At 38.5% G+C, this 72089-nt stretch overlaps 1 pseudogene across 1 annotated transcript; it reads left to right on the top strand.

Annotated features, from left to right (window-relative positions):
* Nucleotides 1-17414: 17414 nt before the first annotated feature.
* LOC308629389 (microtubule-associated protein 9-like) lies at nt 17415-49530 on the top strand (annotated as a pseudogene). Its single transcript, XR_014017854.1, has 13 exons — nt 17415-17556; nt 18306-18390; nt 19643-19959; nt 26244-26477; nt 33735-33828; nt 35535-35770; nt 37556-37626; nt 38643-38811; nt 39675-39755; nt 41251-41413; nt 41535-41675; nt 41854-41986; nt 48841-49530. The product of XR_014017854.1 is annotated as a microtubule-associated protein 9-like (transcript).
* Nucleotides 49531-72089: the final 22559 nt, after the last annotated feature.

Raw genomic sequence — 72089 nt, 5'->3', positions numbered from 1 at the left:
CCCGCACGGAAAGAAAGCCTGCCCAAGAACCGTGCTCCTGGGGCAGTTTCAAAGCTGTGGAACGCTAGCCATAGAGAACAGATTAATTGCCGGCCCTTTCACCTGCATAGTGAGGGATGGTCCCAGAGCCGTGTATCCCTTGATTGTGCTCAGAAGGCTTCTGGTACACTGTGCACTTCCTTGGAAAGAATTGCCCCCGTGAGAGGCTTGAGCGCTGTGAGGCACACTAAAGCTAAAGCCGTCCATTGACTAAGCCTTCCTGGAAACTGGTGCACCCCTGCCTCTGGTAAAGGGAAAATGTGCCCCTTACCTCGAGACTAGAGGTCACATTTAGTTGGCACGTTAGCTACAGTATGCTCGTGGGGTGAGCTCCCAGGAAGGAAGCGCAAGCGTTCGGTTTCTTTTGCAAAAGCTCACTGCTCCTCAGAGGCATCTGTGCAGTGAACAGTGTCCTGGTGGTGTGGTGTTCAGGCAGCTTGGAAGCTGCATCGAAGTTGCTTTCCAAAGGGGGAGAGTCGGGCTTCTCCCACATGCTCCAGTTTCCAACTTGACCCCACAGCGCCTTTACCAGCACTCTCTGACTGTCTAATGGAGACTTTCGGCCACACGGGGCCTTTCTATGCTCACACTTCGTTGCAGGCGGGGTCTTTTGCATGCCGTGCATAGCATTACCCGCTTGATGACTTAGTCAGGCCTAGGTGACTTTGGATCGTCCAAAGGTCTCACAAGTTGACCGGTTTTTCTGTTCTTTCTGTCAGGATGGACCTACAGTGTACCTTGCGTCACAATAGAGAGATGACAGGTAAGAGTTGCCAGGGGGCTCTGTAGGCTCAGGGATTCTTTCAGTGCAGTTCAGAGGGCCTCCACAGAGGGAGAGCCACGTTGAATGTAATACTGGCAAAAACGTTGTCCTGGGGCTGCTTTACAGCGGTAGAAATCAAGCTATGCAAGCGAGGATCTGTTCATTGCTCTTCCCTCTGCATAGAAAGGGTTGACCCCAACAGCCTGCTCTGCGCTGTGTTGCTCGGAAAACAAAAAGGGGACTCACGGCACCCACGCTCACCCCCAGAAGGGAATTTATATGCGACTCTCTGAGGCCTCTGGAGAGCTGTAGAGGAGTTAAAGCACTCTATCGAGTCAGGGTTCATGGAGATGGCTGCACAGCAAACTTTGCTGATAGGAAACGCTCGTGCTTACCTTGAGGCCTGGGGGTCACGTTTACTTCGCACTTTAGCTAGGGCAAGCCGTGGGATGAGCTCCTAGCAAGGCACTGGCGACCACCTGGATTCGTAGGAGAAAACTCACTTTCTTCCCTGAGGCATTCCTAGCAGTGACTAGAAGACGGGTAACAGCACTGTCTTTCAGTCAGCCTTGAGGCTGCCACTATCTACCTTTCAAATGGGGGAAAATACTGCCGTTTTCCAGGCTTCTCAATTAAACACCGGATCACCCAGCACATATACCTCTCTTCTCTGACAAGCCAAAGGAGGCCCTTGGAACACAATTCGGCCTTCTGCGATGAAACTTTGGGATGCAGTGTGTTCTGCATAGGCTGAATGGCATAATCCTCTAAATGCCCTCAGGAGGCCTAGGTGACTTTGCATGTTCCACATGCCTAGCAAGGCTCACGGTCAATCTCTACTTTATTTCGGGCTGGACCTAAAGTCTACTTTCTGCCTCACTTAGAGAGACGTCGAGCAGGAGACCCCAAAGTGGATTGGAGCCCCGGTGGCTTCTTTCAGGGCAGCTTAGGTGTCCATAACGTGGCAGACCCGCACGGAAAGAAAGCCTGCCCAAGAACCGTGCTCCTGGGGCTGTTTCAAAGCTGTGGAACGCTAGCCATAGAGTACAGATTAGTTGCCGGCCCTTTCACCTGCATAGTGAGGGAGGGTCCCAGAGCCGTGTATCCCTTGATTCTGCTCAGAAGGCTTCTGGTACACGGTGCACTTCCTTGGAAAGAAATGCCCTCGTGAGAGGCTTGAGCGCTGTGAGGCATACAAAAGCTAAAGCCGTCCATTGACTAAGCCTTCCTGGAAACTGGTGCACCCCTGCCTCTGGTAAAGGGAAAATGTGCACCTTACCTCGAGACTAGAGGTCACATTTAGTTGGCACTTTAGCTACAGTATGCTCTGGGCTGAGCTCCCAGGAAGGAAGCGCAAGCGTTCGGTTTCTTTTGCAAAAGCTCACTGCTCCTCAGAGGCATCTGTGCAGTGAACAGTGTCCTGGTGGTGTGGTGTTCAGGCAGCTTGGAAGCTGCATCGAAGTTGCTTTCCAAAGGGGGAGAGTCGGGCTTCTCCCACATGCTCCAGTTTCCAACTTGACCCCACAGCGCCTTTACCAGCACTCTCTGACTGTCTAATGGAGACTTTCGGCCACACGGGGCCTTTCTATGATCACAACTTCGTTGCAGGCGGGGTCGTTTGCATGCCGTGCATAGCAATACCCGCTTAATGACTTAGGCCTAGGTGTCTTTGGATCATCCAAATGTCTCACAAGTTAATCGGGTTTCTGTTCTTTCTGTCAGGCTGGACCTAGAGTGGACCTTGCGTCACAATAGAGATATGACAGGTAAGAGTTGCCAGGGGGCTCTGTAGGCTCAGGGATTCTTTCAGTGCAGTTCAGAGGGCTTCCACAGAGGGAGAGCCACGTTGAATGTAATACTGGCAAAAACGTTGTCCTGGGGCTGCTTTACAGCGGTTGAAATCAAGCTATGCAAGCGAGGATCAGTTCATTGCCCTTCCCTCTGCATAGAAAGGGTTGACCCCAACAGCCTGTTCTGCGCTGTGTTGCTCGGAAAACATAAAGGGGACTCACGGCACCCACGCTCTCCCTCAGAAGGGAATTCATACGCGTCTCTCTGAGGCCTCCGGAGAGTCGTAGAGGATTTAAGGCACTCTATCGAGTTAGGGTTCATGGAGATGGCTGAACAGCAAACTTTGCTGATAGGAAACGCTCGTGCTTACCTTGAGGCCTGGGGGTCACGTTTACTTCGCACTTTAGCTAGGGCAAGCGGTGGGGTGAACTCCTAGCAAGGCACAGGCGACCACATGGATTCGTAGGAGAAAACTCACTTTCTTCCCTGAGGCATTCCTAGCAGTGACTAGAAGACGGGTAACAGCACTATCTTTCAGTCAGCCTTGAGGCTGCAACTATGTACCTTTCAAATGGGGGAAAATACTGCCGTTTTCCAGGCTTCTCAATTACACACCGGATCACCCAGCACATATACCTCTCTTCTCTGACAAGTAAAGGAGGCCCTTGGAACACAATTCGGCCTTCTGCGATGAAACTTTGGGATGCAGTGTGTTCTGCGTGTGCTGAATGGCATAATCCTCTAAATGCCCTCAGGAGGCCTAGGTGACTTTGCATGTTCCAAATGCCTAGCAAGGCACAGGGTAAATCTCTACTTTATTTCGGGCTGGACCTAAAGTCTACTTTCTGCCTCACTTAGAGAGACGTCGAGCAGGAGACCCCAAAGTGGATGGGAGCCCCGGTGATTTCTTTCAGGGCAGCTTAGGTGTCCTCAACGTGGCAGACCCGCACGGAAAGAAAGCCTGCCCAAGAACCGTGCTCCTGGGCCTGTTTCAAAGGTGTGGAACGCTAGCCATAGAGAACAGATTAGTTGCCGGCCCTTTCACCTGCATAGTGAGGGATGGTCCCAGAGCCGTGTATCCCTTGATTGTGCTCAGAAGGCTTCTGGTACACGGTGCACTTCCTTGGATAGAAGTGCCCCCGTGAGCGGCTTGAGCGCTGTGAGGCATAGTAAAGCTAAAGCCGTCCATTGACTAAGCCTTCCTGGAAACTGGTGCACCCCTCTCTCTGGTAATGGGAAAATGTGCCCCTTACCTCGAGACTAGAGGTCACATTTAGTTGGCACGTTAGCTACAGTATGCTCTGGGCTGAGCTCCCAGGAAGGAAGCGCAAGCGTTCGGTTTCTTTTGCAAAAGCTCACTGCTCCTCAGAGGCATCTGTGCAGTGAACAGTGTCCTGGTGGTGTGGTGTTCAGGCAGCTTGGAAGCTGCATCGAAGTTGCTTTCCAAAGGGGGAGAGTCGGGCTTCTCCCACATGCTCCAGTTTCCAACTTGACCCCACAGCGCCTTTACCAGCACTCTCTGACTGTCTAATGGAGACTTTCGGCCACACGGGGCCTTTCTATGATCACAACTTCGTTGCAGGCGGGGTCTTTTGCATGCCGTGCATAGCAATACCCGCTTAATGACTTAGGCCTAGGTGTCTTTGGATCATCCAAATGTCTCACAAGTTGACCGGTTTTTCTGTTCTTTCTGTCAGGCTGGACCTACAGTGGACCTTGCGTCACAATAGAGAGATGACAGGTAAGAGTTGCCAGGGGGATCTGTAGGCTCAGGGATTCTTTCAGTGCAGTTCAGAGGGCCTCCACAGAGGGAGAGCCACGTTGAATGTAATACTGGCAAAAACGTTGTCCTGGGGCTGCTTTACAGCGGTAGAAATCAAGCTATGCAAGCGAGGATCAGTTCATTGCCCTTCCCTCTGCAAAGAAAGGGTTGACCCCAACAGCCTGTTCTGCGCTGTGTTGCTCGGAAAACAAAAGGGGACTCACGGCACCCACGCTCACCCTCAGAAGGGAATTCATACGCGACTCTCTGAGGCCTCTGGAGAGCCGTAGAGGATTTAAAGCACTCTATCGAGTCAGGGTTCATGGAGATGGCTGCACAGCAAACTTTGCTGATAGGAAACGCTCGTGCTTACCTTGAGGCCTGGGGGTCACGTTTACTTCGCACTTTAGCTAGGGCAAGCCGTGGGATGAGCTCCTAGCAAGGCACTGGCGACCACCTGGATTCGTAGGAGAAAACTCACTTTCTTCCCTGAGGCATTCCTAGCAGTGACTAGAAGACGGGTAACAGCACTGTCTTTCAGTCAGCCTTGAGGCCGCCACTATCTACCTTTCAAATGGGGGAAAATACTGCCGTTTTCCAGGCTTCTCAATTACACACCGGATCACCCAGCACATATACCTCTCTTCTCTGACAAGCCAAAGGAGGCCCTTGGAACACAATTCGGCCTTCTGCGATGAAACTTTGGGATGCAGTGTGTTCTGCATAGGCTGAATGGCATAATCCTCTAAATGCCCTCAGGAGGCCTAGGTGACTTTGCATGTTCCAAATGCCTAGCAAGGCTCACGGTCAATCTCTACTTTATTTCGGGCTGGACCTAAAGTCTACTTTCTGCCTCACTTAGAGAGACGTCGAGCAGGAGACCCCAAAGTGGATGGGAGCCCCGGTGATTTCTTTCAGGGCAGCTTAGGTGTCCTCAACGTGGCAGACCCGCACGGAAAGAAAGCCTGCCCAAGAACCGTGCTCCTGGGGCTGTTTCAAAGCTGTGGAACGCTAGCCATAGAGAACAGATTAGTTGCCGGCCCTTTCACCTGCATAGTGAGGGATGGTCCCAGAGCCGTGTACCCCTTGATTGTGCTCAGAAGGCTTCTGGTACACCGTGCACTTCCTTGGAAAGAAATGCCACCGTGAGAGGCTTGAGCGCTGTGAGGCACAGTAAAGCTAAAGCCGTCCATTGACTAAGCCTTCCTGGAAACTGGTGCACCCCTGCCTCTGGTAAAGGGAAAATGTGCACCTTACCTCGAGACTAGAGGTCACATTTAGTTGGCACTTTAGCTACAGTATGCTCTGGGCTGAGCTCCCAGGAAGGAAGCGCAAGCGTTCGGTTTCTTTTGCAAAAGCTCACTGCTCCTCAGTGGCATCTGTGCAGTGAACAGTGTCCTGGTGGTGTGGTGTTCAGGCAGCTTGGAAGCTGCATCGAAGTTGCTTTCCAAAGGGGGAGAGTCGGGCTTCTCCCACATGCTCCAGTTTCCAACTTGACCCCACAGCGCATTTACCAGCACTCTCTGACTGTCTACTGGAGACTTTCGGCCACACGGGGCCTTTCTATGCTCACACTTCGTTGCAGGCGGGGACTTTTGCCTGCCGTGCATAGCATTACCCGCTTGATGACTTAGTCAGGCCTAGGTGACTTTGGATCGTCCAAAGGTCTCACAAGTTGACCGGTTTTTCTGTTCTTTCTGTCAGGCTGGACCTACAGTGTACCTTGCGTCACAATAGAGAGATGACAGGTAAGAGTTGCCAGGGGGCTCTGTAGGCTCAGGGATTCTTTCAGTGCAGTTCAGAGGGCCTCCACAGAGGGAGAGCCACGTTGAATGTAATACTGGCAAAAACGTTGTCCTGGGGCTGCTTTACAGCGGTAGAAATCAAGCTATGCAAGCGAGGATCAGTTCATTGCCCTTCCCTCTGCATAGAAAGGGTGGACCCCAACAGCCTGTTCTGCGCTGTGTGGCTCGGAAAACAGAAGGGGACTCACGGCACCCACGCTCTCCCTCAGAAGAGAATTCATCCGCGGCTCTCTGAGGCCTCTGGAGAGCCGTAGAGGAGTTAAAGCACTCTATCGAGTCAGGGTTCATGGAGACGGCTGCACGGCAAACTTTGCTGACAGGAAACGCTCGTGCTTACCTTGAGGCCTGGGGGTCACGTTTACTTCGCACTTTAGCTAGGGCAAGCCGTGGGATGAGCTCCTAGCAAGGCACTGGCGACCACCTGGATTCGTAGGAGAAAACTCACTTTCTTCCCTGAGGCATTCCTAGCAGCGACTAGAAGACGGCTAACAGCACTGTCTTTCAGTCAGCCTTGAGGCTGCCACTATCTACCTTTCAAATGGGGGAAAATACTGCCTTTTTCCAGGCTTCTCAATTACACACCGGATCACCCAGCACATATATATCTCTCTTCTCTGACAAGCCAAAGGAGGCCCTTGGAACACAATTCGGCCTTCTCCGATGAAACTTTGGGATGCAGGGTGTTCTGCATAGGCTGAATGGCATAATCCTCTAAATGCCCTCAGGAGGCCTAGGTGACTTTGCATGTTCCAAATGCCTAGCAAGGTGCAGGGTAAATCTCTACTTTATTTCGGGCTGGACCTAAAGTCTACTTTCTGCCTCTCTTAGAGAGACGTCGAGCAGGAGTCCCCAAAGTGGATTGGAGCCCCGGTGATTTCTTTCAGGGCAGCTTAGGTGTCCTCAACGTGGCAGACCCGCATGGAAAGAAAGCCTGCCCAAGAACCGTGCTCCTGGGCCTGTTTCAAAGCTGTGGAACGCTAGCCATAGAGAACAGATTAGTTGCCGGCCCTTTCACCTGCATAGTGAGGGATGGTCCCAGAGCCGTGTATCCCTTGATTGTGCTCAGAAGGCTTCTGGTACACGGTGCACTTCCTTGGATAGAAGTGCCCCCGTGAGCGGCTTGAGCGCTGTGAGGCATACTAAAGCTAAATCCGTCCATTGACTAAGACTTCCTGGAAACTGGTGCACCCCTCTCTCTGGTAATGGGAAAATGTGCCCCTTACCTCGAGACTAGAGGTCACATTTAGTTGTCACGTTAGCTACAGTATGCTTGTGGGGTGAGCTCCCAGGAAGGAATCACAAGCCCCTGGTGTCTTTGGGAATAACTCACTCCTCCTCAGCGGCATCTGTGGAGTGAATAGTATCCTCGTGATGGGGTTTTCAGGCGGCTTGGAAGCTGCAACGAAGTTGCTTTCCAGAGGGGGAAAGTTGGGCTTCTCTCACATGCTCCAATTGCCATGTTGAACCCACAGCGCATTTACCTGCACTCTCTGATTGACTTCTGGAGACTTTCAGCCACACTGGGCGTTTCTATGATCACACGTTGTTGGACGCGGGGTGTTTTTTGTGCCATGAATAGCATTACCATCTTCATAACTTAGTCAGGCCTAGGTGACTTTGGATCGTCCAAATGCCTCACAATTGTACCGGTTTCTCTGTACTTTCTGTCAGGCTACACGTACAGTGTACCTTGCGTCATAATAGAGCGATGACAGGTAAGAGTTGCAAGCATGCACTTTAGGCTCAGGGATTCTTTCAGTGCCGTTCAGAGGGCCTCCCCAGAGGGAGAGCCACGTTGAATGTACTACTGGCAAAAACGTTGTCCCAGGGCTGCCTTACAGCTGTAGAAATCAAGGTCTGCAAGCGAGAAGCACTTCATTGCCCTTCCCTCGGCGTAGACAGACTTGACCCCAACAGTGTGTTCTGTGTTGTGTTGCTCGGAAAACAAAAGGGGACACACAGCGCACACACTCTCCCTCAGAAGGGAATTCATACGCGACTATCTTCGGCCTATGGATAGCCGTAGAGGAATTAAAGCACTCTATCCAGTCAGGGTTCATGGAGATGGCTGCACAGCAAACTTTGCTGACAGTAAACGCTCGTGCTTTCCTTGAGGCCAGGGGGTCACGTTTACTTCGCACTTTAGCTAGGGCAAGCCGTGGGATGAGCTCCTAGCAAGGCCCTGGAGACCACCTGGATTCGTAGGAGAAAACTCACTTTCTTCACTGAGGCATTCCCAGAGGTGACTAGAAGACGGGTAACAGCAATGTCTTTCAGTCAGCCCTGAAGCCGCCACTATCTACCTTTCAAATGGGGAAAATACTGCCTTTTTCCAGGCTTCCCAATTACAAACTGGATCACCCAGCACATACACCTATCTGCTCTAACAATCCAAGGGAGACTCTTGGAACACAATTCGGCCTTCTTCGACGAAATTTTGGGATGCAGTGTCTGCTGCATGTGGTGAACGGCATAATCCTTTAAATGCCCTCAGTAGGCCTAGGTGACTTTGCATGTTCCAAATTCCTAGCAATGCTCAGGGTAACTCTCTACTTTATTTCGGGCTGGACCTAAAGTCCACTTTCCACATCACTTAGAGAGACGACGAGCAGGTGTCCCGAAACTGAATGGGAGCCCTGGTGGTTTCTTTCATGGCACCTTAGGTCTCCTCAATGTGGCAGACCCGCATGGAACAAAAGCCTGCAAAGAACCACGTTCCTGAGGCTGTTTCAAAGCTGTGGAACGCTACCCATAAAGAACACATAAGTACCCGTTTGTTCCTACTGTATAGTGAGTGATGTTCCCAGAGCTGTGTATCCCTTGATTGTGCTCAGGAGGCTTTGGGTACTCAGTGTACTTCCTTGGAAAGAAGTTCCCACGTGAGGGTCTTGAGCGCCATGCGGCACACTAAAACTAAAGCCGTCCACTGACTAAGACCTCCTGGAAACTGGTGCACCCCTCTCTCTGGTAATGGGAATATGAGCCCCTTACCTCGAGACTAGAGGTCACATTTAGTTGGCACTTTAGCTACAGTATGCTCGTGGGGTGAACTCCCAGGAAGGAATCGCAAGCACCTGGTTTCTTTGTGAATAACTCACTCCTCCTCAGTGGCATCTGTGGAGTGAATAGTATCCTGGTGGTGGGGTTTTCAGGCGGCTTGGAAGCTGCAACGAAGTTGCTTTCCAAAGGGGGAAAGTCGGTCTTCTCTCACGTGCTCCATTTGCCATGTTGAACTCACAGCGCATTTTCAGCACTCTCTGACTTACTACTGGAGACTTTCAGCCACACTGGGCCTTTCTATGATCACACATCGTTGGACGCGGGGTGTTTTGTGTGCCATGAATAGCATTACTCGCTTAATGATTAGTCAGGCCTAGGTGACTTTGGATCGTCCAAATGCCTCTCAATTGTACCGGTTTCTCTGTACTTTCTGTCAGGCTGCACCTACACTGTACACTGCGTCACAAAAGAGAGATGACAGGTAAGAGTTGCCAGGATGCACTTTTGGCTCAGGGATGCTTTCAGTGCCGTTCAGAGGGCCTCCACAGAGGGAGAGCCACATTGAATGTACTACTGGCAAAAACGTTGTCCCGCGGCTGCCTTACAGCTGTAGAAATCAAGCTCTGCAAGCGAGAAGCACTTCATTGCCCTTCCCTCGGCGTAGACAGAGTTGACCCCAACAGTGTGTTCTGTGTTGTGTTGCTCGGAAAACAAAAAGGGGACTCACAGCGCACACGCTCTTCCTCAGAAGGGAATACATACGTGACTGTCTTCAGCCAACGGAAAGCCGTAGAGGAGTTAAAGCACTCTATCGAGTCAGGGTTCATGGAGATGGCTGCACACAAAACTTTGCTGATAGGAAACACTCGTGCTTACCTTGAGGCTAAGGGTCACGTTTACTTCGCACTTTAGCTAGGGCAAGCGTGGGATGAGCTCCTATCAAAGCCCTGGAGACCACCTGGATTCGTAGGAGAAAACTCACTTTCTTCACTGAGGCGTCCCCAGAGGTGACTAGAAGACGGGTAACAGCACTGTCTTTCAGTCAGCCCTGAGGCCGCCACTATCTACCTTTCAAATGGGGGAATATACTGCCTTTTTCCAGGCTTCTCAATTACAAACTGGATCACCCAGCACATACACGTGTCTTCTCTGACAATCCAAGGGAGACCCTTGGAACACAATTCGGCCTTCTGCGGTAAAACTTTTGGATGCAGTGTGTGCTGCATGTGGTCAACGGCATAATCTTCTAAATGCCCTCAGGAGGCCTAGGTGACTTTGGATGTTCCAAATGCCTAGCAATGCTCAGGGTAACTCTCTACTTTATTTCGGGCTGGACTTAAAGTCCAGTTTCCGCATCACGTAGAGAGATGTCGAGCAGGAGTCCCCAAACTGAATTGGAGCCCCTGTGGTTTCTTTCAAGCCAGCTTAGGTTTCCAAAAAGGGGCAGACCCGCATGGAATGAAAGCCTGTCAAGAACCGCGTTCTCTCTGACAGAGACAGTACGCAGTGCCCGTATTTCCCTTCTTCTCAATTTCAAAAGACAGAAATATTTTCTGGTTGGAATACAGATCTTTTAAGGCAGTGAAAACGCTTTGTAGCCAACACACCCTTGCCCCTCTTACAGATATAAACTAATGTGAGGAGACCGTCAGTGTGTAGTCCTGCCAGAGGAATTGTAGCCTTATTCAGATGTGAGCGAAGAGTGTCCAAAGGTGAATGAATACAATGTGTGAAGTTTCTGTGATCTAGCATTCATCAGACTCACCCATGGTCTTTGGAGAACAGCTCATAGCATACACATTTCACAAAGACTTCCCTCTAGACTACTCTAAATTTTTCGCTCAGATGACTGCTTCTTCTTCTCTTGCCAAGCTGTCTCTTTAACAGTGCTCCCTGTGCACTTGGCTTACATTTGATCCTCCACCTAAGGCAATGGCTGTGCACCTAGACTTGCACTGCAGTACCCAGTAAGCAATTCCTACTCTCCGTGTACGAGAGACAGGTCTAACCATGGAACATTATACTTTGCCTTGAAAATGCTTCCACCAAACGTTCTACGTTCACAGTGAAAGCTACTTTCGCCAAAACTACTCTGAGCATCCCCAGGATTCCACGAACAGTGTCAATTTCTCCTTTTGAAATGTTGTCTTTTTCACGACCATCTGGAAGTGAAGGCCCTTCATATAGCGTTGAAGAAAGTGTTTCTGCTTCAGAAAGGAAGGTACTTCCTTGTGGCAGTTTGAAATTGCTTTCCCTACCCTTCTCAGTTAAATACCACTGGGAGGAGGTTGTTCAGGTTAAGCCCTAGAAGCAGCAGCGACCAAAGCCCTATGCCTACAGCTCTCCTAGTGTGATCCAAGCACGATAGTCCATCTCCACAGAGGTCGGTGTCTTCTCAACCATCCTTCTTTTGGCTTCAAAACTCACATATATTTTACCAGTAGGACCCCAGGCTTTCAAAGTAAAATTCATGTGCCTGTAGTTACCCTAGGAAACTAAGCTGAGCACTTTTTGTCATTCGGCTGAAATGAAGAGTATTGCAGAACTCTACAACCATTCTCACACACTGCTTCCTCTGTGGATGAGTCTTTGACAGAGACTCTCTGACAGAGACAGTACACAGTGCCCGTATTTCCCTTCTTCTCAATTTGAAAAGACAGAAATATTTTCTGGTCGGAATACAGATCTTTTAAGACAGTGAAAACGCTTTGTAGCCAATGCACCCTTGCCCCTCTTACAGATATAAACTTACGTGAGGAAACCATCATTGTGTAGGCCTGCCAGAGGAATTGTAGCCTTATTCTGAAGTGAGCGAAGAGTGTCAAAAGGTGAATGAATACAATGTGTGAAGTTTCTGTGATCCAACATTCATCAGACTCACCCATGGTCTTTGGAGAACAGCTCATAGCATACACATTTCACATAGCCTTCACTCTAGACGTTTCTATCATGTATGCTGAGATGAGTGCATTTTTAAAGTGCCTCTTCTTAATTTGCCAGGTTGTCCCTTTAACAGGGCTCCCCATACACTTGACTTTCATTTCGTCATCCACCTAAGGAGAGGTATCTGGACCTAGTCTTTCCCTGCAGTACCCAGTAAGCAAGCCCTTCTCTCCGTGTAAGAGAGACAGGTCTAACTAAGTAACACTAAGGATTCGGCCTTTCAAATACTTCCATTAACTGTCAACGTTTGCAATGAAAGCTGCTGTTTGTAAAACTCCCCTGGGCACTGCCCAGTCTTCAGTACACTGCGAATTTCTCCTTCTGTAACATTACCTTTTTCTCACCCACGTGGAACACAAGGCCCTTCACATAGCATTGCAGATAGGCTTTCTGCTTCAGAAAGGCAGCTACTTCTCTTTGGCTGGTTGTATGCTTTTCCCTCTCCTTCTCAGTTCAATACCACAGGGAGGAGGGTGTTCAATATAGGCCATAGAAGCAGCAGATACATGAGTCTTACATCCACAGCTCTTCTTTTGTTATCCAAGTGCGAATGTGCATCTCCACATTGGTCAATATCTTCTCAACCATCCTCTTTGTGGCTAGGTATTCTCACATATGTTTTACCAGTAGGACACCAGCCTTTCATACAAACTTAAAGGCATCTGCCTCTAGTCACACTAGGAAACTAAGCTCAGCCCTTCTCGTCATTCGGCTGAAGATGAAGAGTATTTCAGAGCTCTGAAGCCATTCTCACACCCTGCTTCCTCTGGTGGTGACTCTTTGAAAGAGACAGTACACTGTGAATGAAATTCCTTTCTTCTCAGTTTGAGATGACAAAAATATTTACTGGTCTTAATATGGGCCTTTTAGTAGTGGAAACGCTTTCTAGGCAACTCAGGCTTGCACCTCTTACCTGAAGTCAAATATAAACTAAGCTGAGGAAACCGTTGTAGTGCAGGCTGTCAGACAAATAGTAGCATGTTTCCAGTTTGACCGAAGAGTTTCAAATGGTGAATCAATACATTGTGTGAAATTTCTGATATCTAGCATGTATCTGACTACTCATGGCCTAAAGAGAGCAGCTCGCAGGATACAGATTTCACACAGTGATTGCTTGTACCGGCTACCCTAAGATGAGTGCATTTTTCAAGTGACTCCTCTTGTCTTGCTTGGCTATCCCTTTAACAGGGCTCCCCATGCACTTGACTTCCATTTGATCATCCACCTAAGGAAAGGTCTCTGCACCTAGACTTTCTCTGCTATAGACAGTAAGTAAACCCTACTCTCCATGGAGGAGAAACAGGTCTAAGCCGGTAACACAAAGCCTCTTCCTACGAATTGTTTTCACAAATGGTTTCACTTGCCATTTCATACCGCCCTTGGCAGTGCTCAGCTGAAGATCACCAGACCTCTAATTGCAGTGGGTATTCCATCCTTCCTAATATTACTCTTCACTGAAACGTCCGTGCCTGGCCTTGGTACCCATGGGTGTGAAGAAAGACCTTGTACATAGGAAAGGAATCTGTTTCTGCTAGGAGGGGTGAAAACTTGTGTCTTAACCATTCTTGGTCAAACACCTTATAGAGAAGCATTTCAACTGTAGCCCATATAAGTCTCGAAAAGACCAGTCCTTCCCCAATGCGTTCATCTCTCTGTCACTTGCCTAAGGTCAGTCTCCCAGTCTATGGTATGTTCTCTCCTTCCTCCTAGTAGCTTGCAAAAGTCTGTATGTTTTACCCAGTAGGATGCAAGCCTTGCAACAGGCTTAAAGACATTCACTTCTAGTTACCCTAAGGAATTAACCTAAGTCTGTCTCTTCATTTAGCTGGAGATGCAAGAATATTGCCGAGTTCAGGAACAATTCACGAAGTCCTAATTCCCTTGGGGATGATTTTTTTGTTTTGTTTTGTTTTGTTTTTTTACAGAGAAAGTACATTATGCCTGAAATTCTTTTCCTCTCACTTTCAGAAGACACATAGGATTACAGCACAGAACACAAGCCTTTTTAGGTAGTGGAAGTGCTTTCTCTCCAAGTCACCTTTGCACCTCTTAGCTGAATGCAGCTAAGGAAAAAAATCGCACTGTAGGTACTTGTTTGAATTACAACTTCTGACAACCAAAAATGTTTGAAAACGTCAAAGTTAATCAAATGTTGATCAAAATGAGTTTTTCAAACAAGGACAAGTTGAGCATAAACTGAACATAGTATTTAAAAAGTTGCACTGCACATATTGTTAAAAGCATAGGTTGTTTTTTACACTAAATTTCATATTTCTTGTTATGCACATTTGGTTTCTCAACACATTGATTTATTAAACATATCTCAATGTGATTTGTTTATAAATAATTGTTGAACAAGTGAAAATAAATTTCAGAGTCAGGGGAAAAATACCGGCAACAAGTTTAATTACTTGTCAATGAATAATAACTGCATTCAGACAATTTAGGATTGAGCTTCTTTTAAATTAAAAAAAAGTAGATGGGCTTCCCTGGTGGTGCAGTGGTTGAGAGTCCGCCTGCCGATGCAGGGGACACGGGTTCATGCCCTGGTCTGGGAGGATCCCACATGCCGCGGAGCAGCTAGGCCCGTGAGCCATGGCCACTGAGCCTGTGCGTCCGGAGCCTGTGCCCCGCAACGGGAGAGGCCACAACAGTGAGAGGCCCGCGTACTGCAAAAAAAAAAAAAGTAGAAATCCTTGTTATTTTAAAGTCTTTAAAGAAAAGTCTTTGTTTGTTTAAGGATTACCTATGCTAATTAAGTGGTATTGATTTTGGTTACCTTATCAGCACACAGTCCTCTGCCTATTAGGTCATTGTGTGGACTGGTTTGATTTTAGCCAGATTATCCACTGAGTACATATACAAAGCGGGGAACTTTACATTAAAGAAACACTCGGAATGGGTTTTCAGCTGTGTCGACAAGGGGTGACTTCTATCCAGGCCCTTTGTGGCTGAGTTGTACAAAGAGAGTATGTAACATTGACAGAATGCAATCCCAGGCACTCTTCCAAGTATTCTATCTGCATGATTTCATTCAATACTGACAGCAACGCTCTTAAGGTGGCTATTAATATTATTATCTTTATTTATTTATTTTACAGAAGAGGAAACTGGGGTGTACAGACGTTAACTTGCACGACGTCACACGGACAGAGGGAGGTGCACCAGGATTCAAACGCGCAGTTTGACTCCTGAGCCTGCAAACGTCTCTATTTTGCTATTCTGTCTCATCTGTCAGTGCACTAGTCCATTAGTACACTACTACGATTCACAGAACTTCATGTCTGTAACAACTGTGGCTAAACGATGGATGTGCTTCGTGTGGCTGAAGATCCTAATGCCACTGACAAGCGCCAGCTCTCAGCAGGTGGGAGCTGGACAGGTCCTGTCTCCTAGGTAATGACTGAAGCACAGGCGGCCGATAAAGCACCCTTCTCCCCAGACCCAGAGGGCTGATGTCATTTCCTTCGTCTGGGCGGTTGCACCAGTGACACGGAGGGTTGTAGGGTGGTGTTAGGTACCCGAGAGACCTGCGGCGCCCTATGTCACTTCCTCCCAGAGACGCTGTTTCCTAGCAACCCCTTCCTACTTCCGTTCTTAGTACAGCCTCCTCGCTTACTGCAGAGTTGATCTCTGAGAGCAGCCAGGCGCAGGCCAAGGAGAGGGGGCCAACAGCTGGTTCCTCCAGTCGTGGGGAGACATCCGCAGGAATTCAGAGTGAGTACAGACCGCGGGACTTGAGGGTTGTGGAGAATCGGGGCAGAGGCGGTGCTCGGCTGTGCACGTACCTGGCTAGTGGCGGGTGCATGGTCGACCACACGGGGCAGAGCGGGCAGGGACAGGGCGCCACCTGGCCGGGTCGGAGCAGTCCCCCGCCCCGCTCTGCTGAGGGCGGCGGGGAGAGTGAGCAGCCTCCTCCTGGAGCACTGGAAACGTCCACAGGACCATTTAACAGAGATTTAAATGCAGTCCATCGCAGAAGCTTCTTTTTGTTTTATCTAATAGTATTTCAATACTTGTGAGAGGGAAGAGTGGCTGGAAAAATATCACTATTTACGATCTTTTCCTTTCCTTTTATAAACTTAAAAAAAAAGTTATGTTCTTAGTTATGTACACTAAGTCCCCTACCTATGAACCTTCAAGTTGCGAACTTTAAAAGATGCGAACCTGCATTCTCATGTCCAATCACGTACGTTAGTTCACGTGTATGGTGTACACTGTCACGTGTGTGCGTCCTCTACAAGTGGTTGTGCTTTTGTGTACTTTACTGTACAGTACTTTATAGGGCACAGTAGTTCAGTATCTTTATTTCAAGCCCAGGATCCCCGGAAGCAAGAAGGTAGATAGAATTGAAAGCAGCCAGGAAGCAGAACATGTGCCATCAACGTCAGGCATGAGTGAAATTGCAGCCTGCCCTCCATCTCCTATTGCTGACAATCCTTCAACTCTACCATCTCCCACCTCCTCTCCCTCCTCCAGTCAGTAACTCTTCTTGCCTGTTCACTTGATGCCGACCCCTGTATGCTAGTTGTTGTACTGTACTACTGTTGGGTACCTAGGCTAAATTTGTTGGAATTATGAACAAATTGGACTTACAAACACAATCTTGGAATGGAACTCATTGGTATGTAGGGGACTTCTGTACTTCAGGGGTCCCCAACCCCAGGCCGCAGACCCCTGATAGGAACCAGGAACCGGACCGCACAGCAGTGGGTGAACCGCGGGCGAGTGAGCGAAGCTTCATCTGCCGACCCCCATAGCTCCCCATCGCTTGCATTACCACCCGAACAATTCCCCCCACCCACCATCTGTGGAAAAATTGTCTTCCACGAAACTGGTCCCTGGTGCCAGAAATGTTGGGGAACGTTGTTGTACTTTATGCTGACAATCGTCTTCTTTGTAGCCTTTTAAATAAGTATGGCTGTTTTGTAGGCTATATTATACTTTTTGAATGGAAGAGAGCTGAAAAAGTTTCTATTTTAATTGGCAACAACCTATTGCACTCATTATTTAAATGAGTGCAATAATTGTAAAACTTATTTAGGATAATAAAATAGTTGTAGAAATATTTTTGGATAACTATAGTTTGAATTATATTTTTCTGAAAACAAGTTTGTTAGTAGAATTTGCTTTTTCTTTACAAGAGCTCTGTTTATTACTCTGCTACTTAACAGGAAGATATAGCTCAATGTTCATATGATGCTTTTCTGGTTTTAGTTTGGCTTTGGGGGCAGGGAGGGAGTACTAAGTGTAGTAATGGAAATTCTCAAGCATGCAAAAAAGTTTGGTTTTTTATATATTTCAGCCACCACCAGAGGTTGAATTATCCCTATCGTTTGTTAGCCATTTTATAAAATTAGAAAATTAAAATAAGCACTATGTCTGATGAAGTTTTTAACACAACTTTGGCATATACAAAGAGCCCAAAAGTCACCAAAAGAACTACTTTCCAGGTAAAGTATTTTTATTTTGAATGATTTTACCAGGTAAACACTGTATTAGGAATATTGGACTTGAAAATGCTTCTATTCAATACAACAGTCCTATGTAAAGCTGGAGTAAATCTATGTTTCTTTTGAAATTTTGCAGATGATTGTATTTGGGCTCCAGTATTACCAACTCTTCTGTGTGGCTTTAAGACTACCAAACTAAACTCAATGCTAGGTTCTTACTATATTAAAAAGTTAAATTAGCTTTTAAAAATTGAATAGCAGCTTCTAATTGCCATTTTCGTATAAAAATTGTTTTTTTTTTCCCCTGGTGTAGCATTATAACATTTAGGCTTTCTCTGTCCAGTCACTACAATTTTGAACTCAGCCTCTAAATTTGCAGTATTGATTACATCTCTTAACAGCAATATGCTGAAAAAAAAAAGATCATAATGAATACCAGTTTCTTCCATAATGCCAAATTATAATGAACCCTGTCTAAATTGAGTCCTTCAATTAATTTGCTTGGTGTTGTCTGTCTTCTTTAATTTAACCCAAAGCTCCACGAGGAAAGGAATTGTCTGTGATGTTCTGCATTGAGTCTTAGGGGTTAGGTGCATGGCATAAGGTAAGCTTTCAGTGAATATCTGTTAAATGAATGAAACTTAAGTTTTAAGGCAGTTATTAATCAAGCATTATTTGTTTAAAGAATGAATTCAATATATGAGACCTCCACATTTGGGTAGAAATTGATTTTAATTATCTCATTTCAGGATGAACTAATAAAAGCAATTACAGCTCGCTCAGCCAGACAAAGAAGTTCTGAATACTCAGATGACTTTGACAGTGATGAGATTGGTATGTGAGAACATGGGAAAGTAAACCACTTTCCTTCTTTTTGCTTCTTTAGTTGGGTTTAGCCCAACTCTGCAAAACAATCACTATGTTAAAATAATACCTATGAATTCACAGGTTTTAGATCTCCAACTTTTCTTTTTTTTGCTTTGTTTTTTTTGTGGTACGTGGGCCTCTCACTGTTGTGGCCTCTCTCATTGTGGAGCACAGGCTCAGCGATCATAGCTCACGGACCCAGCTGCTCCGCGACATGTGGGATCTTCCCAGACTGGGGCACGCATCCGTGTCCTCTGCATCAGCAGGCCGGCTTTCAACCACTGTGCCACCAGGGAAGCCCTCCAACTTTTTAATGAGTAAAATGCCACTCTTAATTTTAAAGAAGTTGTATGATAGTCCTTGTTTTTTTTCTAAATGTGTGTTAGTGGTAAACCACATTGGAGATAACAAGTTCATCTTTAAGGTCAACCCTATGAGGTAATAACTAGGGCCCATAGAACTAAACTTTGTGCACGTTAGGATCACTTTTATAATGCTTTTTTATAAATCAAAGGTTTTTTGGCTGTGAAAGGGAATCAGTTTAAAAAACCCCGTATATCAGTACTGTATGGTTAATTTGGTTTCTTTTGATTATGTAAAATATTAATATTTTACATTTCAGGATAAACATACAAAATTATAAACTTGAAATTCAGTGTTTTATACTTTCAGTGAATAACTCTCAATGCTCTCTGTAAAAGTAATCAGAACAATAGTTAAATCATTGCTTTATGGTTCAGTTAGCATTCTTTATTATTCTTCTCATAGTAAAATCTAATATTGTGGCATGGATGGAATTGCAGTTCCAAAATTTTTATGAAAAAACATTATTAGCCAATTCTTCCATTTACAAATATTGTTGATTTTATGAAGTTTTTGAAAAAATATAGAAAAGCTTTAGAGTCCAAAATCTAATTTAAATGTCCATGGCTGATTATTACTTTGAAGAACTTTTGAAGGACTTTTCTCAGAGCAAGCACAGTGCTTGGCTTGACAAACTATTCATACTCGATAAGTAAGTTTTGAATAAATTAATGAAACTGAAATTTTTATTTTACAAATGCCAATAAAACCCGCCAAAGTTAGCTGTTTTGTAGGGCTGCAAATCTATTCACAGTTGTAAATTCATTTCCAGTCTTTAAGGTAATCTTTTTGATTGATGTAATCTTCAAAACTTTAAAATATACTATTGAAAATATTTTTGTCTTCTATTTTTCAGTTTCCTTAGGTGATTTTTCTGACACCTCAGTAGATGAAAATTCAGTTAAGAAAATGATTAATGATTTTCATATATCAGATGATGAAGAAAAGAATTCTCCAAAACTGTCTTTTTTGAAAATCAGAAATCAGTCAATGATGTGAGGAAAGATGAGCCAGTCGTCTCTATCAAAAATGATGAGATGGCACCTCATGGTTGTAAAAGCATGATTGTAAATCCCTTATCTTAATCTCAAAATAAACAACAAGAAACTGAAAAAGAGAAAATTAAAATGGCAACGAAACCTAAAATTCTTCCAATCAAAAGTGCATCTTCAGGTAATTTGTTAGGTTACTGTAATTGCATTTCTTTAAAATTTATTTTAAGATAATCAGTCACAAAATACTTTTATGTGGTAGCTAAGAGATTCTTTAAAATTTTTATTTATTTATTTATTATTTATATTTGGCTGTGTTGGGTCTTCGTTGCCACTCACTGGCTTTCTCTAGTTGTGGAGAGCGGGGGTTACTCTTCATTGCAGTGCACGGGCTTCTCATTGTGGTGGCTTCTCTTGTTGTGGAGCGTGCGGGCTTCAGTAGTTGTGCTGCATGGGTTCAGTAGCTGTGGCTCATGCGTTCTAGAGCACAGGCTCAGTAGTTGTGGTGCATGTGCTTAGTTGCTCCGTGGCATGTGGGATCTTCCCAGACCAGGGATCAAACCCGTGTCCCCCACATTGGCAGGCGGATTCTTAACCACTGCATATGGTGGCTACTAGATATTTAAGAAAAAAAAAATCAGACTTAACTTTTCCATATTACAGATATAAATAAAAATAATAGAACCATAGAGAAAAAACATAATTCTGACGTCCAGTTGTACATTCAGTATTGTATCTCTGCTAGTGCCTGATAGCTGGCCAAAGTACCTTCAGTCATCCACAGCTGTGGCTCCAAAGCTCCTGGGTCCAGCCTTGCTTAGGCCTGTGAGCTCCAATTTTGTTTTTAGCAGTGGAACTACAATGGAATCCTTTCTAATCCATCTCACACTCCACACATCAGGGTTATAGCAGCATTGGAGCTAGTCCTTAAAAATATCATTTCCATACAGCCATTTGCCAGAATATTTGTTTGGCATTTGTATATTTGAAGGGGGTAGTGGGGGGAGGTGTTGTTGCTGTCATTGTTTAAGCCTCCAGACTTTCCTTAAGAAAAAAGAATCTCCATTTGGCTTCTCTGTTCCCCAGGAAAATCCACTAAAACTCAATTTTCTGTGGAGATATTCCTGGTGTGATTACAGTAGTTTCTCCACAGTTCTACTGAGCTCTGTGCATAGTGCAGCAGAGATGGAGTGAAGCAGGCACCAACTGCTATGACATCCCCTGGGCTGTCATGCAGAAACAAGGGCATAGAAGTTTAAGGATTTGGAGTCTTCCAGTCTTTTTCTGTTCTATAGAAAAAAAATAGTAGTTGATGCTAACCTTCACAAAAACCTCTTTCCTTCATATCATCATTAAATATGGTACTGGTAAGTATTTCATACTTTATGTAATAGCACTGGTAACCTTAGGCAAAGCTATATTTCAGACACTCCTTTTTCCACCCCCACAATTCCATCCACTTTCAAATGAGGAGAAGATATGAGCAAGCAGGGATACTAGGGGAAAAGCTACTGCAAGTTAATTATGTGTGACCTCAGCCGTAGGGTAAGCCTTACTGTCTTCATGAGGAGGGGGAGGAAACCTGCTCTCCTTTCCTACAGAATTGTTTTAAGAATCTACTGAAGTATGTCTCAAACTATAAACTTCTACAAAAGTGTAAGCACAAGGCCTAATGAAACAGAATTAACTTGCTAAAATGTACCTTCCCAGTGTACTGAGTAAAATCAAAAATGGATAGAAGGGAAATGTAATCAAACAGTGAATAATCCATTACATCACCATTTCCCAAAGTATGTTCCACAGTTTGTTCATTGGTATTGAGGGGAAAACACAGTTATAGGAATTTTAAACCAATTTCTTTATGAACTTCTTGGAACTGTTAATAAAGACATATGCACGGGGAATCTTCAAGAAAGAGTATGCAGTGTTTCCTAGTCTTAGTTGAGTTTAGAAACTTATTTTTATGGATTATGTTTATTCTATTTGTCCTGATTCTAAAAAGCTTTTCATTAGGTTAATAAGAAAATGTGAACATATTATAGAAGCTAAAAATTAGTCTGATATAGATAGAAGTATATAATTAGAACTTTATGGTAGATAATCAGCAATAATCCACCCATTTAATACCTTTTTGAAAACCTGTGACAGGGCTTCCCTGGTGGCGCAGTGGTTGAGAGTCCGCCTGCCGATGCAGGGGACATGGGTTCATGCCCCAGTTTGGGAAGATCCCGCATGCCGCGGAGCGGCTGGGCCCGTGAGCCATGGCCGCTGAGCCTGTGTGTCCGGAGCCTGTGCTCTGCAACGGAAGAGGCCAAAACAGTGAGAGGCCTGTGTACAGCAAAAAAAAAAAAAAAAACAAAAAAAAAACAAAAAAACAAAAACCTGTGACAAATTAAAATGAATGGAGATATACTGTATTTTGACCACAAGATAGCTCAGGATTCTAAATGTGCAATACTGTGTTTTTAAACAATCATTAACCATTTGCAATTCAGTATATGTAGGATAAAAAAAATTTACCAAAACAAGTAATCATTTACACTTGATTGTAAAATAAAACATTTTGATAATGTATAGATGTATTTTTTTTCTGAAAACTTGATGATGCTTCTGGAAGTGGAATTTTGGTATAAAATATATTAAAATAATTATTCCTAGGTTATTCAAGTTGAAGAAAAATGTTGAGGTTGCTGGTTAGTGCCTGGCATGTAGAATTCATTAAGTATTTGAATGTATAAATGAATAAATGAATAATTCATTCTTTAAAGAAGGAAAGTGGTTAATGAACTTGGCTTTATCCTTCTCTAAATTTTTAGACTTTTTTTTCTTATAGAGTTTAGAACTTAATATTTTTAATGTGGTGAGATATTGCTGAGTATCACTTAATCCTTTATAAAAATATTAGAACCTGAAGTTTCCTTTGTTCTTGCTTGTCTGCTGTAACTAGTACAATAATCAAACTCTTTCACTTTTATCAGGTAATGGTCACATTGGTAGTGATTGTAGAAAGTAATTTTTACAGGTTATGCTGTTTTTATTTTAACTTTAAAGCAGGAGAACCTTGACTCCATTAGCATTGGAGTCTGGGTGCTCCTGCTTTAATCCCACAAACTAGAGTTTATGACTATGGGCACATGACCTCTTTGTTCCTCATTTTATTTACCTGTAAAATGGAGACAATAGTTGAACCACCACTAGGGGTTTGAGGCAATTAAATTGAGTTCATGTATTTGAAGTGCTTAGAGCAATCTTGGCATAAATTAAGTACTCTATAAATGCTTTTACTATTCATTTTATTATTCAGCATTTGTTCATAAGCAGATCATTTTATTTATCCCACATATTTATTGTGGGTATGATATGTTTCACTGTTACAAGCACTGTGATAGTAGTTATCACTGCGGCATTACAAAGACCTAGTACCAATCCTCCAATACTGTCTTAGTCCGTTCGGTCTGCTGTAACTGAATACCACAGACTGGGTGGATTATAACCAACAGAAACCTGTTTCTTACAGTTCTAGAGGCTGGAAGTCTGAAATCACAGGGCTCACATGGTTGGCTAGGGCCCTCTTCCGGGTTGCAGGGCTTCTCATTATATCTTTATGTGGTGGAAAGGGCAAAGGAACTTTGTAGAGCATTGTGTTAAGGGAATTAATCCCATTCATGAAGATTCTACCCTCATGACTTAATCACCTCCCAAAGGCCTCACCTCCTAACACGTCACTTTTGGGGTTAAGATTTCAACATAAGAATTGGGTGGGGACACAAACATTCAGACCATAGCAAAGACTTTACAATTTGGTGGGAAGGTGTATAAAAGGTATAGTAAGAAGACAGGAAATTGGGCATCTAAATTACCTGAGGGCATTAGGGAAGGCTTCCTAGAGGAGCTGGTGTTAATAGATATAACAGACAAATAATAGTACCTGTAGTCAGGACTCTCAGATGCAAATGACCCAATTCAAACATCAGTGGAAACAGTCTATCCCTGTGTTGAGCATGGAGGTCAGAAGTCCTTGCTTTAGGTGTGATTAATTGTAGAGAATCGGTATTTCTATATCATCAGGATTCTTTTTACTTTTGTCCTCCCTCCCTGACCCTCTCATTATTTCCTCCTGCACTGTCACTGCCCCATTTACTCCATCCCCTGGTCCATTTTTCTGTCATTTGGTTTCTTTGTCTCAGACAGCCCTTCACTTGGCAGCAGAGAATGCCACTAGTGGTCTCTAAATCACATCCTTCCAGCTCCATGGCCTTAAAGGCATATCCACCAACTCCAAGTAGAAAAATCCTTACCTCCTGACTGCCTGCTGTGGTCAGGGGAAATGAAGTTTCTGTGATAAGCTTCACAGGAAGGAGGGGGCTGCATCACGTGCCCATCATTCTCACTGAGGTATGGAGGAGATATTTATTAACCCACCAGAATCACATGGATAGAAAGGAGAGGATACCCAAAAAGAAAGCAGGAGTGGTGGACAAACCAGAACAGGAAATGTCTATATAATCATTGATATTCATTGAGCACTTCCCATGTGTCAGACACTGTGTTGTGTGCTTTGTATGTATTATCTTATTCAAGTCCCATGAGCACTTTAGCAAATCTTAGCTAATTCTACCTAGAGGAAAACTGGGGTGTGTGACAGTTATCTGATTCATGTAAGTTTACAATGCTAATAAGTGTCAGACCAAGATTCAAATATGAAATATCAGAAATAGGCAACCCATACAGAGAGTGTGTAGAATGGTGGTTATGAGGGGCTGGAGGGAGAGAGAAATGGGAGTTGCTAGTCAACAGATGTAAAGTTTCAGTTATGCAAGATGAATAAGTTCTAGAGCTCTGCCTTATGGCATTGTGCCTTTAGTTAATAATACTGTAATGTGCACTTGAAAATTTGTTAAAAGGGTGGATCTCCTATTAAGTGTTCTTACCACAATAAAAAAAAATGACTCAAAACCAGGCCTTATACAATATTCTGCTTAAACTGAGGTTCCAAAGACAGGCAAACATTTGTCAGGAGGAGAAACAGGAAGTGGACATCCTAGACAGAGGGAAAGCTTGGGTGGCAAGCTCTGGTGTCAGGAGGGATGAGGCACAGCTGCAGAAGGACAGTGAGCCCAGCATTTCAGGACAGATTAATAAGTGGGTGTGTTAGTGATAAGGCAGCACAGGTAGCCAGGGACAAAACCATGAAACATTTTATATTGTTCAGAGGCAATGAGCTTTTTATTCTGTAAGACTGGCTGATGGGGAGCCATTGAAAAATTTTGTGGAGAGGAGTGATGTGACCTGATTTGTGTTTTATAAGTATCACTGAGGCAGTAATCTAGGCAAGAGTAGATGAGGAACTGAGAGTGGGGATGTAGAATGTGGGGTAATTGAGAGAGAAATTTAGCAAGTAGAATGGATAGGGTATTGTGACTCTTTGGATTTTGTGGGAGGAATCTAGGATGACTCTTGGATTTTGGATTGGACATTTGACCAGAGTTTAGGACATACATAAAATTGGTAATGAAACATTTATAGCAGTTCCAATTACGTATGTTTGTAGAATCTTCTAGCAGGATTTATAACTCCACTTATAGATAAAAAGGATAAAGGTATTCATTAGTTCAGTTTTGAAGTTTCATCAGAAAAATACATTGGTAGAGCAATGGAGAGATGGATATGTATAACAGGTAAAATTTAGGGAAAAGTTCATGTAAAATGTTTCTTATCATGTTTTGAGGGCTGGAAGTATACCAGCATTAGACTGTTGTTTTAACTTAGCAGTAATGAAATAGTAACTGAGATATTTTAATAACTGCTGGAGAGGTTTTATGGACTCAGAGAACAGCAGCTCACAAGTTATCCAGTTGTCTGTTCCTCCTTCCAGGGACATTTAGCTCTTCTACTCCCTGTACTGACATCATCTTTATACTTGTAACAGCACTTACCTTTGTCTTATAATTTTATTTGTTTAGAATCGTCTCCTTTCCCAACCTCTAAAATCCTTGGACAGGGCCATTGCCAGTGTCTTGATTCTGAGGTCCATTAATGTGAGTGATGTGTGTGGGGCCTGGCAGCAGATACTCAATAAAGGTTTGATGGATGAACTGCCTCATTTTATAAAGGCTGAAACTCAGGCAGTTTGCTTTTGTTTGTTAATTTTTTTTTTTAATACTATGAGAGTTGATGAGTTAACTACTCACAAAAGTGAAGTATATTAGTTACTTCCAGGATGACAGCCATTAAAAAAATTTATTTGGTTATGAACTATCGCCTCCTTGTACTTTCTGGAGTTCTGTGTAGAGAAGGGTGTGGGCTTCTTCTACACTCTCCAGGATAGAAAACCAAGGTCCTTGGGCACAGGAGGGAAGTGTGGTGGCACCTGCAGTGTAGGAGAAGCCATGGCCATTTAAAAAATGTATTTTTTTAGTGTATTAAATTGTATTTAATGTATTAAAACATTGTATTTTTCTGCAGAAAATAACAGCAGCCTTGAAGCAGACAACCACTTCACCTCGGCTTTCACCTCGGCCAGGGAGCATGTTGAAAAAGCACAGCCACAGGGAGGAGAAAGACAGGCTAGGAGAAGACAAAGACACTGCCCTCCATGAAGAATTAGAGGCACATTCTGCGCCATCGTTCCTCCCAAGGCTGAATGGCAGACAACCAGAAACTGAGGAAAATGTATTCTCTGAAAACCTTGACCCTGAGGTTTGCACTACTGCTAAACTGTGTTTCTAATTCAGGTTTTTGCATCTGATTATGAGAGAAAGAATATTTGTGTGTGTGCGTGCATGTGTGTGTGTTTTACATGATTTCTTCAGCAATTGATAAGGAAATAATTTTAACTTTTTAAAAATATGTTTTATTGAATCTATAACTCAATTGCAAGATATAGCAAAAATACAGCATTATTTTATGTACTGCTAAGAAAGAAGAAAACTGCTAAACTGTAACATACGATGCATCCAATTTCAGACAAAGTAAAATGTGAAAAAAACTGTTGCCTTTTTGAATCTATGCAACACTTTAATTGCAAGAGTTTTTATTTACATATCTTTGAAATGTATAATTTATGGCCAGCGTCATTTTATTCATTTGGTTTTAATCACTCAACAAATGTATATTGAGTGTTCATGGCACAGTCCTATATTTTTGGGGATATACCAGAAAGGATGTAGATATGATCCTTCAGGACTTCATCAGGAGTTTACTGTGTATTGTTTTTAGGGAAGAACACTTGGCCGCCTGTCTTTACATTTCACTATGGTTAGAGAAGTTCCACCTCACATTTCAGAAGGGATAAGTATGGGAAGAACATTCATCCTCCACCATCTGCTTGAGCAGATCAGAGAAAAGGGACTAAACAGTACTGGCTAAGCTTCTTTCTTCTTCTCCTAACTCCTCTGTGCTACTGATGTGAGAAAAGATCTGCTCCCTGGGAGGTGGTACAAAAGCAGACAGAGGAAGTCCTTTGTATCACAACAAAACAGATGAATCTCTCCAATTCAGGTCAGAAGTATGAGCACAGTAGGCTCTGATTCCACTCATTCTGTAGGTTAGCTTTACCAGAAAAGCTGGCAATTTGATATAAATCTGCCTGACTTCAATGTGCTATGTCCTAATTTGTTCTGAAAATCAGGTGAAGAGGGGGTGTTATCAAAACCAAACAATTATTTTATGTTTAATAAATTCATCTGGCCAAGTGGATATTGTGTTAGTTCACTGTAGTTGCTGTAACAAATTGCCACAAACTAGATGACTTAAAACAACAGAAGTTCTCTCAGTTCTGGAGGTCAGAAGTCCAATATCAGGGTGTGGACAGGGCCATGTTCCCTCTGAAGGCTCTAGGGAAGAATCCTTCTTTGCTTCTTCCAGCTTCTGGTGGTTGTCAGAAATCTTTGGTGGTCCTTTGCTTGTAGCTGCATCACTCCAGTCCTTGCCTCCATCAACCCATGGTCTTCTTCCCTGGGTCTCTGTGTCTCCCCTCACTTTTCTCTAAAAAAAGACACCAGTCATTTGATTTAGGGTCCTCCCTACTCCAGTAGGTTCTCATCTTAACTAATTCCATCAGCAAACACCTTATTTTCAAATAAGATCATGTTCGAAGATTTGGGATAGACATGAATTTTGAGGGAACACTATTCAAACTGGTAGTGATACCTAACTTTAATTGCTCTTTGTGCTGTATTCTATATTCCTTGATTAAAAAAAAAGTATTCCTAATGTTTTTAAAGTAACATTATATTATGACAGAAAATTTAATTGAAAAATATCTACCCATAATCCCACCACCTAATAACAACTATATTCATTATTCTTACTCCCCTTTTGGGCTGTTTTCCTATACTTGTTTTTATATTTGTCATCTTAACATTCACAATGTTTTGTATCATGCTTTTTTGTTTAACCTCTTAACATTAGGTCATGAAGTGTTTCCATGTTGCTGGGTGATCTTGAGACTATGTTCACCTTAATGACTATAACATAGCCCATATTGTAGAGATATTATCTTTGTTGGGTATATTAGATACTTCTGTTTTTAATAGTCTAAATTTTACTTATTCCTCATTATAAAATTTTCCTGACCATGCTCTGAATCTTCTTTAAGCCCACATTTTCAGGGATTTCCCATTTATTTTTTGTCCAACCCTTCTCTCTCCTATGTCTATAATCTTTGGCTCTGGAAGAGTCTATTTTCATCCACATTCAACTATGCTGAAGCCTCTTTAACTTTGTATAAGCTTTCACATGACACTGTACCTCTCTCCCTATTGCCTTACATTCCTGCAAATGTCACAGCTGGGTATCGAAAGGGTGACATTTTCTTTCTTGCTACAACCTCACTTCCCACCTTTCCTTTATGTGTGCGTGTGTGTGTGTGTGTGTGTGTGTGTGTGTGTATGATTATATAAATCTATGTTTATATGTTAAATTAACTCATTATTCCTGGGATAAAATCTAGTCAATCATTGTAGACCATTTCTGTGTGGGATTTGATTTTTTAATATTTTGTTAAGATTTCTACATCAATATTTATGGAGGTTGTCTATAATTTTTTCCTCATAATGTTATCAGGTGTGCGTAGCATATGAGTTGGGGAGTGTCTCTTCCTCCTTTATTTTCTAAAAGTTTGTTTGGTATGAAACCAAAAGTTTAGTGTCATTTTCCCCTTAATTGAGAGAATTCACCAGCGAAATTATCTGGGCCTAGAATTTTCTTTGTGGAGAGGTCTTTGACACTAAGTTTGATTTTTTATTTTTTTTTGGCAAATATTTGGTATCCAGATTTTCTCGTCAGTTTGGTAATTTATGTCTATTTAGAAATTTGTCCACTTTATCTGAGATGTTGAATTTATAAAGTTGTTTGTGATATTCCCATATCCTTTTGATGACAGTAAAATTATCATGACATTCCATCTTTCATTTCTAATATGTAGTTTATGTTTTCTGTCTTTCTTGTTAAATTTTGATAGGCATTGCTCAGTTTTGTTAAAACTTTCCTAAGAACCAGTGTTGGCTTTGTTAGCTTCCTCTGTTGTTTGTTTCCAATTTCATTGATTTTCACTCTTTATTATTTCTTTCTTGTATTTTCTTTGGATTTAATTTGCTTACCTTTAAGTTAGAAAATGTGTCCATTCATTTTAAGCTTTTCATCCTTTCTGTCAAAACCTTTGAAAACTATAAATTTTCCTCTAATGCACTGATTAGCAGCACTCAATTTTTTTGATGCCATTTATTTTCATTATCATTCCTTTAAATATATTTTCTAATTTCCTTGTGATCTCTTTTTTGACCAAATGGTTATTTTATGGTGAATGATTTTATTTCCACATATTTAGATCTTCTCTAGATATATTCTTGCATAAATTTATAATTTTATTTTATTATGATCAAAGAATATATCTTATATGAATTCACATTTTTTAAAGTTGTTGAGATTTTTTTTATGGCCCAGACTAAGTGTGTCTTGTGAAAGTTTCATTTGTGTTAACAAAGAATGTGTGTTCTGCAGGTGTTAGATATAACGTTTTGTAATTTCAGTTTGGTCAAGATGGTTGGTAGTGTCATTCAGATCTTTTCCATTCTTATTGAATTTTTGTCTAGTTGATTTACCATGTACTAAATAGAGTGTGTTAAAATCTCCAGTTATGTTTGTGAATTTCTCTGTACTTCCTTTTTTTTCTGTCAGCATTCCATGACTCTGTAATTAGACACATACACATTCATCATTATTAGTTCTTGACCCTATTTAGCATTATGAAATTTTTGTATCTCTGGTAATGCTTCATATCTTGCAGTTTGTTTTGCCTGATACTTCAACATTTCAGTATTTGCATGGTATAACTTTTTCCATCATTTTCTTTCAAACAATTTTTTTTTATTTTTCTTTAAATGACTCTTGTAATAGCAGTTTGGTATTACTTTTTTATCAAGTCTGACAATCTGCTTTTTAATTGCAATCTACTTATGAATTCATTATTCCTTTTATGAGTGTTTAGTCCATATACATTTTTAAAATAAATTTATTTATTTTATTTTTGGCTGCATTGTGTCTTCATTGCTGTGAATGGGCTTTCTCTAGTTATGGCAAGCGGTGGGCTACCCTTTGTTGTGTTGTGCGGGCTTCTCATTGTGGTGGCTTCTCTTGTTGTGGAGCATGGGCTCTATGTACCCAGGCTTCAGTAATTGTGGCTCTCAGGCTCAGCAGTTGCGGCTCACGGGTTCTAGAGTGCAGGCTCAGTAGTTGTGGCCCATGGGCTTAGTGGCTCCACGGCATGTGGGATCTTCCCACACCAGGACTTGAACCCGTGTCTCCTGCATTGGCAGGTGGATTCTTAACCAATCCTCCACCAGGTAAATCCAGTCCATATACATTTAATGTAAGTACACTTAGGGCCAATTTGTTGCTGTTTGTGTTCTATTTATTTTATCTATTTTTAAAAAATTAAAGTTGTTGTTCCTCTATAACTTCTTTCTTGACTTTTTATTCAGAGTTAATCACATAGGTTTTAGTTTTCCATTAGTTTTCTCTGTTGCCTTTTGACTATACCTATTCACATTATATTTTTAGTAGTTGTCTTATGGATTAAAAGATGCATCTATAAATGATCAGAGTACAGTTGACACTGTATTGTTTCACATTTAAAATAGAAACCTTATCACAGTATAGTTCCATATACTCCCTCATCCATCATGCTGTTGATGTCATGTATATTACACCTACATATGATATAATTTCCACAACACACAGTTATAACTTTTCTTTAAAGAGCTTTTTAAACTTTTTGTCTTAGACTTTTAAAGAACTAAAAGAAGAAAAGAATAAACATTTATAGTTTTCTTAGATATATATACCATTTCTAGGGATCTTCATTTCTTCCTATAGATCCAGATTACCTTCTAGTGTTATTTCCCTTCAATCTTAAGAACTAATTTTTGCATTTCTTGGTTTACCAGTGATGGATTCTCTCGTCTTTGCTTATCTAAAACATATTCACTTTATCTCATTTTTGAAGGATGGCTTAGTTGAATATACACTTCTTGGCCGACAGTTTCCTTCTCCTATCCTCAGCTCTTTATAGGTTTCCATTGTTCCTGGCCTCTATTATTTCTGTTAGGAAATCAGCAAAAATTTATTTTGCTATCCTCATTATACAATGTTTTGTTTTTTTCTGGCAGCTTTCAGAATTATTTTCAAGATTTAATCTTTTTTCTTAGAATTACAGCAATTTGACTATGAAGTACCTAGGTGTGGTTTTCTTTATATTTATTCTGCTTGGGTTTTGTTGAGATTTCAGGATTTGTAAACTGATAATTTCCATGCAGATGGGGAGTTAATTTTTTTTCTCTGATTTATTTTCCTTCCTCTTGTTTGTAATTACATGCACACTGAAATTTTTGATATGTCTTACTGATCTCTAAATTTCTTTCATGCTTATTTAATCTTTTTTTCCTTTGTTTTTTTAGATTGAATAAGTTGTATTGTTCTGTCTTCAAGTTCACTGCCTTTTTCTACCATTCCTGATCTGCTGTTCAGTCTATCAGTGATTTTTTTTTTAAATTTCAGTAGTGTTCAACTCTAGAATTTCCATTGGTATTTTTTGTATTTTCTGTATCTAATAATAAGATACCCCATCTATTCAGCCACTATGTATATATTTCCTCCTAAGTGCTTGAAAATATTTATAATCCCTACTTTAAAGTTCTTGTTTGCTAATTGCAACATCTGGGTCATCTCTGGCTTGGTTACTATAGAGTGGTTTTGTTGTTTTTGTTTTCATGAGTATGTGTCACCGTTTTTTTTAACATTACTTATTAACTTTTTGATTGACTACTGAACATTATGAATTATATGTTGTAGAGATTCTGGATTCTGTTATGTTCCTCTGAACATGTGTTCTAGCACACAGATATTATGGCTAGACAAATTCCCAGCTCTGTCTCCCTTGCCATTGACATTGACTGAAATCTCTGCTTAGTTTTTTCACTTTCTAGCTACTGTGATTTTACAGGACCCTCTGAGGTCTTTCCCATGCCATGCATAGATGAGCCAAGTGTTTGAGGTGGATTTATATGCAGATATTGGGATTCATGCCTTCTGCAGCTGTTCTCCAAATTTATTGGCTGATCTTCTAGTCCTAAACTCGATCTTCTGACCCCTCAAGCCAGTCTAGTAATGCTGCAGCCTTCTACTAAGCTGCACATTTGGGGGAATTTCCTCAGGAAAATGGTGACTAACTTGAAAATCTCCTTGGGTAAATCTTCTCCTCTCAGGGTAGACTCCAGTGTTTGAGCCCATCTGCCATCTGCCCAGATGGTTTCTCTCTATTGCTTTTGACATATAATTTTCTTTGTAAATATTATGGGAAAGAAAATTAAAATTTATTATCTATGCAACAAAATCAAACTTCTTACATTATAATATCACCTTTAGAATAGAGTATTATTCTAAAAAGAGATGTTTAATTTATGCACACAAATATAATTACTTCATTTCAAGTATAATAATTATTTTAATTCAGATATAGGAATTTTGAGGAAAACTAAAGTTTATGAAATCTATGTAGTTTTTATTTTATTTTATTTTATTTTGCGTTATGCGGGCCTCTCACTGTTGTGGCCTCTCCCATTGTGGAGCACAGGGTCCGGACGTGCAGACTCAGTGGCCATGGCTCACGGGCCCAGCCACTCTGCGGCATGTGGGATCTTCCTGGACTGGGGCATGAACCCGTGTACCCTGCATCGGCAGGCGGACTCTCAACCACTGCATCACCAGGGAAGCCCCTATGTAGTTTTTTTATCTGAAATATTTGGAAGTAACTGTCTACTTGGTTTTATAAATTACTTGGTCAACAAGTAATATTTGTTTGAAACTAGGTTTTTACCTACTATTTCCTTTATACTTTCTAATAAAGTATATACTTAGAGAAAGAGATGTCAAATATTTACCTTAAATATTTCTGAGATTTGATTTTAGAGCAGCAGGAGTTTTGAAAATATAGAGGTTTCAGTTAAAGAATTGGAATAGCTCTTAGTGACCTCTTTTATTATTATTATTATTTTTATTATTATATATCTTTTTGCGGTATGGGGGATTCTCACTGTTGTTGCCTTTCCCATTGTGGAGCACAGACTCTGGACGCACAGGCTCAGCAGCCATGGCTCACGGGCCCAGCCACTCTGCGGCATGTGGGATCCTTCCAGACCGGGGCATGAACCCATGTCCCCTGCATTGGCAGGCAGACTCTCAACCACTGCGCCACCAGGGAAACCCTGACCTATTTTAATGATCAAGATATAAAGGCTTGAAAGTTAAGCATATTATAACCTCCTTTGACTTACTTTTGGTGTTTAGCAGAAAACTAATAATGCAGATTTCAGAGTTATGAAGTAGTTTTAATAATCCTATTGCCTCCCACAACTCTTGAGAATTAAACTTACTAGTAAACACATTTTCTTTAAATAGGATGCATGGTTAACATGTCTATCATCATCATCCCTTAAAGAAAGTCTCAGAAATTCCTTTTCACTAGTATCTGGGGAAAAAGCCTCCATTACAGGTGATTATATCAAATTATTTTACCTTATTTTATTTATGAACTCTGTGTTGCTTAGAATGCTATTTGTAAAAGAAATAATACTTTACACAGTTATAGGGAAAATATATGTTTGTGTTTGCCTGAGTTTTAATCCCCAAAATACAATTTATTAACCATGTGATTGTAGATGCAGAACTTGATCTCTCAATGTCTCAATCCCCCAAGTTATAATAAGACCAATCTCATAAGGCTATTGTGAAAATTAAGTGATACTATGCATTTTAGCCACTAACTCAATTCCTGGCACAAGTACAGTATTCACTAAATGTGAACTATTATTATGTAGATGTTGCTGCAATAGTCAACATAATGGTTAGGTGAATTTTTAGAGTGAGATTAAGCTGGATTTGAATCTAGGTACAACTACATGAGACAGTAACTAACCTTTCTGGCCCTGTATGTTGCTCTTTAAAATGGGATTAATAAGAGTAGGGTGGTTGTGAGAATTAAATTAGTTTTAATCCATGTAACTCATGTAGAACAGAACCATCATTAGCACATAGTAAGTGTGAGGTATGAGTAGTTAACATTGTTTCTTTCCTTAGTCTTATGACATATAACTTAATGAGAGCTAAAGGCATAGCTGTTTTTAAGACTGGGATGTATAACTTACATTTATTAAGTGCTTACTATGTAGTATAATTTTTGTCATATTACAGATGAGAAAAACTGAAGTGCAAAGATATTGGGAAACATATCCAAGGTCAGTGATGGAGCCATAATTTGAATCTTTGGCTCCAGAGTCCTTGTTCTTTTCACTGATTACTTTGATTAGCAGCTCTAAAAAATCCATTAATGATACTTTGAATCATGAGTAGTCTCCAAATATGAATGTATAACTGGAATTATAAAGTGATATTATATCTAGCTTACCTCAAAATGAGTTCCCCAGAAATGGCTGTAATGAAAACCTCGTAATTAAGACTTTGATAGTAAAGATACAGGTTGGCCAGTAGGTGGATCTTAGTAGAACTGAAAGTTGGTGATCAACGCAGAAAGCACTGGTTTTCTGTTGAACATTCTAAAGTGTGGTAGAATCAGAATAATAGAAGCAATTCTGTAAAAGCAAAACTGAATCCTCCATGCCAGAGTTTAAGCCTGTCCCTTGAGCACTGAAAGGGTAAGTACTAGGCCTTCCCTTCCTGCCCTTTTGGTATCAGAGGCAACACTGCATCTTAGTGGGAGTAAAACTCTAAAGGATGGCTTTATTCTCTGTGTGGTGGCCTCTTCTAGAACTGCATTGATTCTTGGTTCTCTCTACATCTGTACAGTATTATAAGTGTATTGCTAGTAACTGTAGTATCTTAGAAATCTGTGCCTCTTGCTCCAGCTAAGAAACACAGGCTTTTGAATAGAATAGATATTGCCATTTCACTTACTTGGTTTATACACCAACAAAGGCTTGTGGCATGTCTATGGTTTAGGGTTGTTTTTCCATTTTCTAAGGTGTGTCAAATGCTTTAGTAGATTTAGTAGTCATTTTTTTCTTTTGTAGCTCACTTGGGAAAAAAAAGTTTATTCTAGTTGAATATGATAGTTTTCTCTATTTATTATTTTGCAAGAAATAGATTATAGACAGTTTTAATTTAGCAGAAAGCAAATGATTCTGTTATACACCTTATTAATTCAGAAGGGAGATTTAGTTCTGTTACTTTGTCACAAAATAGATCAGAATGAAGAATGCACTGAAAACCATAATTCCTTGAAATCAATTAAAAATGAAGAGAACTCATTTTTGATAGACTCTGTTACTACACTTGAGAAACCCAAGGAAAGTCAAGTGACTACTGGTGACCTTGAAGAAGAAAAGGAGAAAGCTGAACTGATTATGAATAATGACTTAACGTTTGATGATCCACCACTATTTCAACTTCAGAGTATCTTATGCACTGAGTCTGTAAAGGTATTTATATAAAATTGTACCTTTTATACTACAGCTTAAAATTCAAAATAGAACTTTTAAATATTTTATCTTCCATGTTAGGTACATCTGAATTATCTGTGGAAATAATGGTATTATACTGTCAAGTGATTCTTATTCAATAGAATTTTAACTTCAGGGGAGGTTTGCAGTGAAAATAATAAAACCCAACATTTCATTAAAAGTTATCAGAGTATATGATCATAATATACTTTTAAATGTTTCAGAAATACATACCCAGAAGTGGGTAGGTTTCTGTAGGTCTTCACGTTATAAAAATGCAGCTGTCTGGAATAATTTCTAAGGTTTTGAGTTAGTGAAGGATATTCCTTTGGATATCATTTTTGAATATTTTATAAAATTTAATAAAAGTCTTTAAGAAAAGTTTATCAACATCCATACCTATTTAAATGTATGGACAGGATCATTATCAGGAATATTATTATTATTACCTTGAGAAGATTTGTGATATGTAGGATTACTTATCCCTACACTACATTGCACCAGAGTACTATACCGTTAAAATTTATGGGGAGCACTTTAGTCTTTATTTCTCCTAAATTTTCTTTTTTTGTGTGTGTGGTACGCAGGCCTCTCACAGTTGTGGCCTCTCCTGTTGCAGAGCACAGGCTCCGGACGCACAGGCTCAGTGGCCATGGCTCACGGGCCTAGTTGCTCCGTGGCATGTGGCATATTCCCAGACCGGGGCACGAACCTGTGTCTCCTGCATCGGCAGGCATACTCTCAACCACTGCACCACCAGGAAAGCCCTATTTCTCCTAAATTTTCTTTATGCAGTTTCTCCTGCAGTTAATTGGTGACTATGTATACTTATTACTAGGGGAGATAACAGTTAGCTGAGAACTTGTGGTTGAACAAGACTTTTATAATACAGAGTATTAAGTTTTTATTAAATTTTATGGAGAAGGTTCATTAAGCCACATTCCAGGTATATTGTCATTAACCAGTTTCCTTAGGAAAAAGTGCTAATGCCAAGCTAGGGATGTGTTTACACCTGCTCTCACTTTAGTGTTAGCACCCATCTGTCCGTGTAAAGTAGAAAAGTTATTCCTTAAAAGGAAGAAGGGTACTCTGGAATTCATAGACAGCTCTTAGAAATGTTTAACAGAGGTAATTCTAAATTAGAACAGGTGATTTATATATAACAAGTAAGATTATAAAATATTTCTTTTGAATGAATCCTTAGCTTTATTCTTACTCTCTACTGAGTGATCTGAAGTCTGATTAATCATTCAGCTCTAAGGTTACTTTGTTGGATTCTCCCCATGGAATAAAATGCAGACTCCTCACCACTGGAGATCTCATACGATTCTTCCCGGACCTTATACTTCTCAGCTCTCCCTGCCATTCACTGTGCCTCAGCATCTTTCACCTTTTTTGGTTTCTCAAAATTATCATGCTCTCCATAGAACATCATGTGGCCCTTTGTTATTCATTATTTGTCTGAGCTCTGATGTCGAGCCTTCAGGTAGGCCTTCCCTGATCACATTCATTATTGTGGCTCATCAACTCCACTCTGTCCCTGTCACTGGACCCTAGTTTATCTCCTTCATGAGTGACATTAGTTTACGTGTTTTTTGCCAGTCAACCTCCCTAAAATGTAATATCCTTATTTGTACCTGGTGACAGAAATACTTGACACATAGTAAATGCTTTAAAAACATAGATTTACTGGAAGATTGGCCTCTAAGTCTAACTGTGATAGATACAGTGAGTAATCCATCTTTGGCCTTTTCTATTTAATAGAAAATAATTCAAGATAGAAATATGAAGAATAAAAAGTCAACAAATAATAGAGCATCCAATGCATCTAGCAGGTAATACAATTATCATTTTCCCTCAGTTATGGGTTTACATTCCAAGAAAACTAGTTTTAGTTTAACTTCTGTACAGTAAATTTCATTTGGTGTCACGTAATTTTCTTCTTATGAGAACAATGAAGTAGTTACTTCATAGTAAATCCCCCTAGTTGAATATATTCATTTATAAAAAGGAATTGATCAATGATCCTCTATGTTCTACATTGCTCCTGGGATAAGTTTCTTTCTTTTATTTTTCCTGAGACAGTAGATATACAGTGGTAATAAAGCTAAAGTCCAGCATTCACCTTCTATATTAAATGTCTTTGTCCAACACATGAAAAATTGTACTTTAAACTTAGAGGTTCTATGGACTAAGTTGGTTTATTAAAATGATAGGAACTCATAAATGCTATTCAAAACCTTCTGAATCTTTTAAATTATCATTAGTCAAATAGAACAGGGGTCAGCAAACGTTTTCTGTAAATTTGCCAGTTAGTACATATGTCAGGTCTTGTAGGCCATATTGTCTCTCTTGTAACTACTCAGTTCTGCTATTGTAGCAGGGAAGACACTGTTGGTATTATGAAAATAAATGAAAAAGCCAGGGTGCAATAAACTTTATATACCAGAATAGATGGGGGCCAGATTTCCTCACCAACACTGAAATAGAGGTTACTAGTCTAACTTTATATTTAAGATGGTTTATGTAGCAAAATAACATAAGAAACTATTAAAATCTACTTATTAATATTGTCTTTTCCCATGTAACTTGAGTCCATGTTTGTTAAAAATGTTTTAATTACAAAACCTAAAAAGAAAAATTGCATTGAAGCTATATAACTTAAAGTAATAAAATTTAAATTATGTTGAATAGGGGTCTTTGTGTACTAAGAACACATCATTTTCAAAGTAATTATAATTTATTAAATTATAATGTAATTTTCAAATATAGTATTTGCAAAATCTAATGAATCTCTCTTCTACCAAGTGCAATTGTAATAGTTTATCTTTATTCATTTGGATCTTTTCAGATTAGTGACCTCTGAGTTCTTAAAGAAACCTGGTTCTCTAAGGAGAATTCCGTTGACAGTTCCCACGTCTCACTATTTAGGGACTTTGAGAGTCTTGCACCAAAAGCCTTCACAGAAACAGAACACAGAACCTGACGGAGCAGATAACATAAGGGCAGCTGTTTGTCAGGTAAAAAGGAAAATATAATTTTTAAAAAATTAGAAGAATTAATCACTCACATAAGATTTATCAGGAAATAAAATGACCCTGTCAGAGATGATGATTTAATGTTTAATTTATTTCCTTTATAATACCTGAGCAATCCAAAGCTTTTTTTTCTTTTATACTAAATTATCTCCTTCCAGGCTTTGTTTAACTGATCATAGTTGTTTTTAAAGAAAGAGAATATGCCATGGCAATTGATAAAAATACAGCAAAAGCAGAATATAGTTGAGGTACACCTATGTTCTATACCTTTTCTCCTTAAAGTTTACATAGTTATGAACAAAAAGCGTTTTAATTTTTTTTTCCTTCCTGAGACTTTCTGTATTTGAGTTAAACTTACATAGAAGAAAGCTGTCCTAATTTTTATACAATTCCAAAAAAGAAGTCTTTTTTTTTTGTCTTATTTGTTGTACAGAATATCGTACAATTTGGAAAATTGTCCATGTGAATTTCAGAGAAAAATGTTAATGTATATAGTTGTACAGAATATAGTGCACTTTGGAAAATTGTTGTACAGAATATCATACACTTTGGAAAATTGTCCATGTGAATTTCAGAGAAAAATGTTAATATATGTAGTCATTATATTACACATTATATTACACATATATAAATCATATAAACACATGATTTTCTTAATTCTTGCTCATCTTTACATATTAGAATATTATCAGAAAAAGAATGATACTAGTACATATAAAATCTATAAGTTTTATGTTTTGCTTTTTTAAGGTTTTAATCATATATTTCAGAAATAAATAAGAATTCTAATTCATTTGCAAAACTTTGAATATCATATTGCCTTTTTTTCCCCACAAGAGTGGTTAGAAAAGAAAAATGTTTATTTACATGAAATGCACAGAATTAAAAGAATCGAAAGTGAAAACTTAAGGATTCAAAATGAACAGGTATTCTGAATATAGATGTGAAAAATACTCTGGATTTTTAAGTCAGTAAAATAGTCTGAATGTTTAATATTTCTAAATCAACTGTTTTTTAAATGGTGAAATAAATTGTATATAAAATAATTGATTTCTGATTTTATTTCTCTGGTACTTTATACACTTTTAGTTTGATATAAATATAACTGTTTTACATGAAAACATGGATACACAGAGATTTTTATTATTTATATGTGAGCAATAGCTTTGGCACTACTGATTATGAACTTGTTTTTTCTGTGACCACGTACCTATTTCATTATTAAAAATTGACTTTGATATTGCAACTTAGCCAGGAATATCAGGTCATCAGACATTAACCTTCAGTTTTCCCCTTTTCTATCTTGAGTTTTGTATGTATCTTCAAGAGCAGCCTCTACCTGAGTATTTGCCCCATCCTTCCCATTGACTGGAGCTGGGCTCTCATTTCATTCTCTCCTGTACTTCACCCTCAGCCTCTAACTCCTGCCTACAACATGCTCCAGTTCTTTCCCATCTTCTAAAGTAAAATCCCTGAAAAAAACAAAAGAAAAAAAAAAAAAAACCTTCATTGTATTTTTAATACTACCATGGACAGAAACATATTTCTCCAGCGTACAGCACTGTGTGGAGCAGCCCTGCAGAGGACGTGCCTGGACACTGGCACTGCCTTTGTAGCATTATCTGCCACAGCCAGTGCCAGATACCTCATTTGCTCTTCATAAATCAGTGAGGGAGCTCATACTTTTACTTCTAAATTATGTTATCTCTGTAATAAATCTTTATATACTTTAATGCTACGCAATATTATAAGGCAAACAGAATATTATGGGATTAGATTGAAGTAAGTAAAGTAATAACATACTTGCTATATGTTCACCTACATGTTTTCTAATCTGGCATATGTTTTCAACACTTGGGATATGTTTATGCAGTAAGAATTTTACGCTCTGATGTCAGTCAAAACTCAGGGTTAAAGCACAGATCTGTAGTTTACTGTGTGACTTGGTCAATTTACCTCACTCTGACAGGCCAGAAAGGTCAAGTTAAAGTTAAAATATCAGGAAAGTTACAGGCCAGAAAGGTAAAGTACATAACTTTACCTTTCTGGCCTGTAACTTTCCTGATATTTTTCTTTTAGTGCCATATTGCATTATGAGCACTTTGCAGTACCAATTAGCATTTTACAGTTTATTTTCATAGCATTTGTTCAGTATACTTCCAAAAAAAATTCCTTCCCATGCATGGTAGTAGATCAATATCTGATAAATGTTTAAGAAAGGACATTTTAAAATGCAGTGAATAATTCAGATAACATTTTTATCAATTAACTTCTCTAAATCTATTTTAAATAGATTGCTTTGAAACCTAAATTGATGAATATGAAGGGAATTTTAAAAAAATGAATGTATGTATATCTATATCTATCTATATTTGTCTATTTATACATATACATATTACTGTCTATTATTTTCCAAAATAGAAAAGAGCTGCTAAGAGAGAAGAAGGCTTAGCATCATTTGAGGCCTGGAAAGCCATGAAAGAAAAGGAAGCAAAGAAGGTAGCTGCAAAAAAAATGGCTTGAGGAAAAAAACAAGAAGAAAACTGAAGAAGAAAGTGCTGTGAGAAAAAGAGGAGCACTGCAAGTATGCAGTGGTTTTGATTATCTAAATTATTTTTAAAATATTTGAAAGTTAATGATTAACTGTGTTTTTACTATTTTATTATATTCACATTAAATAAGAAAGTAACTCTGAACTTTTTCAGTCTTTTGAAAAATGGAAAGAGAAAAAGATGGAATATCTTAAAGAGAAAAGTAAAAAAGAGAAAGAATATGAAAGAGCTAAGAAACAGAAAGAGGAGGAAACTGTTGCTGAGAAAAGGAAAGATAACTGCTGTTGAAAAATGGTAATCCAAAATAATAAATGTTTTGATAGATCTTAAATTAGTAACACTTTAGGCTTTTCTAAAATTCATTTACTTGAATGTTACTAATGCACTCAGTCTCATTATTGCAAAGACACATTAGGGAATCTTTATTATATATTCTCCTTTAACTTGCTAGTGTTTTGACTATCATACATAGGGATGAAAAAAAGGAAGCTTTTTTCAAGGAAAAGGAAAAAGAGAAAATAAATGAGAAAAGAAAAGAAGAACTGAAAAGAGCTGAGAAAAAAGATAAAGACAAACAAGCTCTTGATGAATATGAAAAATGGTTGGTAGGTGTTATTTGTTAATGCACTGTGTCTTTTAAATGTACTTGTTCTGACTTTTCTGTCCCTAATTCCAGTTCTATTTGTCCCATGACTACTGACCATTTCTACCTGGAAGCTACCTTGTTGAATTCATTCTCTCCTACATATATCATAATTTATTTGATCTACTCATTTCTATTAATGATTCTACTATTCCTTAAAACACTCAGGCTTAAAACTTTAGTTATAATAATGTTCCTTACCTACATCCCGACATTTAGTCACTTACCAGTCATGCCCATTCGTCCTTTGCAATGATTCTTCTACTTAAAATTATAAAAAAGTGTACTGACAAGTGTATTACTGAAGGTATACCAGGTTAATTTAGGTGGAACTTGGTCCTGACACACAGTAAAATTGTATTTAATGAGAAAGTTATTCCATTTTTTATTTTCTTTTGACCTTTCTGATGACCTCAAGGAGAAGGTCTTATTTAAGTGTTTTTTTAATGAAAACAATCAAGTATGAACGTTGGGAGAAATGATATCTAACGGGACTTTATATTCTTTGTTTCAATGTACTTATGTTTATAGTTAGTTTTCAGTGACGGCAAGCAAAATACTGTTTTCTGTTTTAAAATATCAATATAAATATGTATTTTATTCATTTATTTTTGAATAAGTAAATAAGTAATACATTTCAGATGCATAAGTACTTTATGTGAATAGTTAACACATTCACATGTTCAGCAATCAAAAAGTGCAAAATTTCTCCACAGTGCTTAGGGTCCAGTTGGGTTTCTTATCAACTTTTGTGTGTGTGTGTGCTGTACACGGGCCTCTCACTGTTTTGGCCTCTCCCGTTGCGAAGCACAGGCTCCGGACACGCAGGCTCAGTGGCCATGGCTCACGGGCCCAGCCGCTCCGTGGCATGTGGGATCTTCCCAGACCGGGGCACGAACCCGTGTCCCCTGCATCGGCATGTGGACTCTCAACCACTGCGCCACCAGGGAAGCCCTATCAAATTTTTTGAATTCATGTCTATCAGCAAGTTAAAAAAATGTCATCCAGAGTACTTTTTTATTTGCATTTCTCTGGTTAGGATTGAGCTTGAGTATCCTTTCATTTGTGTGAAGATAATTTGTATTTTTTTTTTCCTGTAAAGTGTCAATTCATAAACTGAACTTTTCATTGGTCTTTTTCTTACTGATTTCTAGAAGCTTTTTTAGGTACTAGGGAAATTAGCCTACCATTTCTGATATGAGTTACAATTTTTTTCCCATTGTATTGTTGGTCTCTCAACTTTGCTTATATCATTATTATAGGAAATTTATTTATTTATTATTTATTTTTCACTGTATTGGGTCTTCACTGCGCACAGGCTTTCTCTAGTTGTGGCAAGCAGTGGCTACTCTTCATTGTGATGTGTGGGCTTCTCATAGCAGTGGCTTCTCTTATTGTGAAGCATGGGCTCTAGGGTGCATGGGCTTTAGTAGTTGTGGCACATGGACTAAGTAGCTCTGGCTCACGGGTTCTAGAGAACAGGTTCAATAGTTGTGGCACATGGGTTTAGTTGCTCCACAGCATGTGGGATCTTTCTGGACCAGGGCTCAAACCCGTGTCCTCTGCATTGGCAGGTGGATTCTTAACCACTGTGCCACCAGGGAAGTCTTATATCATTTAATTCCATGAAGAATTTAATTTTATTTTCAGGTTTCAAATCTATCAGTCTTTTTTTATGGCTTCTGATTTTCAGGTGTAGATGAAAGGACTTTCTCCAAAATTTAGAGTCAAAGCTGCCATTTTTCTTCTAATAACTTTATGATTTTAATATTTAACATTTTAACATTTGCTCTACTTAGAATTTATCCTAGTGTATGATGGGAGATATGATTCCATCTTTATTTTTTCCACATACATCTTTCATAAAACAGCACATCTTTTACCCACTGATTTGAGGTACTGTCTTTATTGTATGATACATTAGATCATTCCCATATTTTCAGGTCTGTTTGTTTCTTAACTTTCTGTTCCATTGGTCATTATCACTGTACATATTCTAGTATGACACTGTTTCATCATCAGAACTTTATATATTTTCATATATGTTTGGGTTAATCTCCCTTCATAACTCTTCATTCAAAGTATTTCTGAATATTCTTGGGTTGTTTTTTTTTTCCACATAAATTTTAGAATCAGTAGTAGCTAGAGACACACACAGGACCCAAATCAGGCTATTTAAAGATAGGATAAAAAGATGTAACATTTAGGAATAAACTTAGGAAATACCAATATAAAGAAAACTTCTGAAGGACACAAATGAATACCTGAGAAATTAGAACAAACCTGTCCTTGTATAGAAACAATCTTATAATGATGCTATAAAGATGTCAGTTTTCCCTGAAGTAATTTACAAATTTAATGCAATCCTAATAAAAATACAAACAGAATTTATTGTTGTTTATGTGTTGAGTTTAGTACTGCTATAATGCTAAATCCATGCAGAGAAACAGTAATAAGGCGATCAAAATTGGTTCAGTCGTTTGAATGAGGATAGTAGCATTCTATGATGATTTCCTTAGATTAAACTCTTAAATAATGCTTTGTTCTAAGAAAAATTAAAAATCTTCTTATATTAAGGGGATGTATGCTAATTATGCTAGTATCTTTTAGAGTAGTAACTGAATGTAAATGTTTCAGTTTTCAGTTTTATTTTCACATTGTCCTGAAAATTAGATAGAATTTCCTTAGTGACTAAGTCATAGTTAGGTACACAATGTTTTATTACAGTGGCTAGTCACTTTCTCATTCTAATCAGTCCTCTGGAAGACAAAAACTCACCAAAGACCTAAGACAAAATAACTTGCTTTGGTATACAATATATCCCTACAATACAGTGCTACCTAAAAAAATATCCATGTACAACATGTTACAGCTCTATTCCCCATCTTACCAATTTCTTATTGAAATTTGTTTGCAGGGAGAATGGAAAAATACCCCTATAAAGAAGAGCTAATTACTTCAATTTTCATGTAAAGTAACATCTCAAAATTTTGATGTAAAACCTAGTTTTGGGAGTGAGCAATTGATGGGTCACAGGTTTAGGTGAAAATTGTAGCCAAAGATCAGGTAAGATGCTTCTTCAAGCTGGTTCCCAGATTAATTCATAGTTACATTTAATAAGAAAATAAGCAAAAGATTCAGCCCCCAACAAACAGTAGACAGAAGGACTTTTTAAGAAACCTCTTTTAATTATTACTCAAGATAACATTGATTCATGTAAATTGATATTAAGGTTGATAATTATTTGCCTATTTCCTGCCCTGACTTTTTAGCACCTACCGGCAAACTCAAGGTTGCGTCCAGTTCCTCTTTCTCCCTATGTTAAATGGAATGGACAATGAGGTTTTTTCAGTCAGTTTCTGAGGACACTGTATGGTCATTGCTTTTCTCTCATCTAGCTAGAGGGCCTGCCTCTCTCTAAAGTAATAAGATGATTGACCGTGGTCCAATTACAGATTTTATTTTCTCAGTTAGGATTCTGAAATGAGGTTCTCTGTTTATTAGAAATAGCAAGGATGAAAACATTCTCATGATGAAGAGCAAAATGTTAAGACAAAAAGAAAATTTCACACCTCTCTTCAATCCTTTTGTTATATGTGAATAATTGTATGTTAAGGGAAACTTACATTACCATATTCTTCTTGTGACATTATCAATTCCATTTATGTACTGATGAAAGAAGCATAGACACCTAATAATTTACCAAAATACCACTCCTCCCGTGCCATTCAGCCTGCAGAGGCAGGGTTGTCCAAGTGTTCCATGACACCACTGCTCTTTGGAATACAAGGAAACCACTAAACTTTATAGTTTTAGCAGAAACTTGAAGAAACAGAGAGACAGTCCAAGCTGCAGGATGAAAGGCCAAATGCTATTAACATTTCAAGTATTCCTAGATCATTTTTTAGATTTCATATTAATCCTCAGATACTCAGTCATTTCTTGGAAGGGAGTATAGCAGGGAAATGAAATGGTTCTAAAATTCACCTGGTAAAATAAAAATGTGAGACGATGGAAGATAATATTTTCAAAATAATATGAAGCAGGACTGTACCAATCAAGCAATGAAATATGAACCTACCATTTCACTCTCCTGTGAATCTGCATTCTTCTACCCTCCTGGATTATTCCCATCAAGTCTCAGGGTAAGTAATCTTAATAAAAAATAAACTCTCTTAATTCTTCATTTCCCTGCAGCTATGATCCTCATCTTTTTTTTTCTTTTTTCTTTTTTTTTTTTTTTTTTTGCGGTACACAGGCCTCTCACTGTTGTGGCCTCTCCCATTGTGGAGCACAGGCTACGGACGCACAGGCTCAATGGCCATGGCTCACGGGCCCAGCTGCTCTGCGGCATGTGGGATCTTCCCGGACCGGGGCACAAACCCGTGTCCCCTGCATTGGCAGGCAGACTCTCAACCACTGCGCCACCAGGGAAACCCCTCATCTTTTTTAATAGCTGAACTTCTGGAAAGTTTGTTTACACTTCCTTAGTTCTTCATATCCTTTTCTTCCTCAGGAAACCCCCATCTTATCCCTTTTCTGAAACTAAACTTTGAGAGTTATGATTTTGCCAGAGCATCTAGCCTATGATTTGTATTCTTTTCTGCCCTGTTTCCTAGACCTCTGGGCATTCTGCACAGTCGATTTCCCCTTCCACTTGAGCTGCCTCCTCCTCTGCTGCCATGTTCCTCCCCGGTTTACCTCTCAGCATTCTGCCTTTCTTCTCCAAATCACCTGTTGACAACTCTTTTTTTTTTTTCCAAACCTGTGTTCTAAATGTTACCATGGCCTGCCAGGCCCCATCTGATCTTACACATATACCTTGTCATTCTCATCTGGGACCCCGCTACCATCTCCCGCCAGGCTTTATTCACACTGGCTCTCTGGCTTCCTCTCCCATCCCAAGTTTGCCTCACTTGTCAGAGTCCTCACACACACACTTCTGTCTGCATGGGGTGCCCTCCCCTCAGTGCACTTCACCAGTGGCTCCTCTTACCCATCACGTCTCAAAGTGACTTTCCCTGAATCCACTTTTCTTTGAAAGTAAGTACTTCCTTTCATTTTTTGTCAATCACAACAGCTTGTTTATATGTTTCACAGAATTTCACACAATTTGGAATTATCTGTTGTTTATGTACTTATTTATTAACCATCTATTTTGAAAGTTCCCTAAGGGACAGGAACAGTAACCTGTGTGTTTGTATTTTATAATCACTTCATGCATGGCTCCCTGTATACTGCTTGACCCAGAGTAATATCTCAGTGCTTAACATTGAATGAATGAACACAAATTATAGTATAGTACAAATAGAATAATAGCCTCAAAACCTGTTACCTGTAAGGATGTATTATATAATAAAGGAACACAAATTAATGGATACAAGGCAATAACAGTTGGGATTATTTGTGACATTTGGACATAAAATCATTTCAAACAATTACTTTACTGCAATACAAACTTCAAAAGATTTAAACATTAAATATAAAATGCCAAACAATAGAATACAGCATATTAATAATACAAAATTAGAAACCAGTATATTTGATGGCTGGAGGGTAATTTTCTACAACTTTGGAGAATAAATCATTATTGTCCAGCAAAGTCGAACATATTCATACCCTACAAACTGGCAATTTCACTCCTAGGCATATACTTGGAGAGAAAATCTTGGCTTATAAGCACAAGGAATCAAACAGGGATATTTACAGCCGCATTGTCTTTGTGTGGAAAAAACATTAGAACTTCATGTCTTCAACACAAAAATAGATTAGTAAACTGTGATATGTTGATATACTGGAATTCTGTGCATCAATGAACTAGAGCTACAGCTCCATATAGATGGATCTTAGAAATATGGTCATAAATAAAAGACAGATGCAAAAGATTATATAGCATGGTACCTTTTAGCATAAACTCAAAAACCCTGCAAAACAAAATTATTTGTTGTTTGGCGATGAATACATGTGTGTGATACAGGTATTAAGGGATGCACTGCAGCTATAAGCACTAAATTCAGTAATGGTTATCTCTGGATGGTGGAGAAAAAACAGGTATGGTGAGGGAGTGGGTACAAGTGCTGCACAAGTATTGGTCATGTTTTATTTCAAAAGGCAGGTAGTGGGTATGCAGATTTTGACTATATTACTCTTTAAACAGTTTAGTTGTCTATGGTTGAAATATTAATATTTTGGTAAAAAAATAATGACTAAAACATGTAGATAAAATGCTGCAAGGATAATATTTATCATATGAAAATATGTAAATTGCTAAAAATTACAAGCACCAATACCCATACAGTTAGAAGAGTCAAATAAGAGAGCAAAAATTTCACAAAAGCACTAAAGAAATGAAAATGTGCTCAAGCTCAATAACAAGCAAAGAAACATGAACCTCAATATTCCAATATTTTTAAACAATGTGAAGTATCCTCTGCTGCCATCACGTACTCAACCTCTGCACCCAGTAAATTTATTTCTGAGACTCTGTTCTCAGAAAGTCATCACTAACTTCTAATAATTATTCTCTTTGAATTATGGGATTACCAGTCTTTTTTTTTCCTATTTTACATAATTCTTTTTAATATTATCACTTTTAATATTTAAAAAATTAAGTGGTTCATTAATGCCTATTGATAGTATACTCATAAATTAGCAATATTCCCTAGTTGCTATTACTTTATAACCAATTAAGCTAGCAAATGACATTTAAATACCTTATAATGATTATTTTGTTCTTCAGCAAGCAACTTGATATGAAAATAATGGTCATATTTGTATATAAATTTATATATAAATAGTTTTCTATTTTCTCTTTAGGAAAAAAAAAAAGAAAAGAAGGAAAGAATTGAACGAAAACAAAAGAAACATCATACCTTTCTTGAAAATGAGGCACTTCCTCCATGGAGCCCTCCAAGCAGAACTGTGTTCTCAAAAGTGTCTTGATAATTCTTACTCTTGCATTATTTAGTTATTTATCAATTCATCAATTTTAGCCAATCTAAATTTAAAACTATTAATTCAATTATTTATAGTTAGAAGAGTCTATTTTAATTAAATGCCAGTCACTTCTGCTGACAATGAAAAAGATGCTTTAGAGTTTAATCAGTGAAAGCATTGAAAGCATTTTAGAACTGTAGATAAACTACTTCAAATGAAGAGCTAATAATCAGATTGCTTTTACCATTGAAATACATAACCCTTTATCATGTTCTGATAATTCTTATAGTCTGATGATCCATGATCACTTTCCCTAACCTGTTCATGTTATTAGTATGTTTATTCTCCAATATAAAAAGAAAACCATCTAGGTACCATAATCATAGAAATAATTGATTTTGCGAATGATTGCACATCTAGATTCGGGTTTTAAAATGAATGGTCACTGGGGAGTATGCATATATTATTTCTTCTAAAACGAATCTTTAGTTCAAAGTAGTTGCATTTGCACTGTGCAAGTTAGAATTTTGGTCAACTGAAGCAGTAGTTCAGTAGAATCATCCAATCACTGAGGCATTTTATTTAAGAATGTTGCCATATATATATATATATATATTTGTGGTACGCAGGCCTCTCACTGTTGTGGCCTCTTCCATTGCAGAGCACAGGCTCCGGATGTGCAGGCTCAGTGGCCATGGCTCATGGTCCTAGCCGCTCCACAGCATGTGGGATCTTCCCGGACCGGGGCACGAACCCGTGCCCCTTGCATTGGCAGGCGGACTCTCAACCACTGCACCACCAGGGAAGCCCTGACATATGTTTTAATATGAGTATTCTTTATCCGTTCCTGCTTAAGTGAAAATCATAGGCGCTTTATAATGAGCAGACCTCTGAAATGTGTCTTTCTAAATTCTATCTCACTTTACTATTTCATTGATATCAAAAGATGTCCATTTCATGGTAATTATATACATTACTTATGGAAATTCCACAAGAGTCCAAGGTCATTATCGCTGTTTTTATTTTCCAGACTAAAGCCATAAAGATGATAATGGCAATTTTTGTCCTCTTAGCTAATCCAGAGTCATCTACCTTATATTTAGAAGACAGCTGTATGGGAAGGTAATTTGTAGAAAATGTCCAAAGAATCTATTTTTTTATTTTATCTCTGCATATCCTTATTAATCGGACTCATACTTGAACTGGTCAACTAGTTTATCACAGACCAAATATATGCCCTCAGAGTTGAAATGCTACTGCAGCCAATGATGCAATGCAATGATAGATGAGAAAAAAGTTACTATTTATGAAGTACCTGTTGTATCCTCTCTACTAGATCTTTACAAGTATTAGTTTTTGTCTTTACAACAACTATTCAGAGTACATGTTATTAGCTTCATTTTGCAGATAAAAATACTGATACTCAGAGAAATCAAATAACTTACCACACATTTAGCATGTGAGTGAGCTGGGATTAGAGCTAATGAAGTCTCTCTACCTCTAGAATTCAGATGCTCATGTTCATGCTCTCATGTGACCTCAGAGAATTGTAAATTCTGTCAAGACCTCTGTATTATATCAACCTTAAAAACACATTTTACTTCTCAGATCCTAAAATCATGTATTGTTATCCATAGATTATCTTTCCTTTAAGAAATAGCTGTTTGTTATTAGAGACAGTTAACCTCATTAGATCTTCAAATGAAAAAAAGAATTCATAGTATTTAAGGAGCTAGTCAAATGCCCGTGTCTAGTATTAGAATGTCAGAGCACCCAGCGAGTTATGGAACTTAGGCTTTCAGACAGTTACTTGGGAGGTTTCACACTCTGAGGATTAGCCTTCTTGCTGCAGTGGATGTGCAAGGTAAGAAAGGTGTCGTGGATCACTTTGTAAGATCACATCAGTGCTACAGATAAATTTAAAATTTCATAACTAAAACTGAAAGCCTTTTTATACTACTGGAACTAGGAGAATCTGTCATGAAATTGAACTAATTACCAGCAGTATCAGTATGGGATTTAGGGCCTCCCTTATTTCATTTGTGTGTCCCCCACAGTACCAAACAGAAAAGAGTAAGTATTTATTGTATTGAATTCTATTCATAGCTTAAAAGATATTTGCAAATTCCAGGGAAGTAAAAGGAAAAATAGAAAAATGTACAGCTACTTTTATGAATGTGAGATCACATTAAATATTGACAAGCATTCTGAACATTTCTTCTAATTTATCATGCATAGTGGATTAACTATTATCACCTCTGAGTTGTGAGAATTGAAGTTAGTTAATTAATATAAAGAATATGGCACATAAGAAAAGGCTTAATAAATGTTCATTGTTTGCACTTACTTCCTAGCTTGAGCCGTTTGTTTCCCCACCTCATGTTTGTGAGAAGGTTAACATGGATGAGGCTGATGATGATGAGTTAACATTTCACTTGGTTGTCATATAAGAAGAAATCTCTGCTTTCCTCGCCAGTCTAGGTTGTAGCACTCAAATATAGAGGTGACCTGTGTTTGGGACCTTCTAAAAAGAAATCTAAATACTAATTCCTTAGCATTGCTTGTGAGGTCAATGAAAAGGGAAATTGAGGTGTTTGCAAAGACCCAACAAGTCATTTCCCTCAAATGGGATTTTCATCTTACTACGCTAAATAATATATTATTTCCTGTTTACAGCAAGCTGTGCTGATTGAATTGTCTAGTTGAGTGAAATCACCTCTTTGCTTATAGCAGAAATAAAGCTGAGTTCTCGGAGCTGGATGAAAATACAGTGCTATTTACTTTCTGAGATCCAAAGGGGAGAATCAAGCCAGATAATATTCTCCTGAATATATTTGTCTACTTAAATTGTATGCTTTCCCCATATTTCCTTAGAAATTATCAGATATCAATATCATTAACTTTCATTAAGTTTTTGTTATAGTATGAGGGATTGTTAATTCAAATTAAAGACACTAAAAACCTATAGATTTTTAGATTAAACTTCTAGTTGTGTAAACTGTATTGAGCACTTGAAGAATGCTGACACTTAAAGTAAATAGGAATTTAATGAATATTTTAAAAGATTACTGAAAATAATTCCCCTAGAAATTTAAATAATAATACTAAAAAATAAAATTTTATTCAGAAATGAAGTTTCATAATAACCAAGAAAATCAGTGACATAAGTAAAAAGAAACAATATGGCATTTTAGATCTGTAGGAGGTTAAATTTTTCTTAATGTAAGAAAATAAGAACTGTTCAGGCATAACAATATTCCAGTGGTTTGTACTGTACCACATTTTGAAAATGTTAGTAGTTCATTTATTTTTTATATAGCATTGAAACTGATATTTTTGATGTTGCCAAAACAGTACCTGATAGTATTTAGCTGTCCAAAGGTATATGTACCTTAGAGTGATATAACTATGAATCTGAAAGGAATTTTAACAAGCCTGGTCCAGACTTATTTCTAAATTGAAGAAACTGATTTCCAAAGCCTCTGACTTGCTCAAGATCACACAAATGACCATAAGAATTCTAGAGTGACAACTCAGGTATCAGGTTTCCCAGCTGTAGACTGTCCACCATTCCACAATTTTGATAATCTGATAAAATTTTTGCTCTAACTCTTGTAACTGTGGTCGTTATTAATGTCATTAATTTTTATCCTCTCAGATGTGCCCTTGCTCTTTCACAGCCTTCTCCATAACTATCCACCAGATCAGAGCTGTTTGTGCACCTACACTGTCACTGAAAATGTGGGGAAATACTGACATTTTTAAAATCCTGAATCATGGACTAAGTAGAGAAAAAGTATTTTACAAAATAGGAGAAATTGACGTTTGTCAAAATAGCTCCCAAGAATAAACTAATACAGAAAACACATTTGCCTGATTTAATTTTGACTCTGTTTTCAATAGTGCTCTATTAAAAAGTATTTAAACCCATATGCCTCCATTCTACACAAAGCAAAGATACTATCAATTATCCTGCTTCCTAGGTACATTGGCTGACAGAAATAATGAATACTATGTAACATTTAACTGAAGACTTCTCTGAATTCTTTTTACTTTAAAATTTCATGTCATTTGGTTATTTTGAAACATGTGTTACATACGGTTGTATAATGTTAACTTGTGTCAAATAAATTCTTGGTATTGGATTTAAGATGTTTTAAGAATTATTTTAGGAGATGTGTTTAATGTCTGCTTTTTAGTAGCATATTTTCATGGAATGTTTAATTAAAGTGAACCATACAAGATTTATTTTATTGGGTGATATTATTTATTGACTGTGCCCAAATGTATTTCATAATGATAGAAGATATGGTGTGAGTTTTATTTGTGGGCTAAAGGTGAAATAATCATATTTTGTTGATATATCTTTTATTAAAAATCACTGAAAATTTGGATATAAAACTTTTTTACTTAAAACACTACACAAATTACAAAGGTACTGTAAGTATATAATTCTTAATAACTAGAAAATGCAAATAGCAAAAATTACCCACATTGTCTTTTCCCAAAGACAATCATAGTTAATATTTTGTTTTCTTCCAGTTTTTATTTTCTAGTTCATTTTCCTCCATACATTAAATTAAGCTGAGAGTCAATAATGTAGAGATACAGTTCCCTCTCCTTTCCCCTCTCTCTATTTTTCTCTGTGTCTCTCTATTGCTCTACCATGCTGCTGTATGTCTGTATACATATGTGTGTAAAGGTATGTGTGTATATTATATAAAATACAACACATGCACATACATGCATATATTCAAACATACATATTTTTGTTCTTTAAAAGTGAGATCAAATTACATATTTGGTAACCAGATTTTTTCCACTCAACAGTACATAATGAACATATTTCCACATTATTACACCTTTCAAATAATCTTTGATGCAACTACAATTTATTTAACCTATTTTTGAGCAATTTGTTTCCTTAAGAATGTTGACTATAATAAGTAATAATACAGTCAACATTCTTGTAGTCAATAGCCTTGTTATTAGTGATGGTAAACCTCATTAAATTTGTGAAATGAAAAAATAATTCAGAATATTTAAGGAGTTAGTCAAATGCCTGTATCTAGTATTAAAATGTCAAAACATCCAGTGGGTTATGTAACTTAGGCTTTTGAGACAGTCACTCAGGAGGTTTCACACTCTGAGGATTAGCCTTCTTGCTGCAGTGCATATACAAATTGAGAAAAGTGTCATGGATCGCTTTGTAAGATCACATCAGTGCTACAGATAAATAAATTTCATAAGTAAAGCTAGGAACAGATTCATACTGTCAGGACTATAAGACATGGAATGGGAGTTTAATGGGTACAGAATTTCAGTTTTGCAAGATACAAATATTTCTGGAGATTGTCTGCACAACCATGCGAATATCCTCAAAATTACATAACTGTACACTTAAAAACTGATTTCATTATGTTGGGAAAGCTTATGTATATTCTAATATTTATAGTTAAATAGATTGAGCCCTACCAAGAAAACTGTTTTCATTTTCCTTGGTGTATTTTTTTTTTTTTTTGCAATATGTGGGCCTCTCACCGCTGTGGCCCCTCCCACTGTGGAGCACAGGTTCCGGATGCACAGGCCCAGCCGCTCCATGGCACGTGGGATCCTCCCAGACCGGGGCACGAACCCGTGTCCCCTGCATTGGCAGGCAGACTCTCAACAACTGTGCCACCAGGGAAGCCCTTGGTGTACTTCTTTTAAGCAAAAACAATGAAAAAGAAAAAAAGAAAGAAAGGGAGGAAGGAAGGGGAAGAAAGGAAAGAGAAAGAAAGAAAGGAAAGAGAGAGAGAGAGAGAGAAAGAAAAGAAAGGAAGAAAGAAAGAAAAAGAAAAGGAAAGAGGGGAGCCAGACTAGAGCTCACTGGCTCATTCAGTCTAAAGCAGTGGTCCCCAACCTTTTTTTTTTTTTTTTTAGGTACGTGGGCCTCTCACTGTTGTGGTCTCTCCCATTGTGGAGCACAGGCTCCAGACGTGCAGGCTCAGTGGCCATGGCTCACGGGCCCAGGCACTCCGCGGCATGTGGGATCTTCCCGGACCGGGGCATGAACCTGCGTCCCCTGCATTGGCAGGCGGACTCTCAACAACTGCGCCACCACAGAAGCCCCAGAGGGTTGTCTTTGTCTTCTTTATGGTTTCCTTTGTTGTGCAAAAGCTTTAAGTTTACTTAAGTCCCATTTGTTTATTTATGTTTTTATTTCTGTTACTCAAGGAGGTGGGTTAAACAAGATCTTGCTGTGGTTTATGTCAAAGAGTGTTTTTCCTAAGTTTTACTCTAACAGTTTTATAGTGTCTGGTCTTATATTTAATCCATTTGGAGTTTATTTTTGTGTATGTTGTTGGGCAGTGTTCTAATTTCATTCTTTTACATGTAGCTATCCAATTTTCTCAGCACCACTTATTGAAGAGGCTCTTTTCTCCCTTGTATGTTCTTGCCTCCTTTGTCATAAATTAGATGCCTATATGTGCATGGGGTTATCTCGGGGCATTCTACCCTGTACCACTCATCTATATTTCTGTTTTTGTACCAGTACCATACTGTCTTGATTACTCTAGCTTTGTGCTATTGTTTGAAGTCAGGGAGCCTGATTCCTCCAACTCAGTTTTTATTTCTCAAGATTGCTTTGGCTATTCAGGGTCCTTTGTTTTTCCATACGAATTGTAAGATTTTTTGTTCTAATTCTGTGAAGAATGCTATTGGTAATTTGATAGGGATTGCATTGAACGTGTAGATTGCTTTGGGTAGTATAGTCATTTTCACAATATTGATTCTTCCAATCCAAGACCATAGTTCATTTCTCCATCTGTTTATGTCATCTTTGATTTCTTTCAAAAGTGTTTTATAGTTTTCTGAGTATAAGTCTTTCACCTCCTTAGGCAGCTTTATTCCTAGTATTTTATTCTTTTTGTTGCAATGGTAAATGTGAGTGTTTCCTTAATTTCTCTTCCTGATTTTACATTGTTGGTATATAGGAATGCCAGAGATTTCTGTGCAATAATTTTGTATCCTGGAACCTTACTAAATTCATTGATTAGTTCTAGTAGTATTTTGGTGGCATCTTTAGGATTTTCTATGTATAGCATCATGTTGTCAGCAAACAGTGAGAGTTTTACTTCTTATTTTCCAATTTCTATTCCTTTTATTTATTCATTTTTTCTTCTCTGATTGCTGTGGCTAGGACTTCCAAAACTATGTTGAATAAGAGTGGTATGATGCTTGCTGTCAGTTTGTCATATATGGCCTTTATTATGTTGAGGTAAGTTCCCTCTATGCCTATTTTCTGGAGACTTTTTATCATAACTTGGTGTTGAATTTTGTCAAAATCTATTTCTGCATCTATTGAGATGATCATATGGTTTTTATTCCTTAATTTGTTAATGTGGTGTATCACATTGATTGATTTGTGTATATTGAGGAATCCTTGCATCACTGGGATAGATCCCACTCGATCCTGGTGTGTGATCCTTTTAATGTGCTGTTTGATTCTGTTTGCTAGTATTTTGTTCAGGATTTTTGTATCTATGTTCATCAGTGATATTAGCCTGTAACTTTTTTTGTGTGTGATATCTTTTTCTGGTTTTGGTATCAGGGTGATGGTGGCTTCATAAAATGAATTTGGGAGTGTTTCTCTCTGCAATTTTTTGGAAGAGTTTGAGAAGAAGCAGTGTAAGCTCTTCTCTAAATGTTTGATAGAATTCACCTGTGAAGCCATCTGGTCCTTGAATTTTCTTTGTTGGAAGATTTTTAATTACCATTTCTATTACATTACTTGTGATAGGTTTGTTTAGATTTTCTAATTCTTCCTGGTTCAGTCTTGGAAAATTGTACCTTTCCAAGAATTTGTCCATTTCTTCGTGGTTGTCTATTTTATTGGCATATAGTTGTTTTTAGTAGTCTCTTATAATCCTTTGAATTCCTGAAGTGTCAGTTGTAATTTCTCCTTTTTCTTTTCTAATTTTATTGATTTGCATCCTCTCACTTGTTTTCTTCATGAGTCTGGTTAAGGGTTTATCAATTTTGTTTATCTTCTCAAAGAACCAGCTTTTAGTTTTATTGATCTTTGCTATTGTTTTCTTCATTTCTTTTTCATTTATTTCTGCTCTTATGTTTATGATTTCTTTCCTTCTAATGACTTTGGGTTTTCTTTGTTCTTCTTTCTCTAGCTGTTTTTTTTTTTTTTTTTGCGGTAGGCGGGCCTCTCACTGTTGTGGCCTCTCCCCTTGCGGAGCACAGGCTCCGGACGCACAGGCTCAGCAGCCATGGCTCACGGGCCCAGCCGCTCTGCGGCATGTGGGATCTTCCCAGACCGGGGCACGAACCCGTGTCCCCTGCATCGGCAGGCGGACTCTCAACCACTGCGCCACCAGGGAAGCCCCTCTCTAGCTGTTTTAAGTGTAGGGTTAGATTGTTTATTTGAGATTTTTCTTGTTTCTTCAGGTGTGATTGAATTGGTATAAACTTGCCTCTTAGAACTGCTTTTGCTGTATCCCATAGGTTTTGGGTTGTCCGTTTTCATTGTTATTTGTCTCTAGGTATTTTTAATTTCTTCTTTGATTTCTTCAGTGATCTCTTGGTTATTTAGTAGTACAGCATTTAGTCTCCATGTATTTGTGTTTTTAACTGTTTTTTTTCCTGTAATTGATTTCCAATCTCATAACGTTGCTGTCAGAAAAGATGCTTGATATGATTTCAATTTTCTTAAATTTTCTGAGGCTAGATTTGTGACCCAAGATGTGATCTATCCTGGATAATGTTCTTGTGCATTTGAGAAGTGTAATCTTCTGTTTTTGGAAGGAATGTCATATAAATATCAATGAAATCTATCTGCTCTATTGTGTCATTTAAAGTTTATGTTTCCTTATTAATTTGATGATCTGTCCATTGGTGTAAGTGAGGTGTTAAAGTCCCCCACTATTACTGTGTTACTGTCGATTTCCTCTTTTATAGCTGTTGGCATTTGCCTTGTGTATTGAGGTGTCCAATATTGGGTGCATGTATCTTTATAATAGTCATATCTTCTTGGATTGATCCCTTGATCATTATGTAGTGTCCTTCCTTGTCTCTTGTAACACTATTTTAAAGTCTATTTTATCTGATATGAGTACTGCTACTCCAGCTTTCTTGATTTCCATTTGCATGGAATATCTATTTCCATCTCCTCACTTTCAGTCTGTATGTGTCTGTCCCTAGGTCTGAAGTGGGTCTCTTGTAGACAACATATATATGGGTTTTGTTTTTGCATCCATTCAGCAAACCTGTGTCTTTTGGTTGGAGCATTTAATCCATTCATATTTAAGGTAATTATCAATATGTATGTTCTTATTACCATTTTCTTAATTGTTTTGAGTTTGGTTTTGCACATCCTTTTCTTCTATTGTGTTTCCCACTTAGAGAAGTTCCTTTAGAATTTGTTGTAGAGCTGGTTTGGTGGTGCTGAATCCTCTTAGCTTTTGCTTATCTGTAAAACTTTTGATTTCTCTGTCAAATCTGAATGAGATCCTTGCCAGGTAGAGTAATCTCGATTGTAGGTTCTTCCATTTCATCACTTTAAATATATCGTGCCACTCCCTTCTGGTTTGTAGAGTTTCTGCCAAGAAATCAGCTGTTCATCTTATGGGAGTTCCCTTGTAAGTTACTTGTTATTTCCCCCTTGTTGCTTTTAATACTTTTTTTGTCTTTATTTTTTGTCAGTTTTATTACTATGTGTCTTGGTATGTTTCTCCTTGGGTTTATCTTTCCTGGGACTCTCTGTGATTCCTGGACTTACATGGCTATTTCCTTTCCCATGTTAGGGAAGTTTTTGACTATAATCTCTTCAAATATTTTCTTGGGTCCTTTCTCTCTCTCTTCTCCTTCTGAGACCCATATAATGTGAATGTTGATGAGTTTGATGTTGTCCCAGAAGTCTCTTAGGCTGTCCTTCATTTCTTTTCATTCTTTTTACTTTATTCTGTCCCATGACCATGAATTCCACCATTCTCTCTTCCAGGTCACTTATCCGTTCTTCTGCCTCAGTTATTCTGCTATTGATTCCTCCTAGTGTATTTTTATTTCAGTTATTGTATTGTTCATCTCTGTTTGTTTGTTCTTTAAGTCTTCCAGTTGTTTTTTCTTTAATTCTTCTAGGTCTTTGTTAACCATTTCTTGCATCTTCTTTATCTTTGCCTCCATTCTTTTCCTGAGGTTCTGGATCATCTTCACTATCAGTGTTCAGAATTCTTTCTGTGGAAGGTTGCCTATGTCCACTTTGTTTAGTTGTTTTTCTGGGGTTTTATCTTGTTCCTTCATCTGGTACATAGTCTTCTGCCTTTTCATTTTGTCTATCTTTCTGTGAATGTGGTTTTCATTCCACAGGCTGCAGGATTGTAGTTCTTCTTGCTTCTACTGTCTGCCCTCTGGTGGATGAGGCTATCTAAGAGGCTTGTGCAAGCTTCCTGATGGGAGGGACTTGTGGTAGGTAGAGCTGGGTGTTGCTCTGGTGAGCAGAGCTCGAACTTTAATCCCCTTGTCTGCTAATAGGTGGGACTGAGTTCCCTCCCTGTTGGTTGTTTGGTCTGTGGCAACCCAGCACTGGAGGCTACAGCCTCTTTGGTGGAGCTAATGGCAGACTCTGGGAGGGCTCATGCCAAGGAGTACTTCCCAGAACTTCTGCTGTCAGTGTCCTTGTCCCCACAGTGAGCCATAGCCACCCACTGCCTCTGAAGGAGACCCTTCAACACTAGCAGGTAGGTCAGTTTCAGTCTCCTATGGGGTCACTTCTCCTTCCCTCAGGTCCTGATGCTCACACTACTTTGTGTGTGTTCTCCCAGAGTGGAGTCTCTGTTTCCCCCAGTCCTGTTGAAGTCCTGCAATCAAATCCCGCTAGTCTTCAAAGTCTGATTCTCTGGGAATTCCTCCTCTCATTGCCAGACCCCCAGGTTTGGAAGCCTGACTTGGGGCTCAGAACCTTCATTCCAGTAGGTGGACTTCTGTGGTATAATTGTTCTCCAGTTTGTGAGTCAGCCAACCAGCAGTTATGGGATTTGATTTTATTGTGACTGCACTCCTCCTACCATCTCATTGTGGCTGTTCCTTTGTCTTTGGATGTGGGTTATCATTTTTGGTGGGTTCCAGTGCCTTCCTGTCAATGATTGTTCAGCAGTTAGTTGTTCAGCAGTTAGTTCCAGTGCTCTTGCAGAGGGAGTGATCACACGTCCTTCTACTCTGCCATCTTAAACCAATCTCTAGTCAGCTGTTTCTTATGGACAGAAGTCCATGAGCTGCTAGAGGAGTTTCTTTCTTCTGTGTCCAAGAAGCACAACTATGGTAGGACCAATGGAAATGTGATGTGCCTGGAGGCCAGGTGGAGTCTCCCAGAGGGCACAGTTCTGTCTTCAAGTATATGCTGCATTTTATAGTTTGCGTGTCTTTTCAGTAGCATCCAAGCTAACTGCAGGGTGAAAGCTCTGACCATTCTCATCATGCAGGTGCTGTTCTGCAAAACAGAGTTCCATGATTATTTTGATATACTGTATTTGACATGAAAATAGTCAGTATGATTTGAACTCCATTTGCTTTATCACAAGAAATTTTAACATTATAATTATTCATGAAAAACAAGAAGTCTATTTGGTTCTTTAGATATAATTCCAATTGTATGGTTTTGATTTATACAATCAAATTGTTAAAAATAGCAATTACCAATATGTAAGTTACAAAATATCTTTCAAAACTTTATTAGCTATTATCTTAACAGTATGTCCTGTCTACAGGGATGACAAAGAGTTGGATGAGATTGTCTTTAAATGGCCTGATCAAGATTACATATGGAAATCTAAACTATAAAACCCAATTTGAAGAAGTCACATACAATAAGCAAATTCAATTTGTCCTTTCAAATTTTTAAATATTTTATTTTGAAAATTTTATACAGTTTTATTATTTAATTTATTTTCTAACAATTTATGGTTTTTTTTAACTTTTATATAAGGAAAATACTATTAACTTTGTTAACTAAGCCTGATGCAGTCAGTAATAACATTGTTTTCTCTGATGCCATTGAAACATCTTCAAAGCACAACTCTACCCTTTCTTCATTCTTGGATATCTCTTGTTTCAGAAATACATAATCAAAATTGTGACTCTTCCAGAACAAAGAATATCTGTTCAGATTGACTCATTTTCTCCATGCTAGTTATAGAGATGAATGACAAAAATTTCAATGATGTCTTCTTTTGTTGAAAGAAAATGGAGATGCTGAATCATCCTGGGTAGTAGACAAACATAATAAAAAATTGCAGAGAGAAAAATAATAGCATTCTCTGAGTTACAGGAATGGTTTTGGCACTATTAATGAACTATATAATGTGGAAGCCTAGTAAATGGACTGGATGTGCCAAGTGCTGGTCTATGTACTCAGTAAGCCTGAACAGATAAAGCAAAATTTCTGCCCTCATGTAGTGTATATTCCAGTAGGGAAGAGAAACACTAAATGAACAAGTATGTATATAATGTAATGTTCATCAGTTCGAAGTACAATAACCTCCAAACAGGGTAAAGGGATAGAATAATAAAGGCTATATGTACAATTATCAGAGGTTTGTCTGATGAGAAGAGGTCTGAACAAAAAGCTAAAGGGAGTGAATAAGAAACCATATGAGTACCTGGAGGAACAGCATTTGGACTTACAAGACATCACTAAGTGTAAAACAGACTGGTTTTATACTAAGTATTATATTATAAAATTGGAGAATTAATAGCCATGACCTCACAAGATCTTATGATACAGAAAGTTTCCTTAGACAGTTGGGGGAACAATAGACTTTAGGAGGAAAGAGTGAAGAATTGGAAGCTATTGCAACTTTTTAGGAGAAAGATGATAGTGGTTGAAAGAGCTGCCACATCATCAAATTGCAGGTGTGTTTTGAGAGAGTAGCTGCAGGATTTACTGATGAGTTCAAAGAGTGTATTCTAATAATGGAAGAATCAAAGATGGGCAGAGTAACTGAGTGAATGATGGTGCCATTTATTAAAATAGGAACACCGGGAAACCAAGTTTCAGAGGGAAATGAAGAGTTCTTTACTGTAAATGTTAATTTCAAAAGGAAATACCTTTGTAGGTAATTTGTATATTCAAATCAAAAAAGAAAAGCTCCAGCAATGTAAATCTGGGCATTACCAGGATACAGGTGATATGGTATTAAAACATGGGATTAGGTGGGGTCACCTAGAAAGACATTATAATAGAGAAGAAAAGGGGGTCCTGGACTAAACTCTAGGGCAACCCAACATTTAGAGGTCAGAAAGAAGAAAAGGCACAGCACAAGAGACTGGAAGAGATGTGCCAGTGTGGTAAAGAGGAAATCCAGGAGAGATGGCTTCCTTGGAAATCAATGGAATCAATGTTTCAAGAAGGAGAATTGATGCACAGCGTCAAATCTTTTTGAAAGATCAAGTGATTAGGAGACTGACAATTGACTTATTTTGTAAAATGGGAGTCAGTGTGACCTAAAAATAAAATTTCAACAGAGTAATGGGGATGAAGACCTGATTAGAATGTTTCTAAGAAAAAGAGGGAAGAAAGAGAATTGGACAAGTATAAACCACTCTTCCAATAGCCTTTGCTATAGCCAGGAATAGAGCAATGGAGGGGTGCCATAGCTTAAGGGGATGTAAGGTCAAGACTGGGTTTATTTGTTTTTAAGAAAGAGAATTTATAGCTTATTTGCAATAATTAGTTAACAAAATTAGAAAAGAATTATGCCTTGTGTGTTTTACAGGCAGGACATATTGCAGAAATCAATTAATTTAGATGAAAATGATCTATGCCATTCTGACAATAATGTTTGATTTCTCCCCCTTAAGCATAATCTAATAATGAAAATATCTTAAGTAATGAAATTAAAATACAATGCTTATACATCATAAAAATGATTTGATGCCTGTCAAGGTTCTTTCACATCAATGTTACAAATTTCTACCCTTGTATTTTATATTAACCAGCCCTAAAATTTGGCAATAATGAATGTTTATCTGGACTATTTACAGACAAAAATACAGGTTTTTGATAAAATTCCCTAAGCAACAAACACGTTTATTTGGAAATTCATTTAAATAATTATAATTGACTATATATTAATATGTAATTATTTAACATGTATTAAATAAATATATCCACAAAATTACTTTTTTATGTTGAAAGAAACACTTTTGAGGAAAATAAATAGAATATATAAATATTAAGCATTCATATAGAGTACACCAAAATTCTCATTAGTTGCTGAATGTCTCAGCTTAAACTACCCCACACCAAAATAAGAAAGAAAATGTCAACTTTCAAATAAATGATAATAATTATCATTCATGCATCATGACAGCAAAGGAAATCTGTCATAAATATATCATATAAAAGCAGCTTCTGGATTTTTTGTTGTTGTTGTTGTTTTTGGCCACGCCATGTGACATACGGGATCTTAGTTCCTGGACCACAGTGGAAGCAGAGTCTTAACCACTGGACAGCCAGAGAAGTCCCTCCAGACATTTTTGACTTTGTGAAAGTATATGTTTTATTTATGAGTCATACAAGAGAGTTGCTTAATTAGAAACTCCTGGTAAAATACATCAAAAAAGAAGCCAATGTGTTTTTCATTGCCATTAACACTCAAACTCAGAAAGGAGATTATCAGCTAATTAATTAAAAATTAATATTAAGTTAAATTGAAATGTTAAAATTTGATTAAATAGATCAGTATATGGTACTGTTTGAGGCTTTAACCCAGAAAACTTTTATATGTACTTTCTCTTTTCTTTCCCACCATCATTTTAGAAGTATTTATACACATCATATGTTTTTAAAAATATCTTTCTCACTGTATGATGAACCAGAACCAAATACATGAATACAGCTGGGTTTTCAGGTGGCAAGTGGTTTCCCAGGTGGAAGCAGAAGTTATAAATATGTGACAATATATGGCCTTTTCAGAGATAGATTATTTTGGTTAGTTTTCAGCATTTGGTAAAAATAGACTCACTCCTGACTTTTTCTGAGTTTCTGTATCCCCTATATTTGTCTATACATACAGCCAAAAATCAGACATGTTAGAGTTCATTGTTAGCCCTATAAGTTACAGATAGTGTCATTTACCTACCCACTATTCATTCCTCAATTCTTCCTTGATAACAGAACCATACTAATATCTGGGGCAACAAGGTACTCAGTAAATATTGACTTTCCATCCTTCCTGTGGCTAGTTGTGACTAGATGACACACTTCTGCCATTTTTGAGTGGATGTCTGCTGAGAACTATATATGCTTTGACTTCCCTGATAAAAGGGGACAGATGCAGTGAGTTTGCTATTTCTTCCTGCCCTATACATGGGCATGTGGGAACTGCAGCCATAATATTGCAATCAGGAGGAAAAGCAAGAGATTCCCAGATATACCGGCTGCCAAAATAAGGGAGTAACTGCTACTTCTGGATCTGTGTTCTATAAGAAAAATAACCCCCTAGGTGTTAAAGCTGCTGGAAATTGAGTTTTTACTACTAAGAACCAAACACAATTCTGACTGACACCCTCTCCTGCTATTCATTCATACAACAAAAATCTGAAACTGATGTTCCAATGTGTTAGTGTGCTAGTCAAAGAAATGCTGGTTACTACAATAGGTGGATCCCAATTTTCAGTGGCCTTAATGCAATAGAAGTTTATTTTTCATGAACTTAAAACTTTTGGACATGGGGTCAGGGGAATGGAGATGGTGGTGGTGGTGGCATTTGGTCCTTGCTGTCAGTAATCCAGGTTCTGCCATCCTTTAGCAAGTGACCCCTAACATTTAGCTGGCAGAAGGAAAAGAGAACATGTAGAGAAATTCATGGAAGGATTTCATATGCCAGACCTGGAAGTGGCAGTGCACATCCCTTCTATTCATTCCAGTGGTAGGAATTCAGTGCCTAGCATGAGTAACAAGTAAAAATTTGATGTATATCTGTCAAATCTGTCTCTTCTTTTGCCAAATATTTATAATTATGTATATATGCATGTGCATACATTTCTACCTATACTATATTTTATCACTTATTGGGCACTTACTCTTCTAAGCATGGTGCTAAATGTTTTGTCTGCATTTTATCATTAATCCTCTCAAACACCCTATGATGTAGGTGCTATTATTATCCATATTTTACTGATGGGGACACTGAGGCTCAGGAAGTAAGTTGCCCAAGAAAACAGAATCAACAAGTGTTGGAGCTAAAAGTTTTTCTTTGTTCTGGGACATAACTTTATTTTTAGATAGTACTTCTGAAACTGTGTTGTAACAATGATTTATTGTGTCACATCAATTGGCCAGCTTGACAATATGTATTGATGTCACCTATCTAAATAGACTAAATGTCAGGTCTTCCCTTCTAAATATGGCTTTCTTTATATACCTGCCAATTATCTTTGGTCTTTTAGGAACTAGAGTGATTTTCAGGACAGTTGTAGATGAAAATATTTTTATTTCTAAATATTTGGTTGTATAAACAGTCAGCTTCAGCTATTTGTGCTTTATCTTTTTAAAAGTTAATTAATTAATTAATTATGGCTGTGTTGTGTCTTTGTCTAGTTGGTCTTTCTCTAGTTGTGATGAATGGGGACTACTCCTCTTTGCGGTGTGCGGGCTTCTCATTGTGGTGGTTTCTCTTGTTGTGGAGCATGGGCTCTAGGCATGCGGGCTTCAGTAGTTGTGGCACGTGGGCTCAGTAGTTTTGGCTCATGGGCTCTAGAGTGCACAATTAGAATAGTTGTAGCTCATGGGCTTAGTTGCTCCATGGCATGTGGGATCTTCCTGGACCAGGGCTTGAACCCATGTTCCCTCATTGGCAGGCAGATTCTAAACAACTGCACCACCAGGGAAGCCCCTCTGCTTTATCTTAATGCAATTCATAGAGAATTGAGCAATACCATGATGTGCTCTATGGTTTATATCACATCTGATTTGCTTTACCTTTCTGCTTTCTGTCACTATCTAGATTTTCTCTATATTCTTCTGTGTCCGGGTAAGCATTATTGCTCGTAGGGACAATACTCTCCTTTAGTTCCATATGAAATGGTACTTGGCCAAATGTCCTCATGATTCCACAAGTTTGCAGTTGATACCAATCTGTTGCCTCTCCCACTTTCTCACAGCTATCAACTCAATAAATTGTTTCCTTATTTATGACAACAAATGCACTATGGTATTTACACAAATCAACCTCCAAGAAGGGTCTCAGATCACTAAAAATCAATTATGCAAAATAACAATGACCTGTTCCCTTTTTATATACAGCCTACATAGCTTGACCTCCCTAAAGTATAGCAAAAATTAACATAACAACTGAAGAAAAGAATGATGATTTTCCACTTTACATGTCAAGATAAACTATATGGCATATAAAGAATGATTTGCTTTTATTGTTTTAGAGATCTTCAATCAATTTATTCTCCGGACATCACAATGAATTTGGTTAATTATTAGTATCTCATTTATACATGCCTGACCTGACTGAAACAGATACTGAATGACTTGGATTAAACTTATAAAATCATATTTTGACCCATTTATTTGATGTTTTCTATTCATGGGTGGTTATCATCTGTATATGTATTTTCAACATCAACTGATAAGCAAGATCAAGTAGAATTTACAGGGGTAATTTTTAGTGAGCTTTAAAAATATTTCCTTTTGAGGTATAATTTACACTCAATAAAATGCTCAGATCTTAAGAATATCATCCAATCAGTTTGAAAAATATAAACTGACCCCCACACAGAACATTTCCACCATCTCAGAGAGTTCTCTCATGTCCTTTCCCAGCTTATATCTTCCTTCTGTTTCCCAGGTAGTCACTGATCTGATTTTTATCCTCGGTGTTAATTTGGGCCATTTTGGAATTACACAAAAGTATACATATCAGTAGAAATATACCCAACATAACAATTTTGAGATTCACCTATGTTGCTAATTTTATCATCAGTTTGGTCCATTTTATTGCTGAGTAGAATACTACTCAGTACTCTTTTGTATGAATATACACTTGGTTTATCCTTTCGACTGCTGATAGACATCTGGTGGTTTCCAGTTTTCAGTGATTATGAATAACGTGGTTATAAATATTCTTGTTGAAGGCTTTTGGTGGACATGTGTTTTCACTTCTCTTGTGCAAATACGTATGACTTGAGGGAAGGGTTCTGAGATGATGGCAGAGTAGAGAGCACCAGAAATCTGTCTCCCCATCTAGACAACAATTGCTGTGGCAGAATCTGTCTGATGTAAATATTTTGAAACTATGGAGTCTGTCGAAGGTTTATGAGTAACTTATATGATGACCCTAGGCTTTAGTGTTATGTCAAATGAGTTGCCCCTGAACCCTAACCAGAGAAAGGAGACTGGAGAATGATTTTAGGAGAAACCAAGACTTGAAGAGAGATAAGAGTACTTTACAGTCTTAGCAAATCTGGGTGAGGGTTTGAGGCCAATAACACTCTTACTATAACCAGAGCTTTGGATGTCCTCCATAACTGTAAGAATCTAGAAAAACTCATTACATACACCCTCACATCCTTTAAAGAGAACTAGACTTGGAGTCTGTAAGCTTGCATTTGGATCCCAAATCTGATCCTTCCTGTGTTGTCAGACCTTGAAAGCAAGGCATATAATCTTTGTTAAGCACTACCTTCCTTACAGTGTATTAAATACTAAAATTTATGCATTAGATACTAAAAATTGTTATAACAGGTAAGATGGTATTAGTTTAAATAGAGTTTCAAGTCATTGTTAATCTTGGGTAGACCAAAGAGTTATTTGATTATCTAAATAAAGTGATCTCTCTTAAGCTATCTGTATATTTACATGGCGCCTATTATTGCCGTACTTGGATTCTAGAACAGACACATTAGGCTAAATTAATTACCCAGGAGTGGGGAGAAGGCTACCTTTTTTCAGTTCACTAGAATCATGAGAGAAACAGTTTTTTTTTCACTTTTTGGATGCACTCTGTCAAGAATCAGGAGTGGGTGAGGGAGTAATGACTTTAGAAGCAGATCTTTCATTACCTGGTGAAGACGGTGCTCTCTGTCTCAAGTGAGAAGAATGAAGGTACCTTTCTCAACAAAAGCTGTCCTCTAGCATGACCCTTGTTTCCAGTCCTTTTGTCTCTCCCCTGGGACACAGTCACAGAGTGTCTGCTGGAGGCAAAATCAAATCAATTTGCAATCCATCCATTTAGGAGAAAACAGAATAGGTTTTTGATCTATAAAAGAGTTAGAATCTGGTTAGATTTTACCCAGATAATTTTGATGAAAATTATCATTCAGGAATTATTTGCTGTCATTTGCAGATTCTATTATCTCAGAGGTGCATTGCACCATTTAACCACCCAGTCAAATCCTTTTGTGTTTCAGAGGTAACTAAGAAATACTTTCGGAAGTTTGTCAAACAAGCAGATTCTGGACCCACTCAGAGAAATGCATTGTTACTATGACAGGGGGATCTGCTTACCTAACAATCATCCCTGAGTGATACTAAGTAATTCTGAAGTCTGACAATGACTGTGGTTTTATATGGTCCCATCTCCCTATGAGATTGTATAATTCTACCACTCACATTCACTAGGTACAACTCTAGTACCTATCTTTAAATATCTCTTGAGATAGGAAGTTTTGTACATTCCCTCTAACTAATTCCACAATGGAGAATTCTATTGCTATGTGGCAGTATTAGGAGCCAATGACAAAGAGAAGGGCTCATGACCTCAGTAGGCTCATGGCAGCAGCAGAACAGAACATCAGCAAGAACATAGCAGCCACAGCCCCATCTCCATGAATACAACTTAGATGCATCTGTGCCTCTCCAGGTACTTGACTTTTCGTCCTTCAAACCCCATTCTTATAGAGAAGATGTAGGCTTAACTTTCTGAAATATTCAAAATAAATTCTAGGTTGAGGAAGTGAAAGACAGAAGTGCAAAGAGGCATGGCTCAGTTTTTCAAAGGGATGCACCAACTATTGTTCACCAAGCCAAGAATTAAAACCAGCCTCATAGTATAAGTACATGAAAGAGAAGCGAGATGAATAGTGAAATAATGTGAAAGGAAAATTTACTTCTGCATTTTCCATTATAATTTTTTAATAAGATAAAATATCTTAAGCAAACAACGAAAACAAGGTAAAGTAGTTCATATTCTGTAAAGTAATTAGAATTTGTCCTATACAGAAATAGAGCTACAGATGTAGAGAACAAACGTATGACACCAAGGGGGAAAAGCAGGGTGGGGAGCAGTGGTGTTGTTGGTGGTGGGTTGAATTGGGAGATTGGGATTGACATATATACAATAATATGTATAAAATAGATAATTAAAAAGAACATGTTAGTTTGCATGCTACAACTAAGGAGCCCACCTGCTGCAGCTAACCCTGCACAACCAAATAAATAAACAAACAAACAAATAAATAAATTAATAAATAAGTTTAAAAAAGAACCTGTTGTATAAAAAATAAAAAGTAAAAAAGGAAAAAAGGAATATTACGTATAGTGCTCTGTTTTCTTCAGTATTCTTATTTCCAAAGAGAACAAAACTGATTGACCTTATAAAGACACAAAAGAAATAATAAGCTAGTAAAATAGTTTATCTTAATGTTGAAATAAAAATGAATAATCAATACCATGCAGCATATTTTTTCTAATGATCTATTCCTGATAAGAACATTTGAATAGAAAACTCTGTTATAATTATTGTAACTCAGAAAAAAACTCCACATTAGAGCAGAATAATATTTTTATGTTTCATTTTGATATCACTATAGATGTCTACATTTTTCCATTAAAAAATAAAAGCCATAGAATTTAAGTTTATCCTCATGATTAAAACTTGATTAAGTATGTAACAATGCAAAAAAAAATTTGCAAAGAAAACAGGCTTTGGAATTATGAAAATCTAGGCTTACGTCTCCGCCCTTTGCTTAACAGTTATGTGACTTGAATAAGACTCTCAAAGGCTCAGTCTTCTTATCTATTAAATTTAGATCTTTGTAACATTTTTGTAAGAACATAAAAAGAATAGGGATAGTGTAATGGAGTAGAGGTGCCCTGCCGGAGATTAAATTTGCTTTTTAGCCAGTTGCTTTTCCTATCTTAGCTGGGGAGAGAGCTTCAGAAATGTCTCCTTTATTAACCAAGGGGAAAAATGACTTCTGAGATGCTGAAGTGACTTCCTTGTCTTTTGGAGATTAAATGAAAAATGCTATTGTCTAGAAAACTGTGTAAGAACACTTTCAGTTTAGCCTTATTAGGCAAATATGCCAGATTTAGAAGACATGAAGGGAGAACAGGCTAAAGCGACTCAGGATGTTTTCCCTCAGGAAAATGAGAGGATAGCCATGTTATCCAGGAGATGGTTATAATCAGGTCTTCAAGTTAGAGGATCTAGAAAGTTGGGGTAGGGAAAGATGATGAAGGTGATTGATAGTAGCCTATTTGCTGATGCCAAATTATGGCCCTGAAATTAATGATGAACATTAGGAATAATGGCTGGAAAAGCTCTGAGATCAGAGCTAAGCCAGAAGATGCAGCCTGTCAACATGTTTTCTAGTAAACAGTAGGTTGGTTGTTACATTTTAGTCATTAGGAGATGTTCTCTCTTATAATTCTAATTCTAATTAGTTGCTCTATAAGTCGGGAACTGGGGGCTTAAGACAGCTATTCTTGATATGAATTGGGATAAAATCACATATATCATGTAAAATAGCATCCCTATCAAACCCAGCACCATTATTCTGTTTGGTATTATACTTCGATGTATTTTTGTCTCTCTCTTGACAAAGATGAGCTTAATGTCCCCCCCAGCTTGACTAAATTTTAGAATGGTTTCTTCCTGACAATAGACTTCTCTTTTCTTAAAAAATTTTATTTTAGAAAACTTACTATTGTAAATTCTTTCCCTGTCCCTTTAATATGTAAATCTTCTCCCAACCTCTTGCCAGTTTTACAACCTAGAAATGTCCTTCTCAGAGACCTATAAGCCATCCTTTTGAAACATCATCATCAAGAGAGAGAGCACCCTATCTCCAGATCTATGGGAGAGTAGCAGTTTAAATTTCATAAGCATCAACTAACAAACAAGAAATGACCTAATCACATTGACCACTGCCCTCAAGGTCCTCCAGTACTTTTCCACTAGCTCACCCCAGTGTTTAAAATCTCTCTTACCCTGGAGGTCAGACAGCAGAAGCAAGAAGAACTACAATCCTGCAGCCTGTGGAACAAAAACCACATTCATGGAAAGATAGACAAGATGAAAAGGCAGAGGGTTATGTACCGAATGAAGGAACAAGATAAACCCCCAGAAAAACAAATAACAAAGGGGAGATAGGCAACCTTCCAGAAAAAAAGAATTCAGAATAATGATAGTGAAGATGATCCAGGACCTTGGAAAAAGAACGGAGGCAAAGGTCGAGAAGATGTAAGAAATGTTTAACAAAGGTCTAGAAGAATTAAAGAACAAACAAACAGAGATGCATAACACAATAACTGAAATGAAAACTACACTAGAAGGAATCAAGAGGAGAATAACTGAGGCAGAAGAACGGATAAGTGATCTGGAAGACAGAATGGTAGAATTCACTTCCATGGAACAGAATAGAGAAAAAAGAATGAAAAGAAATTAAGACAGCCAAAGAGACTTCTGGGACAACATTAAACACAAAAATGTTCACATTATAGGGGTCCCAGAAGGGGAAGAGAGAGAGAAAGGGCCCAAGAAAATATTTGAAGAGATTATAGTCGAAAATTTCCATAACATGGGAAAGAAAATAGCCACACAAGTCCAGGAAACACAGAGAGTCCCAAGGAAGATCAACCCAAGGAGAAACAGGCTGAGACACATAATAATCAAATGGGCAAAAATTAAAGACAAAGAAAAATTATTGAAAGCAGCAAGGGGAAAAAAACAATTAACAAACAAGGGAACTCCCATAAGGTTAACAGCTGATTTCTCATCAGAAACTCTACAAGCCAGAAGGGAGTGGCATAATATACTTAAAGGGATGAAAGGGATGAACCTACAACCAAGATTACTCTACCTGACAAGGATCTCATTAAGATTTGATGGAGAAATCAAAAGCTT

This window comes from Mesoplodon bidens (assembly GCF_964165515.1).
Source record: "Mesoplodon bidens genome assembly, chromosome: 1".
Lineage (NCBI taxonomy): Eukaryota > Metazoa > Chordata > Mammalia > Artiodactyla > Ziphiidae > Mesoplodon > Mesoplodon bidens.
The sequence above is the reverse complement of the archived record's forward strand: the minus strand, read 5'-3'. Positions and strand labels throughout refer to the sequence as shown.